This window comes from Rutidosis leptorrhynchoides, chromosome 5 (genome assembly GCF_046630445.1).
Source record: "Rutidosis leptorrhynchoides isolate AG116_Rl617_1_P2 chromosome 5, CSIRO_AGI_Rlap_v1, whole genome shotgun sequence".
NCBI classification, from domain to species: domain Eukaryota; kingdom Viridiplantae; phylum Streptophyta; class Magnoliopsida; order Asterales; family Asteraceae; genus Rutidosis; species Rutidosis leptorrhynchoides.
The window spans coordinates 27,141,939-27,214,027 of NC_092337.1; the positions used below are offsets into that span (position 1 = coordinate 27,141,939).

The 72,089-nt window shown below is 32.6% G+C and overlaps 1 protein-coding gene and 1 long non-coding RNA gene across 3 annotated transcripts; one reads left to right on the forward strand and one right to left on the reverse strand.

The window, feature by feature from the left end:
- The first annotated feature begins 6,244 nt into the window (after positions 1-6,244).
- Positions 6,245-49,694, forward strand: LOC139850275 (uncharacterized). The gene is made up of 3 exons (XR_011759970.1): positions 6,245-6,852; positions 7,001-7,093; positions 49,145-49,694. It is a non-coding gene; the product is annotated as an uncharacterized lncRNA (long non-coding RNA).
- A 2,960-nt stretch (positions 49,695-52,654) lies between these two features.
- LOC139847222 (peroxisome biogenesis protein 5-like) lies at positions 52,655-59,179 on the reverse strand. 2 transcript variants are annotated; one of them, XM_071836874.1, is made up of 15 exons: positions 58,953-59,179; positions 57,473-57,544; positions 56,706-56,958; positions 56,380-56,573; positions 56,029-56,283; positions 55,802-55,924; positions 55,560-55,718; positions 55,273-55,466; positions 54,519-54,765; positions 54,349-54,433; positions 54,161-54,270; positions 53,871-54,083; positions 53,084-53,150; positions 52,909-53,002; positions 52,655-52,820 (listed from the first exon to the last, which is right to left on the reverse strand). In XM_071836874.1, exons 1-15 carry the CDS (start codon positions 59,058-59,060, stop codon positions 52,742-52,744), a joined length of 2,253 nt encoding a protein of 750 aa, XP_071692975.1. In that variant the 5' UTR covers positions 59,061-59,179; the 3' UTR covers positions 52,655-52,741. The 2 variants fall into 2 exon arrangements, with proteins under 2 accessions (XP_071692975.1, XP_071692976.1); XM_071836875.1 differs by lacking the exon at positions 57,473-57,544.
- Between the last annotated feature and the right edge of the window lie 12,910 nt (positions 59,180-72,089).

Sequence of the window (72,089 nt, forward strand, 5' to 3'; positions counted from 1 at the left end):
TATTATTATTATAAAGGGGGGTTTTTACCGTTTAATGACCGGTTTGTCGATTTTAAGACTTTAGTCGCAGTTAAAACCTAATGTAAAATATAAAATAAATACAAGACTTAAATTAAAGCGTAAAGTAAATAACGATAATGAAATTGCGAATAATAAAAGTGCGATAAAATAAACTTGCGATAATTAAAAAGGACGATAATTAAAAGTGCAATTAAATAACAATAAATAAAGGTGCGATAATTAGAAGTGCAATTAAATATAAAATAAAGGAAATTAAATATGAAATAAAAGAATTATGCTTATTTAAACTTCCGTAATCATGATGTTTGACGTGTTGATTTTAGTTTTATGCCCATGGGTTAATTGTCCTTTGTCCTGGATTATTTAATCTGTCCGTCTGATTTTTGTCCATAACAGTCCATCAGTCATAAATATAAAGTGCGAGTGTCCTCGTCAAATTATTATTATACCTGAAGTTAAATATTCCAACTAATTGGGGATTCGAATTGTAACAAGGTTTTAATACTTTGTTTAATGAATACACCAGGTTATCGACTGCGTGTAAACCAAGGTTTTACTACTTTGTTAACAATTACACCAATTATCCTTGAATGTAATTTCACCCCTGTTTTAATTATTCTAGTGGCTATTAATCCATTCCCGTGTCCGGTTAAATGAACGATTATTCGTACATATAAATACCCCGCCCATCGTGTCCGATCGAGTGTATATGGTAATTTATAGGGACGCCCAATTGTAAATTTTTATATTAACATTAACAAACTATCATTTAGTTAAACAAATATAAAGCCCATTAATAGCCCATAGCCTAATTTCCACAAGTGTCGTTCTTTTGTCCAAACCCCAATTATGATACAAAGCCCAATTACCCAATTTTAGTAATTAGCCCAACATCATGATTACTTCGTTTTAAATAAGCATAATAATAACTTAGCTACGAGACATTAATGTAAAAAGGTTGAACATAACTTACAATGATTAAAAATAGCGTAGCGTTACACGGACAGAATTTCGACTTACACCCTTACAACATTCGCTAACATACCCTTATTATTAGAATTAAAATTAAAATTAAAATATAAATTATATATATATATATATATATATCGTTTACGTATGATAAGAAGAAAAAAAAGATTATGAATTGCGATCAGAATTCGGTTGCTTTTATAGGAAAAGTCGAATTTTGGGGCTCCGCGACTCGCGGTGAAAACCTCTTCAAACTCCGCGAGTCGCGGAGGTTACTTTTACAGCTCAGAGGAGTTTGGCTCTTTGTTTACCGACGGTTTATAATATATATATAATATATATATAATTAATATAATTAATTATATATTATATTATATTTATATGCATAGTTAACTTGTAATTTTTAGTCCGTTGCGTCGAGCGTTAAGAGTTGACTCTGGTCCCGGTTCCGGATTTTCGAACGTCCTTGCGTACAATTTTATATTTTGTACTTTGCGTTTTGAATCTTGTACTCTTGTGATTTCGAGACGTTTCTTATCAATAATTGGAACCTCTTTGATTGTCTTTTGTTCTTTTGAGCTTTTTGGTCGTTTGCGTCTTCAATTCGTCGAATCTGTCTTTTGTCTTCACCTTTTATTATTTAAACGAATATCACTTGTAAATAGAACAATTGCAACTAAAAGCTTGTCTTTCTTGAGGAATAATGCTATGAAATATATGTTCATTTTTAGCATTATCAGAGGACTTGATGATCCTTTGCGCAATCTTGGAATGAAGGTGGAGATCCCGGAATTCACGGGAACGATGTAAATCAACGATTTTCTGGATTGTTTTAGCTCCGTTGAACGGGTGTTTGACATTAAGGATATCCCCGAACACCTTAAGGTAAAGCTTGTGGCGATTAAATTACGTAAACATGCTTCCTTGTGGTGGGATAATGTTCGAAAAAATAGGGCGTATGCCCGAAAATCAAAGGTAGAAACATGGGATAAGATGAAGAAACTCTTGCGCGCTAAATTCCTTCCTGCAAATTATAGGCAAGAGGCGTTTCTCGAATATCATAACTTGTGGCAGAGAACCAAGAGTGTGGAAGAATTCATACAAGAGTTCGATCGCTCTCGTATGCGTTGTGATGTTCAAGAAGAGGAAGAACACACCATAGCAAGGTTTTTGGGAGGTTTGAATTCTGAGATTTCGAATGTAGTATCCTTGCAGTCTTATTGGAGTTATGCGGATGTTTGTCGCCTAGCTCTCAAAGTGGAGAAACAACAGGGGAAAAACAAGGTGAAGGTTCCATTTAATCGAAGTTTCACACAACCTGTTGCTAAAACAGGACCAAGTGCACTTGACAAGGGAAACGAAAAGGTCACGAGTTCAAGCAAAAATTCTATCACTCGAGGGCCTAAATGCTTTAATTGTCAAGGTTTTGGGCACTACTCGCGTGATTGTCCAAAAAGCAAGGAGGTGAATTATTGCTATGAATTTGATACTCCAAAATATGATACTGATGAGGAGACGGAACAACCCACTGATGAACTAGAAGAAGTGATCTACCCAGATCAAGGTGAATCGTTGGTAATCCGTAGGGCGTTGAAAACATCTCAGAGGACTGGTGACGATCAGCTTTGGCTTCGAAACAATATTTTTTGAACCAAAGTCACCGCAAAAGGAAAGATATGCATGATGGTTATCGATGGTGGTAGTTGTGAGAATGTGGTGTCCACGGAGATGGTGGATAAATTGGGATTACTTGCGGAGGATCATCCCGCACCCTATTAGTTAACTTGCCTAAAACGTGGGAATCACATCAAAGTTACGAAACGTTGCTTAGTTCACTTTTCAATCGGGAAAACATACAAGGATGAAGTGTGGTGTGAAGTTATTCCAATAGATGTGTGTCATCTTTTATTGGGTAGACCATGGCAATTTGATCGGAAGACGAAACATGATGGTTTTCGGAATACTTATAGCTTTGTGAAAGATGGTATAAATGTCAAGCTCGCACCATTAGACTCCAGGAATGCTTCAGGGGCTGATTCTACAATTATTCTTAATCGGGCTGCGTTTGAAGATGAAGCGAAGCAAGAGTCTGTTACTTTTGCGCTAGTAGTGCAAGAAGTTAATGCTCTTGCTCCTGACCCACCAGCGCAAGTGCAGCCCCTCCTGACCGAATTCTTGGAGATATTTCTCGAGGAGATACCAGCGGGCTTACCACTAATGAGAGAGATACAACATTGTATCGATTTCGTGCCAGGATCCGTTATCCCAAACAAGCCTGCCTACAGGATGAACCCGAAAGAATATGAGGAACTACAACGCCAAGTTAACGACTTAGTAGACAAAGGGCTGATCCGAGAGACCCGAAAGAATATGAGGAACTACAACGCCAAGTTAACGACTTATTAGACAAAGGGCTGATCCGAGAGAGCATGAGCCCGCGTGCGGTGCCCGCACTACTCGTTCCGAAACATGGGGGTTCGTTCCGAATGTGCATCGATAGTAGAACCGTTAACAAAATCACCATTAAGTACCGATTCCCTATTCCGCGTTTTGATGATCTTCTTGATCAACTACATGGTGCGACTGTTTTTTCAAAGATCGACTTAGGGAGTGGTTACCACCAAATAAGGATGCGCCCGGGTGATGAATGGAAAACCGCGTTTAAAACACGAGACGGGTTGTACGAATGGATGGTGATGCCGTTTGGACTCTCTAACGCGCCAAGCACTTTTATGCGCCTGATGAATCAGGTATTTAAGCCTTTTATTGGTCGTCTCGTTGTGTATTTTGACGATATTTTGGTATATAGCCCTGATGAAGCACAACACGATGAGCATTTGCGTGAAGTTTTCACTATTTTGAAGGTCAGAAACTATACGCGAATAGTAAGAAGTGCAACTTCTTGGCTCACGAAGTGACATTTTTGGGTTACATAATTTCGCGCAGTGAGATACGCATGGATGAATCTAAAATCGAGGCTATCACAAATTGGCCGATCCCATCTACTATGCACGAGATTCGAAATTTTCATGGTTTGGCATCCTTTTACCGTCGTTTCATTCAGAATTTTAGCACGATTATAGCACCGGTTACCGAATGTCTGAAAGGTACTCGGTTTAGGTGGACTGATAAAGCAACATTGGCGTTTAATGCATTGAAAGAAAAGGTAATTATTGCCCCTATACTCGCGTTACCTAATTTTAATGAAGTTTTTCAGGTCGAATGTGATGCATCGGAGTGGGAATTGGTGGCGTACTTGGTCAAAATAAACGGCATGTTGCTTATTTTAGTGAAAAACTCAATGAGGTACGTCGGAAATATTCTACTTACGATCGTGAGTTCTATCCCATAGTGAGATGTCTTGAGGTGTGGCGTCATTACATACTTCGTGCCGAGTTTTTTCTATATTCGGACCATGAGTCACTTAAGTACATTCATGGGCAACACAAGCTTAACCCGCGACACGCTAAATGGGTCGAAACATCGCAATCATATACCTTTGTGATCAAGCATCAGGCTGGTGCCTTAAATAAGGTAGCAGATCACTGAGCAGGAGACACTCGCTGTTAAGTATAATGCATATTCGGGTCACGAGTTTTGATCAGTGGCGCGATCTATATAAAGGGGATAAGGATTTTCAAAATTCATGGGAAAAGTGTACACAAGGACCATTTGGCTCATTCTTAATTTATGATGGTTTCCTGTTTAAAAACTCAAGATTATGTGTTCCAGGAGGCTCCATTAGAGAGGTAATTGTGATAGAATCTCTTGCAGGAGGATTAGCCGGACATTTCGGGTTAAATAAAATGCTCGCCGGTGTAAAAGATCGTTTATATTCGCCTCATATGGAACGCGATGTGAACCGAATTGTGGCGTGTTGTAGGGTGTGTCACCTCGCCAAAATGCATGGTAGTAATGCCTGGTTGTATACTCCATTGACGGTTCCGAAAGGCCCATGGGAAGATATTAGTCTTGATTTCGTTCTTGGGTTACCTCGTGGCTCGTACTCAACGTAACAAAGATTCCATTATGGTAGTTGTCGACCGTTTTTCCAAAATGGCTCACTTTGTACCGTGCAACAAGACTTTCGACGCTAGCCAAGTTGCACACCTTTATTTTACGGAGATTGTTAAGTTACATGGTGTTCCTAAAACTATCACTTCGGATAGAGATGTTAAGTTTATAAGCCATTTTTGGCGGACCTTGTGGGCGTGTGTGGGATCCAAGATTCAATTTAGTAGCTCACACCACCCTCAAACGGATGGTCAAACCGAGGTCGTCAATCGTAGTTTGGGTAATCTCCTTCGAAGTCTCGTTGGGGAGCATCCTAAACAATGGGACTTAACTTTACCGCAAGCGGAATTTGCCTTCAATAGCTCGGTTAACCGTACCACGGGTGGACGTTTTGGTAAGATTCAACCAAGAGCTGATGGACCTTTTCGTGTTCTTAAGAAGATTAATGACAACGCGTGTAAAATTGCATTGCCCGGTCGCTATAATGTGTCTGCTACATTTAATGCCGCAGATCTTTCTTCATATGATGGTGACGGTGATGAGCGGGATTCTGACTCGAGGTCGAGTCCTTTCGAAGAAAGAGGGGGGGGGGGATGATGCAGGTACGGTTGTTATTAGGCCTGCAGAAGGTAATGGGCCTGCGCAGCAGAAATTGGGCCATGTGTGTCAAAGGAGATCCAGGAAGAATATTGGACTTAAAGATTATTTTTGGCTGGTGAAAACTTGAACGTGAAGCACAAGACAGAATCAGCTGCAGCAGTGATTTAGAATTCCTCCAGGATTCTAAATCTTTTTATTTAATTAGTTTATCTTTATCCTTATTTGTTTAGCTATTTTAATCCAATAAGGACTCTAAGTCCATTAGCTTTTATAAATAGACAGCGTAGGGTTTTTTTTCCAGCAGATGGTTTTTTTATTCTCGTGAATTAATAAAACGGCTTTAAGCCTTGTGTCCACTATTCTGTGCAGCAGCGTTTATCATTCTTGTTTAGCCACGATCTCAATCTTTACATTACCTTTTTTGTTATGTTTGTAGGCAATCAAATAATTTATTGTATTTCAAGTTATGACCGAGTTTTTACTCTATCAGTGTAACCTTTGTAGATTGATAGTCTTCATTATTTAGATGAAGACATCCAATCCTTTGAATGATATTATCTTCTTCGCCATTAGAAAAAATAAAAAATAATAAATAAAAAAGCTAATACAGTCAACGTCTATCCATTAATATTCGGTTCGTTCGACTATTTAATTCACTTTCCCTATTCAGCTAATATAAATAGGAAAATGCATATGCACAAATACGAACACACAAAACAAATACACAAATACGGGAAATATCTATAGTGAGAAACTTACTTTTCGTTATTTTGTTCATCGTTTGTGGGTGTGGAAGCCATGGCTGACGGTTAGAGAAACAGAGTGAGTGAGAGAGAGAGGGGTTTTAGGGTTTTGATTATAGAAATATCTTTTCTAGAGCGGTCTAATTATTTGTAAACCGGGTCTTAAACAATTCGGCAGGAGGTCAAAAAATAACGGACACGTTTCTAATCCGTGTGAAGGAAGTTGTCGATGATGAGGGTGATCGTGATCGTGTCCCTTCATAGTTCGTGGATAATTCTAATCGGGCCGTGTGTTTTGGAGACAACATTCCACTAGTTGATTCGGTTAGGGATGCTCTCGGTGTTGAAACAGGTTCTGATCGTGAGGGTGTTCCTACTTTTTGGTGGTGAGCACCCACCAATAATTCGCTTCGTGTATATAATATTGTAATTAATCGTATGAAAGCTGCCCTCTTCTCAGTTTATGGTGATTCAAGCATACCCGTATTGGTCGATGCTAACTCTGGTAACCCTTCTGGTGTTAATTTTAGTTTGCATGATAATATTGGTTGCTATTGTGGTTTAGTTTGTTTGAAGGGTTGTGGTAAACATGTTATTGATAGGCTCCTAAATCTTGTTGTGACTGACTAATGGTGGGGATTTTTTAAATGCAGGGGCCGGATATTTTGGCGTGCAATCACACACACACGGCCCAATATTCTCAATATTCAATAGGGCTCAAATAAATATAGTTCAACATTACATGCGTACGTCCATTTTATTTAATATTATGTTTTCTACGACTGTTTTTTTGATTGATGCTAGTATTTATGACGTTTTCTTTATTATTATTATTATTGTTATTGTTATTGTTAGTGTTAGTGTAACGACCCGGAAATTTCCGACCAAATTTAAACCTTAATCTTTATATATTTCCGACACGATAAGCAAAATCTGTAATGTCAAGTCTAGAAGGTTTGAAATCTATTTTCGGATAATCAGTTACCCTTTGACCATCCTCGATGATTCATGAACTGTTGTGTGTATATAAATAAATATATGTATAACAATTTGAAATGATAAGGTACAAATTAATGGGTGAATTTGAAATGTAAAATAGTATATAAGATGATGACGTTGTTATATATATATATATATATATATATATATATATATATATATATATATATATATATATATATATATATATATATATATATATATATATATATATATCTATGTGATACATAATCATTAATATATGTATATTGTAATAAATATTAAATATTTTGATATGTATATATAGCTATTAAATATTACATAAATATTATTATTTTCATTATCATCTGTTGTAACAAAAAAAAAATCACTTATCTTTTATAAATATTAGTATTATTATGTATTATTATTAAAAGTATTATTATTATTTATATATATATATAATTATTATTAATTAAAAAAAAAATTTGAATTAATTAATTTGGTATCACGTTTTTATCTATTCTGTATGAACTTTTGATCTTATTTGCAACTGTTATCCATCATACTCGAATCAATCTCTACAGCGAATTCCAAATTTCAAGTCATTGTCTACTTTATTTTTTTTTGTTTTCTTTGTTCGTTCTTTTCTGGCTTCAGTATCCTGTCGATTCCATAAACTTATTATATAACAAATTAAGTAGCTGTGTTCACAAGGAATTCATACTCTCTCATCAAATATCAGATATCTTTAACAACTAGTACCCTTCCAACAACAATCATCACTTCATTCATCATACAACCTTCATCACCTATGAAACCTCAACCCATATACACAACCATAACCGCCACCCCTTCTCTTCTCTTGATCCATTCGTCCACCTTACAACCATTATCCACGTACAGTCACCACCATAACTATCCCCACTGTTTCGTTTGGTGATGATCATGAAGCACCACCTTTAAACCCGTTTGATCACCATATGACTATCAATGTTGCTCACCATCTTCGCCAATAACCAATAACACTACAAAACGAAACCCATCACCAACATGGAAGCAACCTGCAAACTTTTCCTACTCTCTTTCTGTTTTCTGTTTAAAGCTCAAATCACACCTGTAACATGAATCAACGGTCGCGTTTATATTCTCTTTATATTTTCGTGAATCATTTAAACCCATTTGAAGTTTTACTCATCTTCTTTTCTATTATAAATTCAAACCCACAATAACCCATATCATCATCTCAACAATCTGCCACCAAACACCCTTGTTCCAGTATTAAAATCATCAAAGAACCACACAACAACTCGCTGCTGCAGTTCTACTTATAATTCCGTTTTTACGTTCCTTTTTCTGTTCCTGTTATTATCTAATTGAACGAGAAACCAAACCCATTTAATTTACATCTCCTATTGCAGCTCGTGAATATTTAATTTGTATCCCCTTCAAAACCCTACCTGCGCTGAAATTGGGTCAGATTCATTCCCCTTTTCTGTTTTCGAATTCTAAATGACATGACATGGGTCGACAATGTCTATGGGTGGATAATGAGCTGTAAAGTGGTTAGATTCTTTTTGGTTGAATATCATATGGAGACCAATAAAGCAACAAATATCGAATCCTATAATTTGTTTATAATTTTATGTGATCCTATGTGATCATGTTAATGGATTCGGTATTATGGTGATGATGCCATCGAATGACAATGAGATATAAAATGATGATGAGGTCGATTATAATGATGAGTTTAATGGTGAATAAGTGATGTTCAATGATATTTGATAAAGTCGTTTAAAAAAAAAAAAAGAGAAAGTGATACCTGCCACTTTGATTTCGATATGAGTCTGTCTCATAATAACCATCGGGCTAACCATATAATTGGACTAATCAAGTAATTGGGCTTAGTTAAATTATGACCCAACATCTTCTTGTTACAACTAAAATCGGGATATATACATTTGGGGTATTATAAGTTTCGGAAAAACAATAACAGAGGAATGGTTAAAGGGTATTCCATGTGAATGAGAGGTCGCGGGTTCGAGTCTGAGCATTGTCAATTGTTTTTGGAAACTGGATACCTTAAGGTAGCATTTATAGTTATTATTATCATTATTATCATTATAATTAAAATTATGAAAATTATCATTTTTATTAAAGGTAATATTTTTATTTTCATTTTATTAAAATTATTATTAGTAATAAAATTATCATAATCATTAAAATTATCATTAAATTTAATATTAAAACTATTATTTTTATTAAATTTATCATCATTATTAGATTTACCATTATTTTATTATAATGATTATATTAGCAAACAAATAATATTTTTATAAAATTTCATACTAATATTTTAAAAACTAAAATATTATTATTTAAGTTACATATAATATATAAAAATATCTTAATATAATCAAATATATATAAACTTTAATACATTATATTTTAGTTAAAATATTTTAATATGAATCTAATATACAAATTAAGTATTTATTTAAAATACCTAATTAGATGTAACTAAGTTATTTATTAACCAATGTTAATATACGAACTTGTTTAAATGCTATTACATGAGTTAATATATATACAAATGATATAGGTTCGTGAATCCGAGGCCAACCCTACACTAGATCAATGATGTTATATGTATTTTTACTACAAAATACAGTATGGTGAGTATATAGTCCCATTTTTAAACTCTAAATATTTCGGGATGAGAATACATGTATTTTATGTTTTACGTTATGGACACAAGTAACTGAAAAATATATTCTACGTTGAGTTGTACCACTGGCATACTTCCCTGTAGCTTGGTAACTATTATTTACAGCGGTATTGTAAACGCGAATCCTGTTGATAGATCTATCGGGCCTGACAACCCCAACCGGACTGGACGACCAGTATTCAACGGTTGCACAGTACTTCGTTTCGTGACTACACTTGGTACAGTGTAGTAAGATTTCATAATAAAGGGAATATGCGACGTGATTAAATGTTAAGTATGGTTACCAAGTGCTCAACCACTTAGAATATTTTTATTAAAATGTTTACATGAAATCTTGTGGTCCATAGTTATTACGCTGCTAGCATCAAACCTATATATCTCACCAACTTTATGTTGACTTTTTAAAGCATGTTTATTCTCAGGTACGAATTAAGTTTTCCGCTGTGCATTCGCTCATACTAAAGATATTACTTGGAGTCGATCATCGCCATGGAACCAACTGTTGAAGACTCCGTCCGGATGGATTAGTTCGGGTTATCACAGTTGGTATCAGAGCGTTGGTCTTAGCGAACCAGGTCTCCCATTAGTGTGTCTAACTGGTAGTTGTTAGGATACATTAGTGAGTCTGGACTTTGACCGTGTCTGCCTGTCAAAAGTTTTGCTTATCATTTCTAGTCGGAAATCATCAGCTTATCATCCTTAGAAAATTGCCTGCCTATCATTCTCAAGTCTAGACACGTCCTACTGCATTTAGTGCATCGATAGTGTATAGACGAAATTCATATCTTAGCGTATCTGATAATTCATATCTTAGCGCATCTGTAGACTTGCTTGTCATATGCCGTAAGATCCTCTGTAGGCTACAAAATCTTTATTATTATAGATATTCTATGAAGTTAGAATATCATTCTATATTCGAAAATCATTTCACGTTAAAAATTCTTCTCAAATTGCCCTCCTGGCGATGAACCTGAAAGCATTTACCGGCAAATCTGTTCGAGAAACCATTTACCCTCTCATTTCTAGAGTATCCTGTCACGATTATATATTATCCTATAGATCGAATCTTATTCATTCACTCGCTTCAATCGTCAATCATTCCGATGAACTAGCAGAAGTTAACGAATTTTCGCGCTCGCGTAACGATTTTGGAGAATATTGTGCGAAAGTTACGAACACCAGCAGCATCACCAGCAGCATAATCAGTACCACCATCATCGACGTCGACAGTACCCTTATCAACCCTAAACCATAATCGCGCCGTAACTCTCAACATCACAATCTGTACCTCGAATATCAACATTACACGCCTCAATATCACCATCTGTACTTCGAGTATGAACTTCGTTCTACACATTGATCTACATCGACTATCTTCGCTTTACGTATTATTCTACCTCATTTTTTTCCTCGTTCGACATGGTGATTATGTAATTTCTAAAGTTTTAGAGATTATGTAATCTAGTATTAACGATAAATCAGATGAGTTTTTGACTCATTAAATCCATGATTACATCCGATGAAAATATATATGCAAGTATATTTTCATAAAGATTGAAATTAAAAATTCTTTTGTCCAAACTGTTAATGATGAAAATATTTTAACGGGTGGGTAGTACCCGAGGAATATTTAGAATTCACGTTAATAAGTTACACTGTACATTCTTCGAATCTGATTCAACGATCATTTACTATCCTACTTACAATCACCGATAAAGGTATCCGTTCACCCCAGATTAACCATTTTCATTTAAATTTCATATTTGGATTTTGACCTATCAGAATCCAACAAGTGGCATAAAGAAGAAAACATTGGACAAAATAAAATTTGTTAGAACAGACGAATTAACTAATTGAAATATTGTTAAGATTCCACGCTAACTGTTCCTAGCTAACTGTTCCCAGCTAACTGATTAACATTTAATTTATCGCAATTTACATTCTCGCAATTTTATTTATCGTCATTTAATTTCTGTTATTTACTTTTACGCACTTTAAATAACGGGACACGTATGCAAGGTTTCGACTTATCATATCGACCCATCTATATATATATTTCGGAACAACCGTAGACACTCTATATGTGAAGGTGGGAGTTGGCTATACAGGGTCGGAGTTGATTCCAAAATATATATATACTTTGAGTTGTGATCGACACCGAGACCGGTACACGGGTCACGATACGTATTATTTAATTCGAATATTATATATTAAATTATATATGAATCATTGAACCATCGGACTATTGGACTGCTAACTTTGGACAATTAAAATGAATTAAATTAAAATATTGATTATAACATATGAAACTAAATAATTCTTCAAGCTTGCCACTTGATTTCATCTTAAACCTCATTCGTATCTTGACAATTACAAATCGCGTTCAAATTTTTCATGATTTTTGAAAACGCCTCTATCAAGAAGTTGAACCAGTCGCACCTCGTCTACGGAAAAAGATTCCTGCATAAAGTTATGCACCTGAAAACTCTCGGAAACTGAGTCAACACGTAGCAGTGTAAATTCCTTTAGTGTTATTATTACCCAAAATTACTTTGCAATTTCCTTCCAAATTAGCCACTTTTATCACAGCTCCACTTTGACTTCTTAGTAAAACTGGTCTTATTATCATCTCGATATAAATACGTTGTCCTTTCGCCGTCATTACTGGAGAACCTTTCATATTCCACGACATCATGTACCAGCAACTCGGCATCCCTTTGGCGATACCCGCAATTAGTATTTTGAAAATCTCATAGCACTTCTCCAGTTATATCTATAACATTTATCTCTAGGAAATTCATACTCCGAATGTGAAGTTCTTGAAAACATCCTGAACTATGAAGTAGTTCTTGAAATACTGATGAAGCAGCAAAAATCGTAAACGACTTTAAACAGTCAAAAGTTTACGATGAAGTAAAGTATGTTGGAAAAGCTCAGAAAAAGAAAAGGGTTGAAACTGGAAAACGGATTGAGCAAAGTATGAAGGAGATCGTGGACAAATTATGAAAACTAAACCGACCCCAAAGGATTCAAATGATTTAGTGTCTGCTGAAATCGTTAGTAAGAACCCTACTCCTTATTCTAAACCTTTCCAGATGATATCCTTCATCGACATCTTATCTCAGATATTATAAGATATCTTCATATCTTCCGTTATACATATTCTCCATATTGTTGGAGATATTTTCACAACTATCTTAATCTGAAATCATTTATCTCTTCGTAACATCTGCGTTACAATATAAAAGAAACCGTGTTAGTTTCTGAATCCTGACACCTTCGAGTTTAAAATAGGAATGTTTTGAAGTAGTGTTAGGAACTGATGCATGAATTAGTATAATATAATGAAACTTGATCAACTTCATTATATTACAGTAAGTCATATTAAGTTTCTAATGGAACGTGATGATTCACAGTACCATCATCATGTGCCATGTTACACGGCTCTTACATTCTATCCAATTCCCAAATATATTAGGAACATATAATCTTGATAGTTCTATCTTTTCCTGAATATTCTGGTAATTTAACAAATCAAAATCGTGCCATTACCATTTCTTTCTAAGAGTATCAGCTATGTTCATTCCAAATTTCATACCTACGAATTCCGGACCATTACACGCTTGACACAAAGTCGGAGAGAGAAAAAAAAAAAAACGAAAGCATAAAGCTTCGAAAAATAATGAAGGATGTAAAACCCAACAACCACTCAGAATTTACAAACTGTGTATATCCATACGTATTGCAACGTAAAGACACGGGAGAATCAAAAACATTATAATTCCGAGGAAGTGATAGAGAAATGAATAGATTCTTCTGGCGGCATATGAAAGAGAAGAATGAAAGATATGGAAGTTAGAAGTATAACAAGAATCAGAACGGGATGGAGCATTTTAGAGGATACTTTGAGGTATGAATTGAAAGAGAAAGGATAAGAGATGTGAGATATGGAAATAAGGAAACAAAGGGGATAGATTTATAGTAAAATATCCGATAGAGAAATCAAAACAGATTATTTCATTTAATCAACGAAGATTCTGATTTCCTAAATCGCCGAAAAACCAAATCTTGTTACGTAAGATTTTCTTAAAATTCCGTGAATTCCGGAAATCAATCATAACTACATCATTGGTTAAAATGAGTATATTTTTACTCATCTCACTCCTTTGCGATAGCTTCATTTATATTTCTCGCATAATCGAATCGTTTTATCTACATTACTCAATGATGATAAAACTCCATTATTGCCTCATATTCGTCATGAAAACATTTTTATTGTTATCCATGACTGTAACGACCCGGATTTTTCCGATCGTTTTACACTTATAAGATTAATATTTACATAAATTAAAACTTACCAACATGATAAGCAATCTAAATTGTTGAGATTTATGATTTTGAAAAGAGTTTTACATAACGTTTAACCGTCTAGTTTGACCGATGATATCACGAACTATACAATATATGTTAATTATACGTTTGTGTATATATATGTATATATACATATTTAACATGATTTAAGGATGTTTAAATATCTCATTTTGTATTAATAACAATAAGTTATAAGTATATTTTGAAACTACTAACTTAAGCTTTCAAAACGATAACTATACGTAACGTTATTTGACATAAATACTTATGACCTATAATGTTTATACATATATCGTATATATAATGTATTTAATCACTTTTAAAGACTTAAATACATAAAACAATATAAGTATATTCACAAAAGATAGCTATATTTGAATCCTCATTCCATTTTTCACAAGATTTCTATACGTATATCTAGAGTATATGTACTCGTATCATACCTAGCTTCTATACGTATTTACTATTGGTATATACACATCAAATCACCACCAACCAGCCCTTGTTCATGCCTTATGTATAAGGTAACTACTTTTGTTATTTAGTATGACAATTTCACATGATTAAAAGATCTTTTCACAAAATTACAAATTTATACACCTTTTACACCACCATAAATACATGCATCCATTTTCAATTTTTGGAACATCATTTCTCTAGCTAAACACACACACTTACTAGCCTCATGTCTCTCTAAGAACTCCAGCAAAAATCCTCTCAAGAATCACCTTAAACACCACCATAAAAAGATCAACAAAAACACTACAAAAATACAACTTTCAATTCAAGTTTATGTCTTAAGTTGCTTCCAATCTTTCATCCAATTTCATCACTCTTTTGGTTCTAGGTTTTTACTCCTCTTTTACAGCAATCTTGTCCAAGTAACTTGAGGTAGTAACTTTGTTCATAACCTTATTCGATTCATATATATATAGCTATCTTATTGTATGGTATACAATTTTAACAACAAAAACATAGTTTGAATGATTTCAAACTTGTTTGCAAACTAAATAGATCCTTCTAACTTAACTTTTAAAATACTTCAAGACCTGTAATATAACTTAAATATATGCTAATTTAACAAGGTATAACTTGGTTTTTCAAAGAATACCTTAAAAAACTGTTTTTATGACGTCGGAGTGCAACCGGGGGCTGTTTTGGGTTGGATAATTAAAAACCATCTTGAACTTTGAATTGGAGGTTTATATTCTGGAAAAATGATATTTCTTATGAATATGTTAACACATAAAAATTTCATGATTTAATTCATAGTATAAGTATTTTTAGAAAAATGGTCATTAAATGATGTTTTTGTAACAAAAATGATTAACTTCATAAGTTTCACCAAAATTTGACCTATGACCTATGATTTCGAATACAAACTAAGGTATTTACAGTTCATATTCTTAAAGAGGGACTCGATCCAAGGAAGTGGAAAGTTGAATCAACGAAAACGGAGTTGTAACGAAGAAATTATGACCAAAACAAAATCGGATATCCAAGACTAGTTTAGCCACGAAAATAATTGGAGAAAATTAAATAAATCACATCTTCCTAAAGTAACATGATATTTTATACATATGTACTCATAATTTAATTTTATATGGTTCAGGATCACCCGTAAACAATACGAGAAGATTAATCATAAGATCCCATGATTGTACGCAACACGTCATTTGACAACACCGGTACTTTATGTACGCAACACGTCATTTGACAACACCGGTACCATGGGTCAAGATTAATCTCGACCAATACATATACGATGGGGGTTTTATTTATTTCATTGGGGGTTTATTAAACAACTAAATATGAACCATTAAAATTGAATTACTAACATCGGACTGCTAACTACGGACTAAGGAATTATTAAAAGTATTATAAGTATATATATGTGACGATTGTTTAAAAAGAAAAGGTATTGATATATTATATATGGATAGGTTCGTGATATCAATCGGAGACCAAGTCGAAATTACATATCTTCAAGACAAAAGTGAGTATATAGTCCCACTTTTAAACTCTAAATATTTCGGGATGAGAATACATGTATTTTATGTTTTACGCTATGGACACAAGTAACTGAAAAATATATTCTACGTTGAGTTGTACCACTGGCATACTTCCCTGTAGCTTGGTAACTAATATTTACAGCGGTATTGTAAACGCGAATCCTGTTGATAGATCTATCGGGCCTGACAACCCCAACCGGACTGGACGACCAGTATTCAACGGTTGCACAGTACTTCGTTTCGTGACTACACCTTGGTACGGTGTAGTAAGATTTCATAATAAAGGGAATATGCGACATGATTAAATGTTAAGTATGGTTACCAAGTGCTCAACCACTTAGAATATTTTTATTAAAATGTTTATATATGAAATCTTGTGTTCCATTGTTATAACGCTGCTAGCATCAAACCTATATATCTCACCAACTTTATGTTGACGTTTTAAAGCATGTTATTCTCAGGTATGAATTAAGTCTTCCACTGTGCATTAGCTCATGTTAAGGATACTACTTGGGACCTTTTAAGCCATGATACAAAGACGTTGCATTCGAGTCATTGGAGTTCAATAGAGAATATAAATAAGTAAATGACAGATTAGGTCATTTGGATATTATGAAATGTTAGACGAAAATGTCAAATATTGATGTAATGATAGTTTGCCTTTTAAGAATAAATGCAACGTTTGTAAAATGTATCATATAGAGGTCAAGTACCTCGCAATGTTATCATATGTTATTGTATTCGTCCCTATGGATTGGGTCGGGTCGTCTCATGTGGTATCAGAGCGTTGGTCTTAGCGAACCAGGCCTTGCATTAGTGTGTCTAACTGGTAGTTGTTAGGATGCATAGTGAGTCTGGACTTTGACCGTGTCTACATGTCAAAAGTTTTGCTTATCATATCTAGTCGAAAATCAACTGCTTATCATCCTTAAGAATTGCCTGCTTAGTATTCTTAAGTCTAGACACGTCTTACTGCATTTGGTGCATCGATAGTGTATAGACAAAATTCGTATCCTAGCGTATCTGTTGCTATAGACATTGCCTGACGAATTTCAAAGATTCTCCGTAATTCACGGGATTTTGAGTATTATAAATACATATGTAAATTATGTATTGAAGAATACCAAACCCAACTCCTATAATCTATTCCAAACCAAAAATTCATTTCCCCGACTGTACAAGATGAACTCCGCGTCCAGTTCGAATTCCTCCGACTCCGACAGCTACGCTGATATGGATTTCCATTCGGGCTCCGAAGGCAGCGTCACTGGAATGGATCAACCAATTTCTCATCATCTATTCTGGATGAATTGGGGATGGGTTCGTAGTATACTAAATTATTGGAGACAAGAAGAAGGTGATCCCTTTCACCCACCGAATTGCCCCATTGGCGACGAACCTGAAGCACTTACCGGCGAACCTGTTCGAGAAACCATTTTCTCTCTCATTTCTCGAGTATCTCGTCACGATTATATCCTATCCCATATTTCGGATCTTGTTCATTCGCTCACTCCAACCGCCAATCATCCTGGTGTACTAGCAGAAATTAACGAACTTCGCGCTCGTGTGACGGCTTTGGAGAACACGGTGCGAAGGTTACAAACACCAGCAGCAGCACCAGCAGCATAACCAGTACCGTTAACAACATCAACCTCGCAATCTTCAGTACCAGTAGCATCATCGACGTCAACGACATCATCAGCATCAACACCAACCGTATCATTACCACCACCAACAATCACATCCGCACCACGTACCTCAACATCATCATCTGAACTTCGAATATGATCTTTGTTCTACATATCATTCTACACCGATTACCTCTTCTTTACGTATCGTTCTTCGTTCGACATGACAATTATGTAATCTCTAATGTTTTGGAGATTATGTAATCTAGTAATAACGATAAATCAAATGAGTTGAATATTTTATTGACTCATTAAATTCATAGTTACCTCCGAAGAAAATATATATGCAAATATATTTTCATAAAGATTGTAATTAAAAATTTCATTTGTACAAACTGTTAATGATGAAAATATTTTAACGGGTGGGTAGTACCCAAGGAATATTTAGAATTCACATTAACAAGTTACACTGTACATTCTTCGAATCTGATTCAACGATCATTTATTATCCTACTTACAATTACCGATATACGTATCCGTTCACCCCAGATTAACCATTTCCATTTAAATTTCATATTTGGATTTTTACCTATCCGAATCCAACAAGTGGCATAATGAAGAAACATTGGCAAAATAAAAATTGTTAGAAACAGATGAATTAATTAATTGAAATTGTGATAGGATTACACGCTAACTGTTCCGGCTAACTGTTCCCAGCTAACTGATTAATATTTAATTTATCGCAATTTACATTCTTGCAATTTTAATTTCTGTACTTTACATACCGTCGGGACACATGTACAACAACACGTCGGATTAATTCTGAGACAACACGTTGTATAATGGGTCATGATATATATTTATTTATTTTACGCATTTTAAATAACGGGACACGTATACAAGGTTTCGACTTATCATATTGATCCATCTATATATATATTTCGGAACAACCATAGACACTCTATATGTGAAGGTGGGAGTTGGCTATACAGGGTCGGAGTTGATTCCAAAATATATATATATACTTTGAGTTGTGATCGACACCGAGACCAGTACACGGGTCACGATACGTATTAAGTAATTCGAATATTATATATTTAGTTCATATATGAATTTATTGAACCATTGGACAATCGGACTATTGGACTGCTAACTTTGGACAATTAAAAATGAGTTAAAATGATGATTATTACATATGAAACTAAACAATCCTTCAAGTTTTCCACTTGATTCTATTTTAAACCTCATTTGTATCTTGACGATTACAATTCGCATTCACAACTTTTCATGATTCTTGAAAACATCTCGATCGAGAAGTTCAACCAGCCGCACCTCGTCTACGGAATAAAGATTTATGCATACAGTTATGCACCTAAAAATTTTTGAACTCGAAGTTATAGTTAAAACGTATCCGCATCGAATTCCTTATCATCCATTAGCAAAAACAATCACGCAATTCCTTTTCAATTAACTAATTTTGTCACAGCTCCACTTCGATATCTCAGTAAGACTACTCTTATTACAATCTCGATATATATATATATATACGTTGTTCTTTCGCCATCGTTACCGGAGAACCTTTTATATTCCATCATATTACCATCAGCGTTTAATCATCTAAAAATACAATTCTCCTTAAACCATCTTGGTTTGATAACCAATGACCCAGATCCGATAACTTTGAAAATACTGACGAAGCAGCATGTTGTAGAAGGTCTTAATGACCAAATGTTGATGATAAAAGAAGGAAGTGTTAGGAACGCTCGATAGAAAATTGGTACTGAAAACCGGATTGAACAAACCATGAAGGAGACTCTGAACAAGTTACAAGGACTAAACTTGTACATAAAGAATTATGACGATTCTGTAGCAAACACCTTGCTTCTGAATCTAAACCCTTACGGGTCAATCTTCATCATCATCCTTCGACATTAGAAATTCCAAGATATTATCATATCTTTCATTATAAATATCCTCAATATTTCTGAAGATATTTTCACCACTATCCTTATCTGAAATCATTTATCTCTCTGTAATATCTGCGTTACAATATAAAGGAAACTGTGTTAGTTTCTAAATCCTTCAAGTTTAAAATAGGAATGTTCTGAAGCAGTGTTGGGAACTGATGCATGAACTAGTATAATATAATGAAACTTGATCAACTTCATTATATTACAGTAAGTCATGTTAAGTTTCTAATGGAATATGATGATTCACAGTACCGTCATCATGTGCCATGTTACACGACTTTTACATTCTATCCAATTCCGAAACATATTAAGAACAAATCATCTTGATAGTTCTATTTTCCTGGATATTCTGGTAATTTGACAAATCAAAATCGTGCCATTACCATTCCTTTCTTAGAGCATTAGCTATGTTCATTCCGAATTTTATACCTACGAATTTCGAACTATTGATCGCTTGACTCAAGGACGGGAAGAAGAAACGAAGGGACAAAGTCCCAAAATAGAAATTGGGGTATAGATTACAGCAAATAGGAGAGAGTATTAACTATGGATGACAATGATTATGGAAAACAGAAGCAGGAGCATCGAAATATAAGGAAAGATATCAAACTCAATAACCACCCAGAAACTACAAACCGTGTGTATCAATACGTATGGCGACGTAAAGACACGGGAGAATTAGAAACATTATAATTCCAAGAAAATCATAAAAGTGAATAGATTCTTCTAGCGGTAGATGAAAGAGAAGAATGAAAGATATGAAAGTTAGAAGTATAACAAAAATCAGAACGGGATGAAGCATTTTAAAGGATACCTTAAGGTATGAATTAGATGAGGAAGAGTAAGAGATGTGAGGTATGGAAGTAAGAAAGGGAAGGAGGTGGATTTATAGTGAAATATCCGACAAAGAAATCGAAACAGATTATCGCATTAAATCAAAGGAGATCCTGTTTTCTAAATCATCGAAGAACCAAATCTTATTACATAAGATTTTCTTTAAATCCCTTAAATTCTGGAAATCAATCCTAATCTCGACATGTTAAAACAATTCTATATTCACTCATTTCATTCTTTTGTGATAGCTTCACTCGTGCGCTTCACATGACCGAATCATTTTATCCATATCTTCCAATAATGATAAAACTCTATTAATACCTCATATTCGTCATGAAAACATTCCTATTGTTATTTATGACAACCTCTACCAAATTTCGGGACGAAATTTCTTTAACGGGTGGGTACTGTAACGATCCGGATTTTTCCGATCGTTTTACACTTATAAGATTAATATTTACATAAATTAAAACTTACCAACATGATAAGCAATCTAAATTGTTGAGATTTATGATTTTGAAAAGAGTTTTACATAACGTTTAACCGTCTAGTTTGACCGATGATATCACGAACTATACAATATATGTTAATTATACGTTTGTGTATATATATGTATATATACATATTTAACATGATTTAAGGATGTTTAAATATCTCATTTTGTATTAATAACAATAAGTTATAAGTATATTTTGAAACTACTAACTTAAGCTTTCAAAACGATAACTATACGTAACGTTATTTGACATAAATACTTATGACCTATAATGTTTATACATATATCGTATATATAATGTATTTAATCACTTTTAAAGACTTAAATACATAAAACAATATAAGTATATTCACAAAAGATAGCTATATTTGAATCCTCATTCCATTTTTCACAAGATTTCTATACGTATATCTAGAGTATATGTACTCGTATCATACCTAGCTTCTATACGTATTTACTATTGGTATATACACATCAAATCACCACCAACCAGCCCTTGTTCATGCCTTATGTATAAGGTAACTACTTTTGTTATTTAGTATGACAATTTCACATGATTAAAAGATCTTTTCACAAAATTACAAATTTATACACCTTTTACACCACCATAAATACATGCATCCATTTTCAATTTTTGGAACATCATTTCTCTAGCTAAACACACACACTTACTAGCCTCATGTCTCTCTAAGAACTCCAGCAAAAATCCTCTCAAGAATCACCTTAAACACCACCATAAAAAGATCAATAAAAACACTACAAAAATACAACTTTCAATTCAAGTTTATGTCTTAAGTTGCTTCCAATCTTTCATCCAATTTCATCACTCTTTTGGTTCTAGGTTTTTACTCCTCTTTTACAGCAATCTTGTCCAAGTAACTTGAGGTAGTAACTTTGTTCATAACCTTATTCGATTCATATATATATAGCTATCTTATTGTATGGTATACAATTTTAACAACAAAAACATAGTTTGAATGATTTCAAACTTGTTTGCAAACTAAATAGATCCTTCTAACTTAACTTTTAAAATACTTCAAGACCTGTAATATAACTTAAATATATGCTAATTTAACAAGGTATAACTTGGTTTTTCAAAGAATACCTTAAAAAAACTGTTTTTATGACGTCGGAGTGCAACCGGGGGCTGTTTTGGGTTGGATAATTAAAAACCATCTTGAACTTTGAATTGAAGGTTTATATTCTGGAAAAATGATATTTCTTATGAATATGTTAACACATAAAAATTTCATGATTTAATTCATAGTATAAGTATTTTTAGAAAAATGGTCATTAAATGATGTTTTTGTAACAAAAATGATTAACTTCATAAGTTTCACCAAAATTTGACCTATGACCTATGATTTCGAATACAAACTAAGGTATTTACAGTTCATATTCTTAAAGAGGGACTCGATCCAAGGAAGTGGAAAGTTGAATCAACGAAAACGGAGTTGTAACGAAGAAATTATGACCAAAACAAAATCGGATATCCAAGACTAGTTTAGCCACGAAAATAATTGGAGAAAATTAAATAAATCACATCTTCCTAAAGTAACATGATATTTTATACATATGTACTCATAATTTAATTTTATATGGTTCAGGATCACCCGTAAACAATACAAGAAGATTAATCATAAGATCCCATGATTGTACGCAACACGTCATTTGACAACACCGGTACTTTATGTACGCAACACGTCATTTGACAACACCGGTACCATGGGTCAAGATTAATCTCGACCAATACATATACGATGGGGGTTTTATTTATTTCATTGGGGGTTTATTAAACAACTAAATATGAACCATTAAAATTGAATTACTAACATCGGACTGCTAACTACGGACTAAGGAATTATTAAAAGTATTATAAGTATATATATGTGACGATTGTTTAAAAAGAAAAGGTATTGATATATTATATATGGATAGGTTCGTGATATCAATCGGAGACCAAGTCGAAATTACATATCTTCAAGACAAAAGTGAGTATATAGTCCCACTTTTAAACTCTAAATATTTCGGGATGAGAATACATGTATTTTATGTTTTACGCTATGGACACAAGTAACTGAAAAATATATTCTACGTTGAGTTGTACCACTGGCATACTTCCCTGTAGCTTGGTAACTAATATTTACAGCGGTATTGTAAACGCGAATCCTGTTGATAGATCTATCGGGCCTGACAACCCCAACCGGACTGGACGACCAGTATTCAACGGTTGCACAGTACTTCGTTTCGTGACTACACCTTGGTACGGTGTAGTAAGATTTCATAATAAAGGGAATATGCGACGTGATTAAATGTTAAGTATGGTTACCAAGTGCTCAACCACTTAGAATATTTTTATTAAAATGTTTATATATGAAATCTTGTGTTCCATTGTTATAACGCTGCTAGCATCAAACCTATATATCTCACCAACTTTATGTTGACGTTTTAAAGCATGTTATTCTCAGGTATGAATTAAGTCTTCCGCTGTGCATTAGCTCATGTTAAGGATACTACTTGGGACCTTTTAAGCCATGATACAAAGACGTTGCATTCGAGTCATTGGAGTTCAATAGAGAATATAAATAAGTAAATGACAGATTAGGTCATTTGGATATTATGAAATGTTAGACGAAAATGTCAAATATTGATGTAATGATAGTTTGCCTTTTAAGAATAAATGCAACGTTTGTAAAATGTATCATATAGAGGTCAAGTACCTCACAATGTTATCATATGTTATTGTATTCGTCCCTATGGATTGAGTCGGGTCGGGTCGTCTCAATGACACCTCTATCAAATTTCGGGGACGAAATTTTTTAACGGATGGGTACTGTAACGACCCGGAAATTTCCGACCAAATTTAAACCTTAATCTTTATATATTTCCGACACGATAAGCAAAATCTGTAATGTCAAGTCTAGAAGGTTTGAAATCTATTTTCGGATAATCAGTTACCCTTTGACCATCCTCGATGATTCATGAACTGTTGTGTGTATATAAATAAATATATGTATAACAATTTGAAATGATAAGGTACAAATTAATGGGTGAATTTGAAATGTAAAATAGTATATAAGATGATGACGTTGTTATATATATATATATATATATATATATATATATATATATATATATATATATATATATATATATATATATATATATATATATATATATATATATATATATATATATATATATATCTATGTGATACATAATCATTAATATATGTATATTGTAATAAATATTAAATATTTTGATATGTATATATAGCTATTAAATATTACATAAATATTATTATTTTCATTATCATCTGTTGTAACAAAAAAAAAATCACTTATCTTTTATAAATATTAGTATTATTATGTATTATTATTAAAAGTATTATTATTATTTATATAATTATTATTAATTAAAAAAAAATTTGAATTAATTAATTTGGTATCACGTTTTTATCTATTCTGTATGAACTTTTGATCTTATTTGCAACTGTTATCCATCATACTCGAATCAATCTCTACAGCGAATTCCAAATTTCAAGTCATTGTCTACTTTATTTTTTTTTGTTTTCTTTGTTCGTTCTTTTCTGGCTTCAGTATCCTGTCGATTCCATAAACTTATTATATAACAAATTAAGTAGCTGTGTTCACAAGGAATTCATACTCTCTCATCAAATATCAGATATCTTTAACAACTAGTACCCTTCCAACAACAATCATCACTTCATTCATCATACAACCTTCATCACCTATGAAACCTCAACCCATATACACCACCATAACTGCCACCCCTTCTCTTCTCTTGATCCATTCGTCCACCTTACAACCATTATCCACGTACAGTCACCACCATAACTATCCCCACTGTTTCGTTTGGTGATGATCATGAAGCACCACCTTTAAACCCGTTTGATCACCATATGACTATCAATGTTGCTCACCATCTTCGCCAATAACCAATAACACTACAAAACGAAACCCATCACCAACATGGAAGCAACCTGCAAACTTTTCCTACTCTCTTTCTGTTTTCTGTTTAAAGCTCAAATCACACCTGTAACATGAATCAACGGTCGCGTTTATATTCTCTTTATATTTTCGTGAATCATTTAAACCCATTTGAAGTTTTACTCATCTTCTTTTCTATTATAAATTCAAACCCACAATAACCCATATCATCATCTCAACAATCTGCCACCAAACACCCTTGTTCCAGTATTAAAATCATCAAAGAACCACACAACAACTCGCTGCTGCAGTTCTACTTATAATTCCGTTTTTACGTTCCTTTTTCTGTTCCTGTTATTATCTAATTGAACGAGAAACCAAACCCATTTAATTTACATCTCCTATTGCAGCTCGTGAATATTTAATTTGTATCCCCTTCGAAACCCTACCTGCGCTGAAATTGGGTCAGATTCATTCCCCTTTTCTGTTTTCGAATTCTAAATGACATGACATGGGTCGACAATGTCTATGGGTGGATAATGAGCTGTAAAGTGGTTAGATTCTTTTTGGTTGAATATCATATGGAGACCAATAAAGCAACAAATATCGAATCCTATAATTTGTTTATAATTTTATGTGATCCTATGTGATCATGTTAATGGATTCGGTATTATGGTGATGATGCCATCGAATGACAATGAGATATAAAATGATGATGAGGTCGATTATAATGATGAGTTTAATGGTGAATAAGTGATGTTCAATGATATTTGATAAAGTCGTTTAAAAAAAAAAAAGAGAAAGTGATACCTGCCACTTTGATTTCGATATGAGTCTGTCTCATAATAACCATCGGGCTAACCATATAATTGGACTAATCAAGTAATTGGGCTTAGTTAAATTATGACCCAACATCTTCTTGTTACAACTAAAATCGGGATATATACATTTGGGGTATTATAAGTTTCGGAAAAACAATAACAGAGGAATGGTTAAAGGGTATTCCATGTGAATGAGAGGTCGCGGGTTCGAGTCTGAGCATTGTCAATTGTTTTTGGAAACTGGATACCTTAAGGTAGCATTTATAGTTATTATTATCATTATTATCATTATAATTAAAATTATGAAAATTATCATTTTTATTAAAGGTAATATTTTTATTTTCATTTTATTAAAATTATTATTAGTAATAAAATTATCATAATCATTAAAATTATCATTAAATTTAATATTAAAACTATTATTTTTATTAAATTTATCATCATTATTAGATTTACCATTATTTTATTATAATGATTATATTAGCAAACAAATAATATTTTTATAAAATTTCATACTAATATTTTAAAAACTAAAATATTATTATTTAAGTTACATATAATATATAAAAATATCTTAATATAATCAAATATATATAAACTTTAATACATTATATTTTAGTTAAAATATTTTAATATGAATCTAATATACAAATTAAGTATTTATTTAAAATACCTAATTAGATGTAACTAAGTTATTTATTAACCAATGTTAATATACGAACTTGTTTAAATGCTATTACATGAGTTAATATATATACAAATGATATAGGTTCGTGAATCCGAGGCCAACCCTACACTAGATCAATGATGTTATATGTATTTTTACTACAAAATACAGTATGGTGAGTATATAGTCCCATTTTTAAACTCTAAATATTTCGGGATGAGAATACATGTATTTTATGTTTTACGTTATGGACACAAGTAACTGAAAAATATATTCTACGTTGAGTTGTACCACTGGCATACTTCCCTGTAGCTTGGTAACTATTATTTACAGCGGTATTGTAAACGCGAATCCTGTTGATAGATCTATCGGGCCTGACAACCCCAACCGGACTGGACGACCAGTATTCAACGGTTGCACAATACTTCGTTTCGTGACTACACTTGGTACAGTGTAGTAAGATTTCATAATAAAGGGAATATGCGACGTGATTAAATGTTAAGTATGGTTACCAAGTGCTCAACCACTTAGAATATTTTTATTAAAATGTTTACATGAAATCTTGTGGTCCATAGTTATTACGCTGCTAGCATCAAACCTATATATCTCACCAACTTTATGTTGACTTTTTAAAGCATGTTTATTCTCAGGTACGAATTAATTTTTCCGCTGTGCATTCGCTCATACTAAAGATATTACTTGGAGTCGATCATCGCCATGGAACCAACTGTTGAAGACTCCGTCCGGATGGATTAGTTCGGGTTATCACAGTTGGTATCAGAGCGTTGGTCTTAGCGAACCAGGTCTCCCATTAGTGTGTCTAACTGGTAGTTGTTAGGATACATTAGTGAGTCTGGACTTTGACCGTGTCTGCCTGTCAAAAGTTTTGCTTATCATTTCTTGTCGGAAATCATCAGCTTATCATCCTTAGAAAATTGCCTGTCTATCATTCTCAAGTCTAGACACGTCCTACTGCATTTAGTGCATCGATAGTGTATAGACGAAATTCATATCTTAGCGTATCTGATAATTCATATCTTAGCGCATCTGTAGACTTGCTTGTCATATGCCGTAAGATCCTCTGTAGGCTACAAAATCTTTATTATTATAGATATTCTATGAAGTTAGAATATCATTCTATATTCGAAAATCATTTCACGTTAAAAATTCTTCTCAAATTGCCCTCCTGGCGATGAGCCTGAAAGCATTTACCGGCAAATCTGTTCGAGAAACCATTTACCCTCTCATTTCTAGAGTATCCTGTCACGATTATATATTATCCTATAGATCGAATCTTATTCATTCACTCGCTTCAATCGTCAATCATTCCGATGAACTAGCAGAAGTTAACGAATTTTCGCGCTCGCGTAACGATTTTGGAGAATATTGTGCGAAAGTTACGAACACCAGCAGCATCACCAGCAGCATAATCAGTACCACCATCATCGACGTCGACAATACCCTTATCAACCCTAAACCATAATCGCGCCGTAACTCTCAACATCACAATCTGTACCTCGAATATCAACATTACACGCCTCAATATCACCATCTGTACTTCGAGTATTGATAGTGCTCCAAATGAACATATATTTAGTATCAATATCCCTCCGATATGTAAAGATTTCAGTTGCAATTGTTCCATTTTCATGTAATATTCATTTATATTAAATAATTGCGAAGACAAAAGGCGAAAACAACGAATTGAAGACGCAAAGGTCCAAAAAGCTCAAAAGTACAAGATACAATTAAAAAGGTTCAATTTATTGATAAGGAACGTCTAAAAATGACAAGAGTACAAGTTACGAAACGCAAAGTACAAAATATCTCAGCGTACGCAAGGACGTTCGAAAATCCGGAACCGGTACATGAACCAACTCTCAACGCTCGACGCAACGGAAAAAAAATTACGAGTCTACTATGTATATAAATATAATATAATATATAAATAATTATAAAAATTATTTATATATTATATATATTTAAATAAAAACCGTCGGCAGCCTTGGATCTTGAAGTTGTGGGCTGGTTTTGGAACCTCCGCGACTTGCGGAGCTGGAAGGCCAAAATGGCCGCGACTCGCGGAGCAGTGAATTTCAGTTCTGGCTATAAAAGCTCTCGAGTTCTGCATGTAAAAATATATAAAAAAATAAATAATAATAAATAATAATAATACTCCCTAGTATAATATAAATAAATATATATATGTATATATAGTATAGATTAGTGTTATATTAGATTAGTTTGGGTTATGTAAAAGTTATTTTTACGGGTTTTTAAAGTCGAAGCTCTGTCCGTGTAACACTACGCGATAAATAATCAATGTAAGCTATGTTCTCCTTTTTAAATTAATGTCTCGTAGCTAAGTTATTATTATGCTTATTTAAAATGAAGTAATCATGATGTTGGGCTAATTACTAAAATTGGGCAATTGGGCTTTGTACCATAATTGGGGTTTGGACAAAAGAACGACACTTGTGGAAATTAGACTATGGGCTATTAATGGGCTTTATATTTGTTTAACTAAATGATAGTTTGTTAATGTTAATATAAAGATCTACAATTGGGCGTCCCTATAAATTACCATATACACTCAATCGGACACGATGGGCGGGGTATTTATATGTACGAATAATCGTTCATTTAACCGGACACGGGAATGGATTAATAGCCACTAGAATAATTAAAACAGGGGTGAAATTACATTCAAGGGTAATTGGTGTAATTGTTAACAAAGTAGTAAAACCTTGGTTTACACGCAGTCGATAACCTGGTGTATTCATTAAACAAAGTATTAAAACCTTGTTACAATTCGAATCCCCAATTAGTTGGAATATTTAACTTCGGGTATAATAATAATTTGACGAGGACACTCGCACTTTATATTTATGACTGATGGACTGTTATGGACGAAAACCAGACGGACATATTAAATAATCCAGGACAAAGGACAATTAACCCATGGGCATAAAACTAAAATCAACACGTCAACCATCATGGTTACGGAAGTTTAAATAAGCATAATATATTTTATTTCATATTTCCTCGTACTTTTATTTATTGTCATTTTAATTATGGTTATTTATTTTATTGTTATTTAAATATCATCATTTACTATACGCTTCGCTTAAAATATAAATCGACAAACCGGTCATTAAACGGTAAACCCCCTTTTATATATTATTTTATATAATTATATATATTTTGTACAAATATAGTTGTTTAAAAATATAGTGTGCAATAAGCCCGCTCCCTGTGGAACGAACCGGACTTACTAAAAACTATACTACTCTACGATTAGGTACACTGCCTATAGTGTTGTAGCAAGGTTTAGGTATATCCATTTTGTAAATAAATAATTAAAACTTGTGTCATATTTTGTAGTATTTTGTATTAAAAATAATACTATTTCGTACACCCCGCTGCACACATCAAGTTTTTGGCGCCGCTGCCGGGGAGTCGGCGAAACTTTATATTTTTAATTTATTTTTGTATATTTATATTTTATTTTTAGAAAAACAATATAAAATCTAAAAAAAAAAAAAAATTAAACACCGAAAAAAAAAATATATATATATATATATATAAATCTGTTTTTATAAAATATTTTCATTTCTATTTTGGTTTTTTTTTTTAAATATAAGTGTTTATTTACTATATAAAAATATTTTGTAAAAATACAAAACAGAAAAATAAATAAAATAAAAATAAAATAAATACGTTGAACCTGTAAAACTGACCTGTCACGTTTGAATTTTGAACCCCCGCGACTCGCGGAGGTTTTGAACTGGGAACCTCGCGACTCGCGGAGCCGCCCAGACAGGTCACACAGAATTCGCATTAATTACGGGTTTTTATTATTATTATTTAAATTAAACCCTAATTAGGGTTATATTTTTATATAATTTAGTTTAGTTTATTTATTATTTTATATTTTTAGTTAATTTAGTTTAATTAATTTATAAACTTAATAGTTTTATAAAATAAATAATATAAAAATAGTATTTTTATAAAAATTGTACTTTTTACAACTTTAAGATTAATTTTATATTTTGTACCTTTTTATTTGTTTTAGCGTAATTTTTGTATTTTTCGCTCGAATTTAGTTTTAAGATATAGTTTTTGCCGTAGTTATTTTTATTTCTAGATTTTTAGGCTTTGCCGTAAAATCCCTTAAGTGCTTTTTCTTTAGACTAAGATTTAGGTGCTTTAGAATTTTGCGACGCCGTTTTTATATTTTAGTACCTTTTTAAGTTATTACCATTTGTGATATAGTTTTTCTTTTAAGCTTTAATATTTTTAGACGCAACTTTTAATTCTTAGTTTTTAATTCTTTTTTAAGTTACGACGAGCTATTTTCTTATTTTTATTTTTCAACGTTTTTCGACGCGCATTCTTTTTCTTTCTTATTTCTCGACGCTTTAGTTTTTAGGACTTAAAAATTTTCTCTATTTCTTATCTAATATCTCAAACGGAAAGAAAAATTATTTAAGCGGTTAAATTAATGGACGTTGACATTTTTCTGCTTCGTAGTAATAGTTGGATTTGTTAGTAGCTGAGTTGTGGCTTTTCCGATTTAAAGGTGCCTGGCTCCCTGCTACATCTTTTGGCTATTCGAAACGTGGGCAAAAGCAGAAAAGTCTATTAATTGGACAACTTATATAAGTTTTTCTATTTTTATAACTAATAGGATAATTAGTGAACGCACCACATTGTAGCTAAAAATTTGTCCATCACAATAAAATGGAAAATTTTGAAAACAGGGCCTTGGAAACTCTTTTTGAACTCCAAAATCAATTAAATCAATACCCTCAAACGAGTGTTGATAACAATTCATTCGGTCAATCTTGGATCGCGAACGACGAAACAATAACTGGTTGTGAAATCTGTGGAGATTATCACTTAACATGGGAATGTTACTATTACGTTCCTATGGAAAATTACGCACCCACGGAACCTGAATGGAACGATTACGAAAAACACAATTCAAATTGGGATTATTCCCAAGAATATATCCAAAGTCAACAACCAGAAGACGAGGAAAATTACGTGTCCGAAAATTCTTTAAACATTATAAAAATCAAACTCGAAGAACTCGATGCTCAAAATGAACAAATGAGAGAGTTTGTAAACCGGCAAGCTGAAACTCTATCAAATTACACACCTGTTGATCTGAGGAGACATGTTCAAAAAAATCCCATATCATCGAATTTTGATGAATTCGAGAGCTCCGAAATCACCAACTACCCCGATGATACTTTTTATTCAGTCTTACCAAATTCACAACATATCGACACATTAGCCTCTACAGACAAAATCATCAATCCATCAATGAATGATGAAGAAGAAATAAGGGTGACAAATTGGTACTCTTGGGAAAACGATAACGTTGAAAATTTTAACCCCGAGACCAAACCAAACTTCACCATTCCACAACCTTCCAACCCAATATTCTCTATAGAAGAGTCATCTACCGAAGATGAACTACGAGCTATAATAGATAATGACACCTCGGATTTCACCCAATTGGGTAATAGAGGTGAAAACTTTGATCCCGAGAATAACCGGAAGGAAATATTAGGAATTGTCCACCCTATAGAAATATGTATGTCGGTATATATCGATCCATTTGACCAAGAACCAGAAAAGAGACATATCTATTTACTAAAAGCTACACTTAAAAAAGAATTAAGTAGTGACGATCGGGTGAGTCTAAACTTTAAACCCATTGATATATTATACACCACCCGAGATATAAATAATTGGCTCACTATTCTAATTCGTGGAACTTATTCTACCGACTTCACATGTCGTCAGCTAAGTGTGGGGAAGTCTAACCCCACTTAACTTTAAATTAGGGGTTCGGGTTAGTGCATAACTCGTTAACAAAAATACATGATAAGTTAGGGTAAAAGACGCATTTTCAAAATTAGCAAACAGTTCAGAAGAGCAACCGTTTTTGAAGAAAAATATGTGTGATAAAACAACATTAAGGAATGAACGATGAGGCGCGCCATCTATCATTCGAAGAGCTTTGTAAGTACAAACTAGGTTTCTTAATCACTTTTCTACACTAATAACCCTCATGAATTTATAATTATAGTCTGATTTCATGCAAATGAGGGCATTGCATGATCTCAAGTGTGGGGAAGGGTTATAAATTCTCTCGGGTTTATACTTGGTTTATTTGCCAAATTTTATGAAAATTTGAAAAATTTTCAACTAAATGAATTTAAAATCATGTTTATATATATTTATGAACGGTGAAAACTAGGTGTTAATACCGAAATTATCGTTACCTCGGAAAGGACATAAATTGAGAAACACCCTAAAACGATTGAATTCATTTAAAATAGAATAAAGGAGAATAAAAAGGCAAAGAAAGAAACTAAGTGTGGGGAGAATGTACCAAGTTATTCAATTAAAAACTATCTATCACATGTTTCTGTAAAGTTTATTGCAAGTGCTTTTGTTTTGGACTAAATTAACTATTTTACCCAATTTATTGTAATGAAAGATGGATCTACGCGATGAATCAATTCCATCATTAAAAGGAAGTAAAGTCTTCCGAAAAAGAAACGCGCTTCTTGATTTAGGTCAGGAAGTTGTCGTCCAGACCAGCTGTAGGTTGACGAAAAATCTAGAAAAGTCATCTCTAAAATCAGCAGGAAATCCACGGACCTCAGCATCAAACAGGGTCGCCAAGTGGTCAGATTTATCCTAACCATGAGAAGGATTTATCTCGTACAATGGGGGGGCACCATGCAAATTAGCTTGATAAGACTAATGAATCAAGATCCCCAGAAAGGATAATCTCCTTAAAGATCAAAAATCAGCTTTTAAGACTGATATTACTCAATCCTAGAGATTGACCTTAAAGATTGAGAATTACAAACTCATGGAATTCAATGATATCTAAACTCGAGCTTGAACGAGAAAATATTTTGATCAAAAATAAAACCGATTTGTTTTCTGAAAACCCATTTTCAATGCGTTCATTACCATTAAACGTAAAATCCTAGGAATTCACCTGGAATTCATTAGGTCACCTGAATCAAATCGGGTGTCAACCGTAAGAACGGTGGTTGCATAGCATGGTCGGAGACAGGACCTTGTGCCAGACCGAAAAATCATAGGATGATCTTTACTATTGCTCCTACAAAGGATAGTACTAGCATCCGACACGTTTTAAGACCATAATTATATGCATGTCACGGGACATTGCCTTAACAGTTGCTTGTTCATCGCTTTCCTTTACAACCGGACGGTAGTTTACCGAAAGGTAATATACGGGACAAGTAAACTGGACGTGTTGCTTTCCTAATACAAGGTTAGCAAGTGGGTGACACAAAACCATAAGTTTTGAGCTAAAATTTTCAAATCTGAAACCCACCAACCCACAAAAATATTTTGCAAACACCGGTGAAGGGTTATTCCGGAAAACCTGTCTAGGGTAAAATCTAGCATGAATTTTCAAAAGATCAAATGTTTTTATAAAGATCCAATTTCCTAACGGATCTAAATTTTCATAGTCATGTGGGACTGTAAACCACAAATGCTACTATCATTGTTTATACCGCCGTATCAAAATCACTGATGTACAAAGTGTGAAGAATAAAGAAGTGATTCTAGTGTGTTTTATTTCAAGACTGTATTGCTTGAGGACAAGCAACGTTCAAGTGTGGGGATATTTGATAGTGCTCCAAATGAACATATATTTAGTATCAATATCCCTCCGATATGTAAAGATTTCAGTTGCAATTGTTCCATTTTCATGTAATATTCATTTATATTAAATAATTGCGAAGACAAAAGGCGAAAACAACGAATTGAAGACGCAAAGGTCCAAAAAGCTCAAAAGTACAAGATACAATTAAAAAGGTTCAATTTATTGATAAGGAACGTCTAAAAATGACAAGAGTACAAGTTACGAAACGCAAAGTACAAAATATCTCAGCGTACGCAAGGACGTTCGAAAATCCGGAACCGGTACATGAACCAACTCTCAACGCTCGACGCAACGGAAAAAAAATTACGAGTCTACTATGTATATAAATATAATATAATATATAAATAATTATAAAAATTATTTATATATTATATATATTTAAATAAAAACCGTCGGCAGCCTTGGATCTTGAAGTTGTGGGCTGGTTTTGGAACCTCCGCGACTTGCGGAGCTGGAAGGCCAAAATGGCCGCGACTCGCGGAGCAGTGAATTTCAGTTCTGGCTATAAAAGCTCTCGAGTTCTGCATGTAAAAATATATAAAAAAATAAATAATAATAAATAATAATAATACTCCCTAGTATAATATAAATAAATATATATATGTATATATAGTATAGATTAGTGTTATATTAGATTAGTTTGGGTTATGTAAAAGTTATTTTTACGGGTTTTTAAAGTCGAAGCTCTGTCCGTGTAACACTACGCGATAAATAATCAATGTAAGCTATGTTCTCCTTTTTAAATTAATGTCTCGTAGCTAAGTTATTATTATGCTTATTTAAAATGAAGTAATCATGATGTTGGGCTAATTACTAAAATTGGGCAATTGGGCTTTGTACCATAATTGGGGTTTGGACAAAAGAACGACACTTGTGGAAATTAGACTATGGGCTATTAATGGGCTTTATATTTGTTTAACTAAATGATAGTTTGTTAATGTTAATATAAAGATCTACAATTGGGCGTCCCTATAAATTACCATATACACTCAATCGGACACGATGGGCGGGGTATTTATATGTACGAATAATCGTTCATTTAACCGGACACGGGAATGGATTAATAGCCACTAGAATAATTAAAACAGGGGTGAAATTACATTCAAGGGTAATTGGTGTAATTGTTAACAAAGTAGTAAAACCTTGGTTTACACGCAGTCGATAACCTGGTGTATTCATTAAACAAAGTATTAAAACCTTGTTACAATTCGAATCCCCAATTAGTTGGAATATTTAACTTCGGGTATAATAATAATTTGACGAGGACACTCGCACTTTATATTTATGACTGATGGACTGTTATGGACGAAAACCAGACGGACATATTAAATAATCCAGGACAAAGGACAATTAACCCATGGGCATAAAACTAAAATCAACACGTCAACCATCATGGTTACGGAAGTTTAAATAAGCATAATATATTTTATTTCATATTTCCTCGTACTTTTATTTATTGTCATTTTAATTATGGTTATTTATTTTATTGTTATTTAAATATCATCATTTACTATACGCTTCGCTTAAAATATAAATCGACAAACCGGTCATTAAACGGTAAACCCCCTTTTATATATTATTTTATATAATTATATATATTTTGTACAAATATAGTTGTTTAAAAATATAGTGTGCAATAAGCCCGCTCCCTGTGGAACGAACCGGACTTACTAAAAACTATACTACTCTACGATTAGGTACACTGCCTATAGTGTTGTAGCAAGGTTTAGGTATATCCATTTTGTAAATAAATAATTAAAACTTGTGTCATATTTTGTAGTATTTTGTATTAAAAATAATACTATTTCGTACACCCCGCTGCACACATCAAGTATGAACTTCGTTCTACACATTGATCTACATCGACTATCTTCGCTTTACGTATTATTCTACCTCATTTTTTTTCCTCGTTCGACATGGTGATTATGTAATTTCTAAAGTTTTAGAGATTATGTAATCTAGTATTAACGATAAATCAGATGAGTTTTTGACTCATTAAATCCATGATTACATCCGATGAAAATATATATGCAAGTATATTTTCATAAAGATTGAAATTAAAAATTCTTTTGTCCAAACTGTTAATGATGAAAATATTTTAACGGGTGGGTAGTACCCGAGGAATATTTAATTCACGTTAATAAGTTACACTGTACATTCTTCGAATCTGATTCAACGATCATTTACTATCCTACTTACAATCACCGATAAAGGTATCCGTTCACCCCAGATTAACCATTTTCATTTAAATTTCATATTTGGATTTTGACCTATCAGAATCCAACAAGTGGCATAAAGAAGAAAACATTGGACAAAATAAAATTTGTTAGAAACAGACGAATTAACTAATTGAAATATTGTTAAGATTCCACGCTAACTGTTCCTAGCTAACTGTTCCCAGCTAACTGATTAACATTTAATTTATCGCAATTTACATTCTCGCAATTTTATTTATCGTCATTTAATTTCTGTTATTTACTTTTACGCACTTTAAATAACGGGACACGTATGCAAGGTTTCGACTTATCATATCGACCCATCTATATATATATTTCGGAACAACCGTAGACACTCTATATGTGAAGGTGGGAGTTGGCTATACAGGGTCGGAGTTGATTCCAAAATATATATATACTTTGAGTTGTGATCGACACCGAGACCGGTACACGGGTCACGATACGTATTATTTAATTCGAATATTATATATTAAATTATATATGAATCATTGAACCATCGGACTATTGGACTGCTAACTTTGGACAATTAAAATGAATTAAATTAAAATATTGATTATAACATATGAAACTAAATAATTCTTCAAGCTTGCCACTTGATTTCATCTTAAACCTCATTCGTATCTTGACAATTACAAATCGCGTTCAAATTTTTCATGATTTTTGAAAACGCCTCTATCAAGAAGTTGAACCAGTCGCACCTCGTCTACGGAAAAAGATTCCTGCATAAAGTTATGCACCTGAAAACTCTCGGAAACTGAGTCAACACGTAGCAGTGTAAATTCCTTTAGTGTTATTATTACCCAAAATTACTTTGCAATTTCCTTCCAAATTAGCCACTTTTATCACAGCTCCACTTTGACTTCTTAGTAAAACTGGTCTTATTATCATCTCGATATAAATACGTTGTCCTTTCGCCGTCATTACTGGAGAACCTTTCATATTCCACGACATCATGTACCAGCAACTCGGCATCCCTTTGGCGATACCCGCAATTAGTATTTTGAAAATCTCATAGCACTTCTCCAGTTATATCTATAACATTTATCTCTAGGAAATTCATACTCCGAATGTGAAGTTCTTGAAAACATCCTGAACTATGAAGTAGTTCTTGAAATACTGATGAAGCAGCAAAAATCGTAAACGACTTTAAACAGTCAAAAGTTTACGATGAAGTAAAGTATGTTGGAAAAGCTCAGAAAAAGAAAAGGGTTGAAACTGGAAAACGGATTGAGCAAAGTATGAAGGAGATCGTGGACAAATTATGAAAACTAAACCGACCCCAAAGGATTCAAATGATTTAGTGTCTGCTGAAATCGTTAGTAAGAACCCTACTCCTTATTCTAAACCTTTCCAGATGATATCCTTCATCGACATCTTATCTCAGATATTATAAGATATCTTCATATCTTCCGTTATACATATTCTCCATATTGTTGGAGATATTTTCACAACTATCTTAATCTGAAATCATTTATCTCTTCGTAACATCTGCGTTACAATATAAAAGAAACCGTGTTAGTTTCTGAATCCTGAAACCTTCGAGTTTAAAATAGGAATGTTTTGAAGTAGTGTTAGGAACTGATGCATGAATTAGTATAATATAATGAAACTTGATCAACTTCATTATATTACAGTAAGTCATATTAAGTTTCTAATGAAACGTGATGATTCATAGTACCATCATCATGTGCCATGTTACACGGCTCTTACATTCTATCCAATTCCCAAATATATTAGGAACATATAATCTTGATAGTTCTATCTTTTCCTGAATATTCTGGTAATTTAACAAATCAAAATCGTGCCATTACCATTTCTTTCTAAGAGTATCAGCTATGTTCATTCCAAATTTCATACCTACGAATTCCGGACCATTACACGCTTGACACAAAGTCGGAGAGAGAAAAAAAAAAAACGAAAGCATAAAGCTTCGAAAAATAATGAAGGATGTAAAACCCAACAACCACTCAGAATTTACAAACTGTGTATATCCATACGTATTGCAACGTAAAGACACGGGAGAATCAAAAACATTATAATTCCGAGGAAGTGATAGAGAAATGAATAGATTCTTCTGGCGGCATATGAAAGAGAAGAATGAAAGATATGGAAGTTAGAAGTATAACAAGAATCAGAACGGGATGGAGCATTTTAGAGGATACTTTGAGGTATGAATTGAAAGAGAAAGGATAAGAGATGTGAGATATGGAAATAAGGAAACAAAGGGGATAGATTTATAGTAAAATATCCGATAGAGAAATCAAAACAGATTATTTCATTTAATCAACGAAGATTCTGATTTCCTAAATCGCCGAAAAACCAAATCTTGTTACGTAAGATTTTCTTAAAATTCCGTGAATTCCGGAAATCAATCATAACTACATCATTGGTTAAAATGAGTATATTTTTACTCATCTCACTCCTTTGCGATAGCTTCATTTATATTTCTCGCATAATCGAATCGTTTTATCTACATTACTCAATGATGATAAAACTCCATTATTGCCTCATATTCGTCATGAAAACATTTTTATTGTTATCCATGACACCTCTATCAAATTTCGGGGACGAAATTTTTTAACGGATGGGTACTGTAACGACCCGGAAATTTCCGACCAAATTTAAACCTTAATCTTTATATATTTCCGACACGATAAGCAAAATCTGTAATGTCAAGTCTAGAAGGTTTGAAATCTATTTTCGGATAATCAGTTACCCTTTAACCATCCTCGATGATTCATGAACTGTTGTGTGTATATAAATAAATATATGTATAACAATTTGAAATGATAAGGTACAAATTAATGGGTGAATTTGAAATGTAAAATAGTATATAAGATGATGACGTTGTTATATATATATATATATATATATATATATATATATATATATATATATATATATATATATATATATATATATATATATATATATATATATATATATCTATGTGATACATAATCATTAATATATGTATATTGTAATAAATATTAAATATTTTGATATGTATATATAGCTATTAAATATTACATAAATATTATTATTTTCATTATCATCTGTTGTAACAAAAAAAAAATCACTTATCTTTTATAAATATTAGTATTATTATGTATTATTATTAAAAGTATTATTATTATTTTTATATATATATATATAATTATTATTAATTAAAAAAAAATTTTGAATTAATTAATTTGGTATCACGTTTTTATCTATTCTGTATGAACTTTTGATCTTATTTGCAACTGTTATCCATCATACTCGAATCAATCTCTACAGCGAATTCCAAATTTCAAGTCATTGTCTACTTTATTTTTTTTTGTTTTCTTTGTTCGTTCTTTTCTGGCTTCAATATCCTGTCGATTCCATAAACTTATTATATAACAAATTAAGTAGCTGTGTTCACAAGGAATTCATACTCTCTCATCAAATATCAGATATCTTTAACAACTAGTACCCTTCCAACAACAATCATCACTTCATTCATCATACAACCTTCATCACCTATGAAACCTCAACCCATATACACAACCATAACCTCCACCCCTTCTCTTCTCTTGATCCATTCGTCCACCTTACAACCATTATCCACGTACAGTCACCACCATAACTATCCCCACTGTTTCGTTTGGTGATGATCATGAAGCACCACCTTTAAACCCGTTTGATCACCATATGACTATCAATGTTGCTCACCATCTTCGCCAATAACCAATAACACTACAAAACGAAACCCATCACCAACATGGAAGCAACCTGCAAACTTTTCCTACTCTCTTTCTGTTTTCTGTTTAAAGCTCAAATCACACCTGTAACATGAATCAACGGTCCGTTTATATTCTCTTTATATTTTCGTGAATCATTTAAACCCATTTGAAGTTTTACTCATCTTCTTTTCTATTATAAATTCAAACCCACAATAACCCATATCATCATCTCAACAATCTGCCACCAAACACCCTTGTTCCAGTATTAAAATCATCAAAGAACCACACAACAACTCGCTGCTGCAGTTCTACTTATAATTCCGTTTTTACGTTCCTTTTTCTGTTCCTGTTATTATTTAATTGAACGAGAAACCAAACCCATTTAATTTACATCTCCTATTGCAGCTCGTGAATATTTAATTTGTATCCCCTTCGAAACCCTACCTGCGCTGAAATTGGGTCAGATTCATTCCCCTTTTCTGTTTTCGAATTCTAAATGACATGACATGGGTCGACAATGTCTATGGGTGGATAATGAGCTGTAAAGTGGTTAGATTCTTTTTGGTTGAATATCATATGGAGACCAATAAAGCAACAAATATCGAATCCTATAATTTGTTTATAATTTTATGTGATCCTATGTGATCATGTTAATGGATTCGGTATTATGGTGATGATGCCATCGAATGACAATGAGATATAAAATGATGATGAGGTCGATTATAATGATCAGTTTAATGGTGAATAAGTGATGTTCAATGATATTTGATAAAGTCGTTTTAAAAAAAAAAAAGAGAAAGTGATACCTGCCACTTTGATTTCGATATGAGTCTGTCTCATAATAACCATCGGGCTAACCATATAATTGGACTAATCAAGTAATTGGGCTTAGTTAAATTATGACCCAACATCTTCTTGTTACAACTAAAATCGGGATATATACATTTGGGGTATTATAAGTTTCGGAAAAACAATAACAGAGGAATGGTTAAAGGGTATTCCATGTGAATGAGAGGTCGCGGGTTCGAGTCTGAGCATTGTCAATTGTTTTTGGAAACTGGATACCTTAAGGTAGCATTTATAGTTATTATTATCATTATTATCATTATAATTAAAATTATGAAAATTATCATTTTTATTAAAGGTAATATTTTTATTTTCATTTTATTAAAATTATTATTAGTAATAAAATTATCATAATCATTAAAATTATCATTAAATTTAATATTAAAACTATTATTTTTATTAAATTTATCATCATTATTAGATTTACCATTATTTTATTATAATGATTATATTAGCAAACAAATAATATTTTTATAAAATTTCATACTAATATTTTAAAAACTAAAATATTATTATTTAAGTTACATATAATATATAAAAATATCTTAATATAATCAAATATATATAAACTTTAATACATTATATTTTAGTTAAAATATTTTAATATGAATCTAATATACAAATTAAGTATTTATTTAAAATACCTAATTAGATGTAACTAAGTTATTTATTAACCAATGTTAATATACGAACTTGTTTAAATGCTATTACATGAGTTAATATATATACAAATGATATAGGTTCGTGAATCCGAGGCCAACCCTACACTAGATCAATGATGTTATATGTATTTTTACTACAAAATACAGTATGGTGAGTATATAGTCCCATTTTTAAACTCTAAATATTTCGGGATGAGAATACATGTATTTTATGTTTTACGTTATGGACACAAGTAACTGAAAAATATATTCTACGTTGAGTTGTACCACTGGCATACTTCCCTGTAGCTTGGTAACTATTATTTACAGCGGTATTGTAAACGCGAATCCTGTTGATAGATCTATCGGGCCTGACAACCCCAACCGGACTGGACGACCAGTATTCAACGGTTGCACAGTACTTCGTTTCGTGACTACACTTGGTACAGTGTAGTAAGATTTCATAATAAAGGGAATATGCGACGTGATTAAATGTTAAGTATGGTTACCAAGTGCTCAACCACTTAGAATATTTTTATTAAAATGTTTACATGAAATCTTGTGGTCCATAGTTATTACGCTGCTAGCATCAAACCTATATATCTCACCAACTTTATGTTGACTTTTTAAAGCATGTTTATTCTCAGGTACGAATTAAGTTTTCCGCTGTGCATTCGCTCATACTAAAGATATTACTTGGAGTCGATCATCGCCATGGAACCAACTGTTGAAGACTCCGTCCGGATGGATTAGTTCGGGTTATCACAGTTAGTGTTAGTGTTAGTTAGTGTCACACGGTACACAGGTACAGGTAGGCAGGCAGGTACATGTATTACTACTATTACTATTACTATTACTATTATTATTATATTTATATTTATATTTACATTTACATTTATATTTACATATATTTGTTATAATATGAGTACAAAAAGTCATATGGATGATAAATTTTAGTCAACTTTGTATAGCTTGTATAGTAATATTTTACACTATAAATAAGACCTCTATGTTAGCCTTCAAAAAACACACTTTGATATATATTTCATATATATAAACTCTCTCTCTTTTCTTACTTATATGTATAAGTCTCTACTTAGTAAATAAGCCAAAGGTAGTTATAAACTACTAAATTACAACACGTTATCAGCACGATGAGCTTAGTGTAATCAAAGGATATCTCAAACGATCACGAGTCACTAATCAAGGTATGAAATTATTAATAATTTTCAGACTTGAATATATCAAATTTTGGACTACTAACATTTTGAACTACTAATTTTTATTAAGTTTTTAGTGCATTTGTATTGTTCTTATTATATGGTTGGCTCTGCCACCTAAATTATATATGGTCGACACTGTCGCCTAACTATCATTTATGTTTTCTAACTATTATTAACTTCACTAACATTTATATTTATGTTATTTAAGTTATATATGGTCGGTTATACCACCTGAATTATATTTTCTGTAATCTAACTCTTATTAACTTCACTAACATTTATATTTATGTTATTTAAGTTATATATGGTCGGTTATACCGCCTGAATTATATTTTCTGTAATCTAACTCTTATTAACTTCACTAACATTTATATTTATGTTATTTAAGTTATATATGGTCGGTTATACCGCCTGAATTATATTTTCTGTAATCTAACTCTTATTAACTTCACTAACATTTATATTTATGTTAATAAGACCTCATGATTGTACGCAACACGTCATTTGACAACACGGTACTTTATGTACGCAATACGTCATTTGACAACACGGTACCATGGGTCGAGATTAATTCCGATCAATACGAATACGATGGGGTCTTTATATGTTATCTAACATTTATGATTACTTATGCAATTAATCATTATTTATTTCATGCATACTAATATTTATTCTTAAATTTATAATCTTAAAAGTTAAAATAAGAAAAATTAGTTTGTACTTTTATTAAAAGTAAATCTTAAAAGTTAAAATATAAAAAGTAGTTTGTACTTTTATTAAAAGTAAATCTTAAAAGTTAAAATACAAAAAGTAGTTTGTATTTTTATTAAAAGTAAATCTTAAAAGTTAAAATAAGAAAAAGTAGTTTGTACTTTTATTAAAAGTAAATCTTAAAAGATAAAATATAAAAAGTAGTTTGTATTTTTATTAAAAGTAAATCTTAAAAGTTAAAATAAGAAAAAGTAGTTTGTACTTTTATTAAAAGTAAATCTTAAAAGTTAAAATACAAAAAGTAGTTTGTATTTTTATTAAAAGTAAATCTTAAAAGTTAAAATAAGAAAAAGTAGTTTGTATTTTTATTAAAAGTAAATCTTAAAAGTTAAAATCAGAAAAAAGTATTTTGTATTTTTATTAAAAGTAAATTTTAAAAGTTAAAATAAAAAAAAAAGGAATGGTAACATGGAGTAGCTTTTTGTCAAAAATGAAGTATTGAAATTGAAGTGGTCTCCTTCTATAATTAAAAAAAATATACTTCTATCAAATGAATTTTTTTTTGTGGCCGACAATTCCAAACACGAGTCAGTGTTTAGTTTATCAAGAATATCTCTTGCTTTGGTGAAAGGTCACGATCACGATATCGGGTGTTGTGAAAGAATTAAAAAATTGGTCAAGTGGCCTTTTAAAAACTAGAAAGTTTTTTTTTTTTTAAACAAAAAATTTTTTTTATATATTTATAATTTACGGGTAACGTATAAAAAAAAGGAAGTTTTTTTTTTAAACAAAGAAAGTGTTTAAATGAGTTTTACAGAAAGGGGGAAAGCAAAGTAAAAAAAAAAAAAAAAACTTTTTTCCAAACTTGTCAAATGTTTTGTTAAAAACGTGACCGTTGAAAAAAGGAGGTTGAATAATAAAACTTAAAAAAAACAAATTATTTTTTTTAAGAGTGTGCATCAAAATGGCCCGTTTAATAATGGGGAGTTAAAAGGATAGTCAAATTGTTTCAACGAACAAGGGTTCAAATGGATGTTTCTTTAAAAAAAATCCGCGAGTACGGGTGATGGATCCAATGAATCCTCATCCACGACCCGCGGGTGCTATCCCTAATTGTGACAAGTACAAATCAACTAAAAGTCTAAAAGATATATGCTCTTATAGGGACCAAATGTTCACAATAATTGCCTAAGCTAGATATGAAACAAATAGTTCATCAAGAGAAAAAAAAATGCATCTAAAGCTTCTACTGAAAATTAATGTGCAAGGTACAACATATAACTATATGGTCAAATTCATTTGAGTCTTCGAAGTCACAAGTATATGATGTATATATATTACTCAATTAACAAAATAGTAAATCGAAATTAATTCATATGAATAGTAAAACGAAATTAATTAATTTACTATTCACATAAAAAGCGCATATGATGAAGAGCGCGGCGCATATGATAAAAAGCGAATATGATGAAAAGCGCAGCGTATATGATGAAAAGCGCATATGATTAAAAGCGCATATGGTGAAAAACAAAGCGCATATGATTAAAAGCGCATATGGTGAAAAACACAGCGCATATGATTAAAAGCGTATATGGTGAAAAGGATATATAATGAAAAAGCACATATGGTGATTTATGAAAAAAAAAAAAACACACATATGGTGATTAATGGAAAGCACATATAGTGATTAATGAAAAGTATATTGTGAAAAAGAATCACAAATGTTTCTTGAAAAAATTCAAGGTAAGATATATGAACCAATTCATCCATCATGTGAACCATTTTGATATTTCATGGTTCTAATAGACGCATCTAGCGGATGGTCTCATATTTGTATGTTATCAAGCCGTAATATGGCATTTGCAAAGTTTCTTGCACAAATTCTTAAATTAAGAACACATTATTCTGATTACACCATTAAAATGATGAGACTTGATAATGCTGGTGAGTTAACATCTCAAGCATTTAATGATCATTATATATCTACAGGGATTGTTGTTGAACATCCAGTTGCTCATGTGCATACACAAAATTGGTTTAGCTGAATCAATAGATAAACGCTTGCAGCTAATAACTAGACAATTGATAATGAGTACAAAACTCTCAATATTTATATGTGGACATGTAAATTTACATGCTGCGACATTAATTCGCATTATACCATGTGGAAGTCATAAATATTTTCACTTACTACTTGATTTTGGCCAAGAGCCAAATATTTTCTACCTTAGAGCATTAGTTGTGCAGTGTATGTTCCAATTATATCACCACAGCACAATAAAATGGTTTTTCAAAGAAAGATGGTAATATATTTTGGATATAAAACATCTCCAATCATAAGATATACTGAACCCATGATGGGTGATGTTTTTACAGCACGTTTTGCTGATTGTCATTTTAATAAAACATTGTTCCCTAGATTAGGGGGTGAAGTAAAAAAATAAATAAATAAAATGATGCTTCATGATGTGAACATCAATTAAGGTATATTGAACTCGCACAAAAGAATGTGAAACGAAAGTTCAAAAATAATGCATATGCAAGAACTTGCAAATTAATTACTTTATGCATTTACAGATATAAAAAAAAAGTGACTAAATCATATATACTAGCGATAAATGCTCCAACTCGAACTGAAATTCCAAAAGCTGGCAATAATGTCATTGTTGAGTCTTTGCTACGCATCAAACGTGGAAGATCAATTGGTTCCGAAGATAAAAATCCTCGAAAAAGAAAATCAGCTGATAATGAGGTAAAAGAAAGTGTTCAAGAAGAACCACGAATCAATATTCCTTCTGCAGAGGATATTGATAAATGTAAATACATAAATTGCGATAAATTATGCAATATTATGGAACCGAAATGAAATGAAAAATCTTGATGAAATATTTTCATATAATATTACAATGACATCATGAATAAAGATGATGATCTAGAACCAAAATCTGTCATTGAATATCAAAATAGACATGATTGAGCTCAATGGAAAGGAGAAATACGAGCTGAATTAGAATCGCTCAATAAAAGAAAAGTTTTCGGATTAATCGTTATCACTTTTAAAGATGTGAAACTATGGGATACAAATGAATTTTTATCCGAAAAAGAAATGTGCAAATGAAGTTACAAGGCAAAACTAGACTTGTAACTCAAAATTTTCCACAAAGACCGAAAATGAATTATGAGGAAAACATATCCTCCTGTAATGGATACAATTACTTATTAGATACTTAATCAACCTGGTAGTTACTTAAATGCATCTCATGGATGTTGTAACTACTTATCTGTATGGATCACTTGATAGTGATATACATGAATATACCTGAAGGGTTTAAGGTATCATAAGCATCTAATGCAAAATCCAAGGGAATGTATTCTATTAAATCACAAAGATTTTTATATGGGTCTATACAATTGGGACGTATGTGGTATAAATGATTAAGTGATTACTTGATAAGAAAAGTGTATACATATAAACTTATTTGCACATGTGTTTTTATTATGAAAAACAATGATCGGATATATATCGTAGTTATTTATGTCAATGTTCTTAACATCATATGAACAAATAAAGAGATCTATGAAATCATTCAACTTCTAAAGAATTATTTTGAAATGAAAGATCTTGAAAAAACCAAGTATTACCTTGGAGTGCAAATTGAACATATGCCTAATGGTTAACTTGTACATTAAACAACTTATACCGAAAAATTTTAAAACATTTTTTTTTAAAAAACAAACTCATTGTTGTTAGATCACTCAATATTGACACTGATCTATTTCATCCCTGCGAAGATCATGAAAATCTTAATAGATCGGAAGTTCCATATTTTAGTGCAATTGAGGTTCTTATGTATCTTATAAATTATACAAGACCTGACATTTCTCTTGCAGTTAATTTGTTGGCAAGATTCAGCTCAACTTCTACAAAAAAAAAAAAGGACATTGAAATGGGATCAAGCAGATATTTTGATACCCTTGAGGAACTGCTGATTTAAAATTATTTTATTCTAACGCTTAAAAACAAGATTTGGTTAATTATGTATATGCAGGTCATTCATTAAATCCTCATAAAGATAAATCTCAAACTCAGTATGTATTCCTAAATGGAGAATGCTATAAAAGACCAACAACTATCTTCACCAACAACTGTATATGAAGATAATGCAGCTTGCATAATACAAATGAAAGAAGAGTATCAAAAGTGACAGAACAAAATATAAATGCTGACGAGGCGCGAAAGCCATAGACGGTCTAAACGGTCATAAGTTTGATGGAAACGAATGGTATGTTGGTAAGGCTCAGAAAAGACTAAAAGGGAATAGGAATTGAAATAAGGGTTTAAGCAAACCATGAAGGAGACTGTAGACAAGTCACAAGGGCTAAACTTGTACATAAAAGATTTAGATGATAAAGTTTCAGATGAAAACCTCATATTCTTCTCATATAAGACAACCAGATTAAAATGAGATACGTTCAATTAACAACTCTGCTGATCTTTATACCAAAGCACTGTCAACCGCTGTTTTTCAGAACACACGTTCACAATATTGGCATGGAGCAAGTTCAAAATATGTGACGACTCAGCGATGTCTACTTGAGGGAGAGTCAACTCTACACTGCACTCTTTTTCCCTTGACTAAAGTTTTTATCCCACTGGGTTTTTCTTTAGCAAGGTTTTTAATGAGACAGTACTAGTTGCACTCTAATAAAATTGGTCATCCAAGGGGGAGTGTTATAATATGAGTACAAAAAGTCATATGGATGATAAATTTTAGTCAACTTTGTATAGCTTGTATAGTAATATTTTACACTATAAATAAGGCCTCTATGTTAGCCTTCAAAAAACACACTTTGATATATATTTCATATATATAAACTCTCTCTCTTTTCTTACTTATATGTATAAGTCTCTACTTAGTAAATAAGCCAAAGGTAGTTATAAACTACTAAATTACAACAATATTATTATTATTATTATCATCTATAAAAGACTTCTGTATATAAAAAGCAAAAGAGGAATAAACCTGTGCAAGGGGCCGAGCGAAAACAAAATTCGGTGAATTTATCAAGGATATTTGAGTCCTGGTTCTTTTAGATACTTGAGGTATTTGTGTTTTGTTTTAGATGGCTTCTAATCTTCCGTTTTGATGTGTAGATTGGTTACCCTCTTGGTTTGGTTGTTTTCGTTGTAGGGTGTTGTTTTCTTTTGTTTGTTATCTATATCTATACTTGTAACCAAATGTAAGAAGCTAAAAGTTTTGATGTACAGAGAATGGTTTGTAGGCCAAACACACACGGTCCAAGTTTTCATGTAAACATGGTGGGATTGGAAAAAGGTCAGAGATCAAACTCGACCAGATATCCATGGGATTTGGATGCGGGAAATGACAGACGAAGAGGAAGAATTCGAGTTATGGTTACAACAAGCGTTAGCCTCGGGTTTATTTTGTGAAACATCCAAACGAAGAAAAAGTTGGAGCCCGTTCATGGTACCACGAAAGAAAGGAAAAAAGACAAGGGAATAAACGAATGTCTCAATGGTCATAATCATTAGGCTTGTTAGAAGATGAAGTGGTTCTAATCTTACCGTGCCAACCCAAAAAACCAAACGAGGAACAGGAAGGTGGAAGATAGGTTGGCTTAATTTCATTAATAGATGTAGATAATTTTAGTTCAAGTGTCCTCGTGATTGTGTAGTATGTTTTAGGCATTTTCAATAAGCAATTTGAAAATCAAAAGAAGACAAAAAGGTTAGCTTTTTCTTTTTAAATTGTAGTTATGTCTTAATTTGAAGTTGTGAACTTAAATTTTATTTGAAATTATAGAACTTGAATTTCAGATGAGGTATCGATTCAACTGTTACTAATCATTCATCTTGAGGTGAACGGTCGTGGTATAAGTCTAACTTAGTGAAACCATGTACGTCTAACGTAAAAAAATTTGTGCAAGTATTTCGTTACTTTTTATATGTAGACCCTTTATATTATATGTAGACGTTATTTATTTATTTATTTTTTGCATACCAATTATTGATGTAATAGAAATAAGATTAATTTCGGTTAATGTTAAACTCTTGTGTTTATTTACACGTTTAACCTTAATCAACAACATATTGACAGCAATGATTCATCTATAATGCACGATCTTATATATTATAAGCCACATGCATACGATTCGTGTAGGATTAAATAACATCACGATTCCAACAACAACAACAACAAAACTCAATACCACATGTATAGATGCAATGGCGGAGCCAATAGGGGTGCTTTGGGGTGCCGAGCATCCCCTATTGAGCCCATATACTTGTAGTCAATTACTATTTCTCTAATGCTAATTGTTTTGAGCATCTCCTATTGAGGGGCGGATCTTGCTAGATTTTGAGCAGTAGTATGTAATATATTGATTTTTGATGAGATTATACTTTGAGGTGAGGTGAGTTGTATTGAAAAAGAAATACAGAGATCAGTAAAGGAAGAAGAGAGAATAGAAGATGAGGAAGAAGAAAGAGAGATAAGTATTTTTTTATATTTTATTTTTAATTAAAAAAGATAAATATGTAAACGTTTTATTAGTGTCAGATGATGTCTTTTCATATAATTGTCTTTTTCTATTTCCTATTTTATTTACGCTAATATCTATATTTATCTTTTAGTCAATTTTTTAGATTGATACTAATATTAATATTTAAAATTTATTTATTTTTCCAAGCTTTCAAAAAATAAATAAGAAAAAAAATATTTTTACCCCTCTAATAATTCTTTCAAAAGTTCAATTATAGTATTTTTTATATTTATTACCCGTACTATTTATATTTATTTTTTATTTTTGTATTCAAGTAATACAATAATCATAAGTTTAATTAATAATTCCATATCTTTTTTCAAGCCCAAAGTTAATTTAATATATTTTGTCACAACTTTCTCAACCATTAAAATTTTGAATGAAACAAAATATAATTTACCTTCCAAGAAAAATAGATGTGTCCGACTTCATTTGCGCAAAGTTCAATTTAAAAAAAAAAATTACTATTTCGTAATATTCATTTATTGCGTAAGCCACCCCTATGTTAAAATCCTGGCTTCGCCATTGTATAGATGCCCAAAAAAACCGGATCGAGATCCGATCCGAAAACCCGATCCGGAACCGGACACACCCAGAACCGGACACAACCAAAACCGGATCCGGATCCGAGATCCGATCCGGTTCCAACCGGATCCAGATTCTCAGGGAAACGGGATTTTTTCCGGATAAATACCGGATCCAATCCGATCCGGTTTGGAATCCGATCCGAATCCGATCCTGTTTTTCAAATTTTTTTATCGGATCCATGGGCCTTAGGTTCTTCTCATTTCACAAAACCCATAAAATTAGAGATATTGAGCTGTTGCTTTTATAGCCACTATCCTCACATATGAGTTTTTTACTCATTCGATGTGGGAATGTGCGATTGAGTTACACTAGTTTATTATATACAACCACTTTGAGTACCTGATTCTACTAACAAGTCGATGTGGGACAAATCCAACAACCCTTTTTCCCACTGACTCAATTAACTTTTCAATTTTTACTCCATAGTACTTTATTATTATTATTATTATTATTATTATTATTATTATTATTATTATTATTATTATTATTATTATTATTATAAACTTAAAAGTTTTAAAACTTACAAAAAATTAGTCGGAAGCCTAGAGACAATCTGGGCTCCCACACCTCTAGCAATAGCAAAACCTATCCTAGTAAAAATATGAGCAGCAGCACCGGCACCAATATCTTGCGTCATCGAACTCTTCTGAACCCGCTTAAGCAAAGAAATAGCCTCCTTCTCTAATTCCCCAAGGGAAGAAAATGAGAAAGGAATGAAACCATAACCAATCGCCTGACAGCAAGATTCGTACTTGACCCGCTTCCGACGAGCCGGTCGAGATCCGAAAAAAACCAATTCTGGAAAAAAAAATCCGAAAAAAACCGACGCCGAAAACCGGAACCGGATCCGGAACCGGTTCTGGAATATCTGGACAAAAAAATCCGATTTTTATTTTGTCCGGATCCGGTTTTTTATCCGGTTTGTGCACCTATAACCACATGAGTGGTGTATGGGGGAGGTGATATGTAAACAATCCTTCCCCTATCCGAGAATAAAGACAAGTCATTTCTTCACCCAGAGTGTAACACTCTAAAGAGTAGAGAAAGTCATCCCTCTCTTTATTCGACGGATAAAGAGATTGCTTCCGAGATGACCTCCGGCTTTAAGTAGGAAAAGTTTTTTTAAAGAAAAAAAATAAAAAACTAAAATAAAAAGAATAATAGACGCCATGAAAATGGTAGAATCAAATTTCCATGGGTTTTAAATCCTGCCTGGAATTTAATTTAGGCTCTAAAAGTCAGTCAAGTCGCCAATAAATCAACGATTGATGTCGACTCAATAGAGCCGTCAACATCACGATTCCAACATAAATTATAAAGGGAATTTTTTCTGAAGAACATCAAGATTCCGTGAGTCGCAAGCTTCAATCATATCTTGAGGTGAACGGTCGTGGTATAAGTCTAACTTAGTGAAACCATGTGCGTCTAACGTAAAAAAATTTGTGCAAGTATTTCGTTACTTTTTATATGTAGACCCTTTAATATGTAGACGTTATTTATTTATTTATTTTTTGCATACCAATTATTGATGTAATAGAAATAGAAATAAGATTAATTTCGGTTAATGTTAAACTCATGTGTTTATTTACACGTTTAACCTTAATCAACAACATATTGACAGCAATGATTCATCTATAATGCACGATCTTATATATTATAAGCCACATGCATACGATTCGTGTAGGATTAAATAACATCACGATTCCAACATAAATTATAAAGGGAATTCTTTTTGAAGAACATCAAGATTCCGTGAGTCGCAAGCTTCAATCATATCATTCCTTGAAGCACAACTGCAAACAATAAGAATACTAGGACGTTAAACACACCATAATCCAGAATTTTCACTTGTTTAAATTTTTAAATCCATAAAACATTCACCTTAAGGAAATTCTCAGATATTGCCAGGCATTATCTGCCTTTGGATTCATTGCTAGTGCACGAACATAGTAACGAATTGAGTCCTCATACATACCTTGTAGAAACATCATTTTATCATCTTCAAAAATTAAAAAACTTCAGAAGAATTGATTCAAAGAAACAAAAAGACAGATAACCTGATTCGCATAACTGATACCCATGTTGGCCCATGCACGCACATAATTGGGCTTCAGATCCAACGCCTAACAACACAAAGCAAATCACCATTAAAATGGTTAGGTTAAACGTACATGTAGGAATTTTATATCTTCTATAGAAGTTGTGATGTGGTCCAGCGGTCGCTGGCCTGCCTCCTTTAGGGGAGGTCAGGAGTTCGACCCCCGTAGGCTACATATTAAAAACACAATTTCATCCCTGCCATGAAGTATCCACCCATGGCACCTTTCCTATATCGTTTGGGGGGTAAAGGGGAGGGGGGGTTTTACTTGGCCGTGCCCTTGGATCGGTTTCAAGGTTTCCTCCCGGGCAGCGATGGGGGCGGGGTTTATCGCTGCATCGGCATAGTCGAAACGGGAGATGATCGCAACGGATGGTTAAAGTCCCCTCGGGTGATCCCAATCGCTGTTAAAAAAAAAAAAAAAAAAACTTCTATGTATACCTGGCAACTAAAGGGTCAAGTCGGCCCATTGACACTTTCAAAGACCCATTAGATCTATCTCTATTTATTGAACTTTAGAATTTGATACCCTTTAGACCTATTTCTTTATATTTTGTATGCGACCCAATAAGTTGAAGAGAAACTCATTGGACCTTTTTTTAAGGTTTGGGGTTTACAATGCCAAGCTTTTTCTCAAGACCCAATTGACCCAAAAGTTTGACCTAATTGACACAAATTTAAAAGTATGGGTCTCAATTGCCAGGTACATTTCTTCTATGTATGAATGTGGTTAGTGAAAGATTACCTGTTGGTACGCGTATATTGCATCAGCACTCTGAACACTATTTGCTTGTGTGGCCCCCAATTTATTCCATAACGAATAATCTCTTGGTTTAAGTTTTAAAGCTGTTTGAAACGATTCAATGGCTTTATCGTATTCTCTCGATAAGTTATATAATACACCGAGTACAATATGTACATGTGACATAACAGCCGCCTCATTGAAAGTCCTAGCAACCTGTACAAATCTTACCACATAAAGAACCGCACTTTAACGTGTTTCTATAATAAAAATAACCAACCGAAAACACTCACGTCTGCGTAATAGAGCGAATGCGAAAGTTCGGGAGGGGCAATTTTCCCATACATGGGATGGTTTTGTAACCAACTGTACAAATATTTCAACGCCGCCTGCTGCTCCAATTCTGTGAACATTATAAAATTAATAAAAAACATTTAGAATAAACAAATATTTAAAGGAAGCGTTTTTAAGAATGTATAACCATTTGTATGGCTGACTCCGAGGGCAAGAAGGACTTCCAAGTTTGTGGGGTCCGCTTCCTGTGCACGCATCATTGATGCAGTTGCCTGAAGTACCAACATATTCAACATAACTGATGATGTAAACATAATTTAAATTAAGATGTCATCAATGATTAATGATGTAAGTAACCTGTTGGTCATCATCGTTTTCAGCATGTGCTACACCGAGTAATCTCCAACCTTCAGCATTATCGGGGTTCTTCAAAACTTCGGCCTCTAAAGCAAGAACTGCCTCACTTAAAAGACCTTTACGAAACAGTTCTTGACCTTCTCTTAACGGGTCAGGATGACCAACGTAAGGGTTCAAATCAGAAAAGACGTATACGCCCCTTGAACTATCAGCTTTCTGCTTCATCACAGCTTGCTCATTTAGATACCTAAACAAACCCCATGTAAGAACACATTTAAAACAAAAATCATCATACAAACAATATGTAAAGAAATAAGACAGATTGAGCGGATAGTCCCTGTGGTTTACCCCAGTTTACGCGGATAGTCCCTAATTTTTTTTGGTAGTCCTCATGATTTATATTACTTGCGTAGATTGTCCCTCAATCTAACGGTTGTTAGATTTTATCGTTTGATCCCATCACGTGTCAGGCACATGCGGGTAAAATGGTCATTTTATCTTTTCCCTTCATAACCTTTTTCATCTCTAGAATGTCTCAAATCCTAATTTTAATCGAATTTTTTCCCTCATGTGCCTAACATGTGAGGAGATTTAACAAAAAAAATAAAAATATAACGATCGTTAGACAGGACTATCCACGCAAGAATTGTAAACCACGAGGACTACCAACGCAAAAAAGAAGTTTAAAGACTATCCGTGTCGATTGGGGTAAACCCTAGGGACAATCAGCGTAATTATGTCAATATAGACTTGCTCATCGTATGCACTTGCCCAATTATCAGCAGAATCATCCCCCAAAATCCCGTCACTGACCTGAAGCCCAAATTCATCGGCCCAATCGTTTACTTGCAACTTGGAGAATTCATCGACCCATTGATCATCTGCTGGGCCATGATGCACACGTTCACTAGCAAATTCATCAGCCCATCTATCATGAACCCCAGAAACCTAAATCCAAACATCCATTAACAATTATATAAACTGAATACATGTATCACAAAGCAAATAACTTAACCCGTGTACAAGAAAATTTCTACTTGCCTGTTCATGTGCATGCTGATCTGCCCAAGATGACGGGCCCGCATTATATTGTTGTTGATATTCATTTGCCCAGTCACCACCTCCAGACTTAACTTGGTTATCCTCAATAGTCAATTCCCCACGACTCATCTTTGAAACAAATTGAAGGAATTTTGAATTCTGCATATCGCCAAATGATGACATCAGCAATATAAGCCAAAAAAGCAAAAAACATTATTAACGAATCTCGTTATAATGATAACCTGAAACTTAGGATTACTATTCTGAGCTAAAGTGTGTGCAAGCATACGAGTCTGCTCCATAGCAGCCAATGATGGAATGTTTGAACCTGCCATTCGATCCACAGATGTTATCTGAGTTTGTTCCTAAAATCAATATCAAAACATAATTTTTTTTTTTTTAATTAAGATAATAAAAAGTCAAATCACTTTTTAACATGTTGAACTTTAGAGTTGTAGTATGTCCTTACATGTTCAAATTCTGAAGCCCAACCACCAGCACCATGTTGTCGTTCAAAGGATAGAGCCCAAGAATTCGGGTCACCTTGGCCCAATCTGTGTTGGGCTTGGGAAAATTCATCGGCCCAACCATCCGCACCATGTGGTCCATGAACCATGGCTTGAGACTCACCCCAATATTGTTCCAGCTCAGGATATCTTCCAGGCATTCGGCCCCTAGTCAACCCTTGATTGTCGATTTCTAAAGAAGATAACAGAGCGTTCACCTGAATAATTAATTATACAGATAACTAGTTTGTATGATTGTATCTTGACAGATGGTAAATTAAGAGTAAACTTGATGAGTAAGTTAAGAAACAGACCTGGCCATTGATGAATTCCTCGGGTTTGTCAGCAAAGATATGTCGAGCCATAATACTAGTTCGATCACGTATGCACCGTTTGTCCACGTCAGACAACCCTAATACGGGTAGTTGGGTAGGACCAAAAGGAGCACCACCATGACTACTGTTAACAAAAGAATGCAAAAAACTTGACAACACTCTTTGAGGAGGACCTAGATTGTAATAAACACAAAAACATGGTGAACACAAACCTTCAAACTTAAATGAGTAACGCCTTATACATCTCTAAATTAGATGCAACATGGGCTGCTTAGTCATTTTGAACAGAAATCTTATACATTTACCATTTAATTCTGGTTGAAGCTGGGGTTGCCCTGGATGAAAATGCGGAATCTGAGGATTTTGTATCCCGTCCCAAACTTCAGAAAGTCTGTTGTCATTTGCAGCACGAAAACCATTTACAAAACCTGAGTTGTCATTATGCAGATGATGTTCCAACTCTAAACCAGGAAGGGCTGACAAGGGCTCTCCGGCTCCTGAATAAAGATTGTTGCCAGACGTATTAAGTGTTGACGTAGGAATCTCCTGCAACCTTTCCTGCACATAAAAGAAAATATTAAAGACAATTTGATTATTCAACAACATGTAACAGACGCTGTTTACTTTTTGGTGAATTTGCCTCTGTTTCCATTTGCCTCTTAATGGGAAGGGGTCTTTGATTCTATGTCTTCTAGAAACAGACCAATTTTTAGATTAAGTGGCAGAATTAGTGACAAAGAAACATCATTTTTACTTGCTGAATTAAGAGCTATTCAGAAGATCATCAAGTGGAAAGTAAATAGGCCCAAGTCATATTCGTGAACAATGTTACGAGTTATGACATAAAAGTTAGACAAAATTGCACCGTTGGTCCGGTATCTTTGTATCAAAAAGCACGGATAACATTTATCTATTTATTTGACGTCGTTGACCCTCATCTATCGTTATTTAGCACCGATGACCCCGTCCATAAACGCTGTTAGTTTTATCACGTTAAATTTCTTCACGTGATAAGCACGTGAGGGCAATATAGTCAACTACACTTTTTCTTTGTTGGATACTAGTCATGTACCTGGCACGTGAGTTTAAGCCTTTTTAAAATTTCCCTATTCCATTTGAGTCCTCCCTTCCCAATCTTTGAACCCTAATTTTCAATTACAGGCATAATCATCTCAATCAAAATCCAAATTAAAATGGTTTGTGTATTGAACAGATTACATATTATTAATTTATGTATCTACATTTCAAACTTAGTTAATATATGGCAACACAGAGAATACTGAGTATATTTGATATCATGTGTTACCATATTAAGTCACTTGACAAATGAACCATTAAAATGGGTCAAAAATGCAACTCAATGACACACTGAAGACATGACACTCTTTAATGTTGCTTTGGGTCATGACGCAGTGAAGACATGACACATGATACTCTTTAGACTTTGTGTAGTTCTGACTTTATATTCAACAATAGGCATCTTTTACCTTAACACAAATAAAGTCAATTAATCAGCAGAACCATGGTTGTTAAATGAGGACAGTTTTTACTCAATAGCACTGTTTTGACTCATTTTATATCAAAATATAACTGTTTTGACCCATATGTAACTGTTAAACGAAGAGTTTTGACTCATTTTATATCAAAATATAACTGTTTTGACCCAAATTGACCATATAATTCCATCAATTTTTCGATTCCATATTCGGTTCTGGTAGAATAGTATGAATCAATCATCATCTTACTTATTTTAGATCGTAGGGGTTTTTTTTTTTTTTTTTTTTTTTTTTTTGGTTATAAAAGTCGTAGGGTTTATTGCCATGAAACAGTTGTCTGGCAAGACTTACATCATTTAATCCAATAGTGACTGGACGATTTTGCCCTTACATGGCAATCACCTGACTTAACTTAACGGTGACTAAACTAACATAAATTAGGCTGAAGATCATCGGTGCTAAATAACGATAGATGAGGGTCAACGACGTCAAAAAAAAATAGATAATGGTTATCCGTGCTTTTTGAAACAAAGATAACGGACCAACGGCGCAATTTTGTCTAAAAGTTATGATCTTGGCTCATCAGAAAACTAACTTCTACACTACCAGTATACACTAATTCTATAAAGTTCACTAAGATCGACACATATATTCACAAAATTGAGATCACCAGTAGTTAGTTCCTGGTAAACCAGACTACAGGTTTCTAAAAACTACCAACTCTAAGCAATAAAGAGTACTGATTTCAGATGAGGCAGCAAGAACAACAAAGCTAAATAAGATATAATAAAGCTGCCAATATATACATTCAACATATATCAGGCATTTTCAGATCATCATAAGTTCATAAACAGAATACAATATCAAAGTGAGTTGGAACAACAGCTCTCAAGTATGTTAACTAATTCTCATTATGCTTATATTCAATCACATGTTATAAAATTCCAGCTATAGAAACATCAGTGATACAGATGAAGAACCAATTAGGTTGTAGCAGGGCAGTTACAGTAATGTATAAAACTTATACTGTAATAATAAAATTATAAAATGAGATACCTTTTGAGATGAAGAACCAATTAGGGCATTGGCAAGAGCACCGAGAGGATTTGATGAAGATGAAGGGTTACAATTGGCCCCACCGGTCACCAACTCCCTCATCGCCATCTCTGTCTTCGATTAAACAATTAATTATTTCAATGTCTGCAACAATCGGAAGCTAAGAGTAGAAACGCGAGACACACGATCGAGTTGTTAGATAGATAGATATGGATGATAATGGACCAAAATTTGTTGAGGAAAGAAATAATACTCACAATAAAAAATTATAGACAAATCACGGGTTTATTAAATAATCTAAGTTTGAACATACTATATACTACGGAGAATACTTAACAAATGATTGAGAAAAATAACCAAATTATTAAAGTCTATAAAATGTATATAACAAATAATTATAGCAGAAACGTACCACAAATATTTTGTTTGGAACATATGCATTTGAAATAATCAAAGATAAGCTATAGACATATTTATGTATTTAATTTGGACTGAATAAATGAACTATCTTCATTATCCCACCACCTTCTTTCAATCTTTACCATAATTACTATTTTTCTTGTCATAAAAGCCTATATTACAACTTTTTATTAAGACATATACAACATACATATGTAACGTAGTTAATCCCATAGAGAGAAGCTACATCTCAATAATAATAACAATAACAATAACAATAACAATAACAATAATAATAATAATAATAATAATAATAATAATAATAATAATAATAATAATAATAATAATAATAATAATATTATTATTATTATTATTATTATTATTATTATTATATTATTATTATTATAAATATAAATAATAATAATAATAATAATAATAATAATAATAATAATAATAATAATAATAAAGTTTGCATAAGAATTAAGTATTTATATTTTTATTAATAAGTATTAGTAATTAGTAATAACAAATGTCTCTTGAAGTTTTAAAAAATAAAATATAATTATTATATGAAGATTTTACAATATGCTTCAGAGTATGAGATGTTTTGTAAAAGATTATACAATTTGTTTTAAAGATTGTAAATATGGTCATAGGAGTGTTTTATCATAAGGATGTACATAATGCTTCAAATATTGTACATATGGTCATTGGAGTGTTTTACCGTGAGGTTATAAATACTATTTCAAATATTGTACATATGGTGATTAGGGTATTTTTCGTACATAATGTTTCCCTTATTGTACATTTGTTTAAGATATCTTAATTTTGATTCAATATAATTAATTTTTAATGACATCATCAGCCATGTATTAGAAATTTTCTTTTTTATTTTGAATTGTTTTAAGCTTGGAAAAGACTTTTTTATAACATCATCATTTTAGAACTTTAAAAGAACTTATAGATAGAAAGATATATATAAATTTAAATAATTCATTAGAAAAGTATAAATAAATATATAAATTTATAAATAAGATGAATTACTTGATGTCATCGGTTGTGATGAATGTTATTCTTCTAGCGTTTTCTGGTTAAATAATAAAATTCATCGCAAAGTATTTTTTTAAATGTTCATATTTTCACATGATCTTAATGTTTGTGAATTCTTTTTAAAATAAATAAATTAAAAAAATTATTTTTCTTCCCTTCTAAAATCTAACTTCCTCTTGATTAATCATATATATATATATATATATATATATATATATATATATATATATATATATATATATATATATATATATTCAAAAAAACACTTCGTGATAAATGTTATTATTTTGACCAGAAAATGCTCGAAGAGCTAACATTTATCGATAAATGTTATTCCTGATAACATTGATCATGAGCAATGTATATATATGTGTGTGTGTGTGTGTGTGTGCGTGCGTGTGTGTGTGTATTTTGTTTTTTTTGATTAATCGAATATTTATACATGAGTGCTAATTCGAGTGGATTAAGTGGATTTGGGGTTGGATTTGTTGAGGAAGTAACTCTCTTATCCGTATACCGTGATAACTCTAGTTGGGATGATAATTTAGTGAAAGGTGGTTATAGTCGATTATTGAATTATTGCCTTTTTGACGCTTGTATGTTATAATGAGAAAATATATTTAATTCATGTTTGAATTTTGTTCAAAAAAGGGTTGGGTATTACATTATAGCTAAATACTAGTGTCTTTAAGACCAATTTTAACGTGGCGTCAGAGGGGTCCCGTCAGACCTGCTGGCATTGGGTGACGCCCCCTGACGCCTCTAGTGGGGCGTCACCGGTGACGAAACCGGGGCGTTAGTCAGCTTTCTCACGAAAAAAAAATGGCGTCAGGGGTACGTGTCATATGGCAATTGGCTGGAAAAAATGTCCGTTGGCTAACGGCTATTTTCATTTTTTTTTTATATTTAAATTCTATATATATTTATCTATATAAACTCATACATTCTACAATTTTAACACACCAAATCTCTTTATTTTTCTTTCATTTCTATCAATTATATCATACAATTTATATAATTTCATGGCATCGTATTTACTTAGTTACGATTCCGATTCGGAAGACGAGCATATTATTGCACTAATTCAACATTTAGAAGATGAAGATGACGAAGTCGAATCCGATCGTGTTCCAAGATCCCGAATTTATATTCCAAGAAATCGTGAGGAAGCCGCAGAAAACTTATGGAAGGATTATTTTAGTGACACACCCGTGTTTCCGCCATACAAATTTAAAAGACGTTTTCGTATGCGGATTGAACTATTTCTTCGAATATCGCAAGGTATTTCTAATTTCGATTCTCATGATATGAAATTTCCCGTTCATATTGATTATAAATGTTCCATATTAATTGATTTCGTCGCGAGGTTTTGACCTCTATATGAGACATTTTTTCAAAGACTGCATTCATTTTTAAAACAACCATAACCTTTATTTTATCGATAAAGGTTTAAAAAGCATTACGTAGATTATCAAGTAATGATAATCTAAAATATACCGTTTACACACGACCATTACATAATGGTTTACAATAAGAATATATTACATCGTGGCCAAGTCTTATTTCCCGACGAAGTGAAAATCTGTGAAAGTGAGTTATAGTCCCATTTTTACTATCTAATATTTTTGGAATGAGAATACATGCAGTTTTGAAAATGATTTACAAAATAGACACAAGTATTGAAACTACATTCTATGTTGAATCGTTATACCGGATATCGCCCTTGTTGAACTTGGTAGCCTAAGAATTGGTGTTTATTATAATTGCCACCAATTGACGCGAATCCTAAAGATAGATCTATGGGCTTTGACACGCCCTAGTCAGAGAATTTGAACTGCTTTAGTACTTCGATATTTATATATGGGGATATTCTAGATGCATTTGTTAATGTCGGTTACCAGGTGTTCAACCATATGAATGATTTTGATGCAGATTGCATGTTATTGAAAGATGAAATCTTGTGGTCTATTATTACAATTTGATATATAGGTTAAACCTATAACTCACCAACATTTTTGTTGACGTTTAAAGCATGTTTATTCTCAGGTGATTATTAAGAGCTTCCGCTGTTGCATGCTAATTTATGGACAAGAGTTGGAGTCAGCATGCTTGTATAATATTGTTTAAAAACTGCATTCGAAGACATATATATTGTTGTGTAATATTATTGTAAACTATTATGTAATGGTCGTGTGAAAACGCTATATTTTAGATTATCATTATTTGATAATCGTCGTAATATTTTAAAGGTTATGGTTTATTTTAAAAATCGAATGCAGTCTTTGAAAAACGTCTCATATAGAGTTCAAAACCTCGCAACGAAATCAATTAATATGGAACGTTTATAATCGATATGAACGGGACATTTCACTAACTACGTTCGAAACGGACACTTTTTAAAAAAACGCTAAACACAACGACAGCTCGTATCTTCCTGCTCGCCGCGAGTTAAATTTTTTCGCCAGCACCATTAAGCTCAAAATAATTTTATCAACAAAACGAAACTAACTACGTTCGAATAGGACATATTTTAAAAACACTAATGATAGACCCCATAACGTCGATCAAGCAAAAGAATTAAACATTAGCTTAGTGCGGAAACGAAGAACAAAAGAAGTTTCTCAATGTTTCACATTTTATTGAATAAATGAAGAACATAAACAATGAAAAAACAGAGGATAGACGATCTCAAAGTTATGAGATCGGTTCTTGCTGCAGGCAAAGACAACTAACCTCACCCCAAGACCTCTTTATTTATAGAGTCTTGGGGATAAGAATTAGGAAACTAAATCCCCTATATAAATGCAAATCCCACTAATTAAGGGATTTATACAAACTACCGATTTTATCCAATCAATTCTAATAAATAGGAAATATTTTCCTAACAATAGGAAATCTTTTCCTAACAATCTCCCCCTAATTGATTAGGATAAAACAATCGGTTACAAGATGTAAATATAGACTAAAAATAAATCTAATCTTTGTCTTCAAAGCTTTAACCATCTTGTATGATCTTCATAACTCTTGATAAACTGATCTTTCTTTAATCTTGATTCTCCTCCTCTTTATTTATCATTGTTGTACACATAGCCTCAACATCTCATCAGCACTTATGTATCCCGAAGACAAATCATCAACTAACATGAACATAATCATGACAAAACTGCATTTGAAAATATGCATGAAAAACCACGTTCACCACCGCTTAACCAATTGCGTATAAATGTTGAACATATTTGTTGAATCTTCATCTTCATAAATGTTGATTATGTTGAGCTAACATCCGGTCTTCTTATTGAGGAATAACCACTTCAAAACCTGAGTTCAAAAGAGATGAACTCAAATGGGTCTGACCTGATTTGAGTCTGGAGTCCTAGAGTCTGAAGTATTTTGAGTCTGACCTCGTGTAAGTCTGACTTCTACTAAGTATAAGTTCACGTGAAACTGAAGTCTGAATCTGATCTTTATAATCTGTGCTTGAGTCTGATCTTGAGTCTGCATTTAAGTCAAACTGTTAAGTCCGAAATTCAGACTCATATCTCAATCAGAGTCTTGAGTATGAGTTTTCAGACTCAGAATTACAGCAGAACTAAAAATAAATATCTTTTAATATAATCATCAGATCAAGCTAAAATTTTTACACGAGATAGATCTATATGCCGTTAACCTCATATCCAAAAATCATGACGATCCAACGGCCAACGAATCTAAAACAATCGTTTTACACAGACTGCGCAGATTCAAACACAAGCAGACTGCCATGTATTCAAAAATTTATATCTTTTCGTAGACATGTCCAATCAAGATGAAATTTTTACACAACGACCATCTATATGTAATCAATGACATATCCGAAATCATAAAAATATAGATGATAATGAAGATACAGTAATTAAATTACTGAAACTGCACTGAAAACCCTCCAATCTCAGCATCAGATTTCGACCATTGATATCTCTCAATCCAAAGCTCCGATCGAAATTTTCTTCAGTAGGAATTTAATTCCATGTGTTGTGAACCTACAGTTAAAATTTTATGAAGATTGAACGGTTAACGAATGAGATATAATCATTTATATATCGCTGCGCATAGCATGACGAATCTGAAAACGATTTTTTCTTTTGTTTCTTCAATAAGATATCTTTTGCTAGAAAATGACTGGATCATCAACAAGATATGTTGATCCTGCTCTGATACCAATTGATAGACCCCATAATGTCGATCAAGCAAAAGAATTAAACATTAGCTTAGTGCGGAAACGAAGAACAAAAGAAGTTTCTCAAAGTTTAACATTTTATTGAATAAATGAAGAACATAAACAATGAAAAAACAGAGGATAGACGATCTCAAAGTTATGAGATCGGTTCTTGCTGCAGGCAAAGACAACTAACCTCACCCCAAGACCTCTTTATTTATAGAGTCTTGGGGATAAGAATTAGGAAACTAAATCCCCTAGATAAATGCAAATCCCACTAATTAAGGGATTTATACAAACTACCGATTTTATCCAATCAATTCTAATAAATAGGAAATATTTTCCTAACAATAGGAAATCTTTTCCTAACAAATTTGTTTTTTTAATGAAATATATAATTGATAATGTTGATCGTGTGAAAGATACAAGTTCAAAGCAAAACCATCGACCCCTATTTATACAGATAAACACCAAATCTAAAGATTTGGTTTCTAAAACAACTTAGCTATAAATAAGGTAGAGATAAACTTAAAAACTAAACTAATATGCAAATAACTCTAAAGTCAATCTTCTGGAGATAAAACTGAATCAAAACAAATCTTCTTAAACTTTTAAACATATCTCTAGAATATTCTTTAGCTTAGTCATCAAGAAATCTCAAACCGTTGTCTTCAGTAAACATCAGAGTCTGCAACTTCAGACTCTAATTCTCTAGATTCTAGAATGCTTTTGACTCATCAGATTTTCATTTTCTCAACAATCTCCCCCTATCTGATAATGTCAAAACAACCTGCACACCTAATTAACCACTTAGCATACTCATTTTCGATAAGCTTACACTTGTTCTTCATGTGAGGAATTTTCTTCAACATGGACAACTTGCTATACAAGTGATTCAACAATTGAACCCTAAAAGGAAGAGTTTGCTCTGTTTCACATCTGGATAATAAACTAATCAACATCTCAATACCAGCTTCTTCAAACTGATCAACCCTAATCAACATCCTTTGATTTCCATTTGTCTTAAACATCAAACCATCCAAATACTCAACATACTTATCATCAACAAACTCTAAATGTTCAGGGATAGCATACCTTTCAACATGTTCCTTTGCTCTCCTTTCTTTCATCTCTAGATCAAACATTCCACAAAATACCTCATAATCCTTAAGACTTATAAACCCTTCTTCAAACACCAAATGTATCAGCATAAAGACTCTCTTCAACACTTCTTTCACCATAACTTGATCTCCTGCATACTCCTTGATACACACAGCTATGCCTTTCCACTCACAAAAATCCAAACGAACAATTTGATTTATTTTAACTCTCAACCTCCTATCTGGTAAGTGTGTCATTGTTAGCAGTAGAGTTACACCTTCAAATTCAGATTTATCAACCTCAACCTTGACAACATCACCTTCATATCTTCTGAATCTAAATCTCTTGTTCATCTGAGCCCTTAAATCACCCTCTGTCCTTTGCATAGCAGCAGCCACAACAGCACTAGAACTTCCCTGAATATCAACACCCTCAACAGCAACCATTTGAGTATCACCAACACCCTTATCAGTTATATTCTCCCCCTAAACCTGATGCTCCCCCTCAATTTGAGCTCTCTTTGACTGCTCCCCCTTAATATTTGCAAAATCTGCATCATCTGACCTCTTTCTTTTCTCTCCCTTTTTGACATCATCTAAAGGCAGAGAAGATATGACCTTCCAAATTTCAGTCTGTTGATTCTTGAGGGAACAAATATCAGAAGTGAAACGACCCGTCCTAATCCATCTGGATGAAGTCTTCAACAGTTGGTCCCATTGCAAGGTTCTGACCTCTATATGCCATGCACGACTCCATGTAATATGAGCAAATGCACAGCGGAAGATTTTTTTCGTACTTGAGAATAAACATGCTTTAAAGTGTCAACCAAAAGGTTGGTGAGTTGATTAGTTTATCAAAAACAATCATTTCCAATAATATAATAGACCCCAAGATTTTCATTTCATTTATCATAAACATCATCTCATATCAGGCATTTCGCAAACTGCATAGAGATAAAAATCATTCATATGGTGAACACTTGATAACCGAACTAACAAGATGCATATAGAATATCCCCATCATTCCGGGACTCTCATCGGACATGATAATCGAAGTACTAAAGCATTCGTAACCCGAATGGGACGTGTCAAGGTCCATAGATCTATCTTTAGGATTCGCGTCAATTAGGGGCCATATCCCTAATTCTTAGGCTACCAAGCTAAAAAGGGGCATATTCGATTCGATAATCCAACCATAGAATATAGTTTCGATTACTTGTGTCTATTTCGTAAAACATTTATAAAAGCATCGCATGTATTCTCAGTCCCAAAAATATATATTGCAAAAGCATTTAAAAAGGGAGCAAATGAAACTCACAATACTGTATTTTGTAGCAAAAATACATATGATGTCATTTAACAATTGTAGGGTTGACCTCGGATTCACGAACCTATATCGAGTATAAATATTAACACCAAATAGTAATCGAACAAATTTATATGTATAATAAATGTTATCTTAATAAATTATGTGTTTCATTAATAACTTAATTAAATATATTTATTTTTATATATACTAGATAGATAATTTGTATTTATTATAAAATATCAATGTAGTTAAGTTATATGTAATAAATATATTTTTATTATATATATAACATTTATTTAGTAAATTAATAATAATAATCTTAATAGTGATACTGAAAATACTAATTTTTATAATAATAATAATAATAATAATAATAATAATAATAATGATAATAATAATAATAATAATATATTTATTGTAATTATATTAAATTTACATATATATGATAATCATACTTATAGTTAATCTATGATCATAACTTAGTTATTATTATTTTTTAATCTACATACAAAATTATATTTTTAATTAAGATTTATAATAGCTTATATCATAATCGTATTTTACTAACTTCTCATTTATATATATATCATAATACTTTCTTGATGATAATAATAATTACAATGGTAATAATTTTAATACTAATAATAATAATAACCAAAAATAGAAATGGGCTACCTTAAAGAATAGGTTTCAAAAAAAGAATACCCCTGCCGGGCTCAAACCCGTGACCTCTCGAAGACCCGCAAACACCCCACACCACTTAGCCATTACTACGTTTCTGAATTATATTATACCCCAATATCCTTATCTCGGTTTTATTTCTGTTTTCTATCTTTCCTTCATCAATTCGTAAACCCAATCATAATCCTAAATGGAACCTCGACCCAATTGTAGATCATAAACGCCCCAAGTTGAATTAAATTGAATAAAGGTATCGGTTTAGATCCTTGATGGAATAAAACAAGAACAACCGACCAATTAAAATAACAAGGAGTGGGTTATTTGTTGTACTCTGTCGGCCACATAAAAAAAATCACGTAAAGGTAGTCTTGAATTCTTTCTTTATTTATAGACTGCACATCTAATTTATAGTAACTGTGTGTGTTTATCATTTACAGGCCGTATCTACAAATTATAGCGGCTGTGAGTGGATTAGGGTTTCGAAGAATTTATAGCAACAAGGATTTGGGTTGTGGTAGGCTGGAACAGACGAACTGGAGAGAGAGAGAGAGAGAGGAGTTGTAGATGGTGGTTCGTTGGTGTTTCAAACAGAAAATTAGTCGTAGTAGTAGTTTGTTGCAGAAGAGAGAAGAAGAGAGGATGGCGGGTAAACGGAGAAGAAAGGTGGTCGATGTGGTTGTTTTCGGATAGCAGGTTTGTGATCGAGCAGAAAAGGAAATAGAACGTGTAGTAGTGGTAGTAATCGATCTCAAAAATGGTGGTTTGAAGGTGGTTCACGATTGTGGAGTGAAAGATGGTGGTGTATTATGGTGCTACGGTTTAACGATAGTGGGGTGGTTGGGTTTGAATCCGACGGCAAAACAATATAGCAGCAGTAGGAAAACAAGGATGTTGGTGGTTGTTTCATGGTGTTTGGGTCTCGGTTTTATCATTAAAACAAAAGCAGGTTATGTGTTTATTTATCGTGAATTAAGTCGTGAGTAAGTTTAGAAGGTGGCTTCGAATGATGGTGATTAATGATGATGAAGTGTTATGATCGTGAGGGTGATCAATGAACCGAAGAAGGAAAGTGGATTGTGAGATGGTGTCGGCTTTGTGGTAATTGATGATGGTATTCTATGGTGGTGAGAACGATGGTGATCGTTAAGATGGGATTCAAATCAAAAACAGATAAAGTAGATGGTTTGGGTTTTGAATTAAAACAAAAACAACACAACAACATTCATCTTTCGTATACTATCTTCTTCTCCTCGATCACTATCATCTTCGTGATCCTTTTCATTCGCTAAACAGGAATGGAAACGAAAGTGTTGCAGGTTCGAATTTATATGGGTTGTGTGTTGGGTCTTTGGGTTGAACTGAACCAGAGATAGAAATGGGGTCGACCTTTAATGGTAGTATTTATGGTTTGTAGATTGGTTTGGAGTGATGATAGTTGTTCATCGAGATAAATAAAAAAATATATGGATGTGAATGACAGTTGTTTGAATAAAATGGAAACATAAAACATGTGTAGTGGTAGCAGGTAGGAAATCGATTAAATTGTTGTTAATCAATTACAAGAAGTGGATTCTTTGGCTAAAGAAGTCAAGTGATTAGACAGAAGATCCTCATTCATAAGCAACCAAATAAAAGAATATAAGAGCAGTTTATAATTTAAGTTGATTTGTACGAACGAATCAATCTTCTATAGCTGAAAACGATATGATCTGATTTACGTTCGTTATCAGTATTTATATATATATATACGTATACAATATTTACATATCTATGTATCTGTACCAATATATGTATTTATCTATATTTCCATAACTGAAATTTGTAAATATATACGTGATTAAGTATATCTGTATATTTGCTTGTATGAATATTTATATATCTACTTATTTCTGTATTTTACATATTAAAGAAATATAATATTATACAAACATTAATATTAGATTTTTAATAACAAAATTAGTAATATTAATAATTAATAATAATGATGATATTAATATCATAATGATGTTAGTAAGGATAATGAAAATAACAATTTTAAATAAAATGATATTTCTTTATGATTAAGTTAATAATAATACTTTTAAAAATTTTAAATTAAATTTAAAATTTTACTAATAACAATGATACTAATAATGTTAATATTATAATTATTTTTTTAAAAGTAATAATAACAATATTACTAACTATATTTTAACTTATTTTTCAATTATCATTTATATATATATATATATATATATATATATATATATATATATATATATACACACACACACACACACACACATAACTATTTACAATTAATTGTTCGTCGAGAGCAGTCGAAGGTCATTTGCATATATTAAACAGTTCAAACTTTTTGAGACTCAACCTTACAGACTTTGCTTATCGTGTTTGAAACATATAAAGATTAAGTTTTAAATTTGGTCGGAAATTCCCGGGTCGTCACAGTACCTACCCGTTAAAGAAATTTTGTCCCGAAATTTGAGTGAGGTGATCACGACTAACAATAAAAATGTTTTCATGACGGATATGAGTTGATAAATGGAGTTTTATCATTATTGACTAATATAGATAAAACGATTCGATTAGGTGAAGCGTACGAGTGAAGCTATCACAAATGATTGAGATAGAGATTTAACTTTTGACGTAGTCACGGTGAATTCCAGAATTTAAGAAATTTAAAAGGAAATCTTCGTAATCTATAAGATTTGATTCTTCGGCAAATGAAGAAAATTAAGATCTCTTTAATTAAATACGGTAATCTGCCTCAATTGCTCTGTCGAATATTTCCATTATAAATTCACTTTCTACGTTCCATTAATTTTCACCACTTCTATACTCAATTCCCAAATTCAAATGATTGTGAAAATGCTTAATCCAGTTCTGATCCTTGTCCTCATTCTTACTATCGCAACAATCATTCTCCTTTTCCAACTTCCACCAGAGGAATCTGCTTTCTTCTACTTCGCCCTTGGTGTTATAGTGTTTTTGATTCTCCCGTGTCTTTATGTTGCGATAAACATTGATATACACGGTTTGTAATTTATGTGTTGTTATCGGGCTTTATTTTCTCTCTTATATTTTGGAGCTCTTTGCCTTTTTAATCTCTTCTCGACCTCTAGTAAAGCGATTAATGGTCCAGAATTCGTAAGTATGGAGTTTCGAATGATTATAATGTTCTAAGCAGAAAGGAATGTATTATCACGGTTTGATTTGTCAAATTACCAGAATCACTGAGAATGGAACTATCAAGAATATATTTTTCTTAATATGTTCAGAGGTTAAATAGAATGAAAGAGTTATGTAACATGGCACATGATGAGGGTATGATCTACTTTGAACCATCATCACGTTTCATTAGAAACTCAGCATGACTTACTGTAATATAATCACGTTGGCCGGGCGTCATTATATTATACTAACCCATGCTTCAATTCCCAACACTTCTCCAAAATTCATTCATAATTTATATTTAGATTTACAGAAGTTTCCAATATAATGAAATATAGAAAACACGAAGAGGTAGATAATTTCGGACAAGAATATTTATGAAAATATCCTCAGAAATATCGAAGATATTTATGATGATATTTTAGAATTTCTAAGTTCGAAGGTTGATGAAAAAAAAATTTCCGTAAGATTTAACATGACTTCGGAGCAAGATATTCTCTAAAGATTTCATCGGATCCAGAGTTACCTGGATTCTTTGAATATAGGATTTGGTCCTTGTATTTGTCCTTGGTCTCCTTCATGGTTAACTCAATCTATTTTTCAGTACCAAATTTTCTATCGAGCGTTCCCAACACTCCATTCTTTATCATCAAACTCTTGGCCATTTAGGCCATCTACAATTTTGCTGTTTCCTCTGCAAATGCTACCATATCTGAATCATTGGTTATCAATCCGAGGTGGTTTCAAGAGAATTGTGTTTTTAGATGATTAAACGCTGATGGTAATATGATGGAATATGAAAGGTTCTCCGGTAATAATAAAAGAGCACGCATATATATATATATATATTAAGGTTATAATAAGGTTGTTTCGAACGAAAATTCAAAGTTGATTTGTTGGAGCTGTGACAAAATTGGCTAATTTGAAAAAGTATTTGCAAAGTTATTTCCAGTAATAACAACGCCAAAGGAACTAGCACAGATACGTGTTAAACGTTTACTCAGGTTTCGAGTGTTTTCAGGTGCATAACTATATGCATCAATCTTTTCTTCCATAGATGAAGTGCGGTTGGGTCATCCTCTCGATTGAGGTGTTTTCAAGAATCATAAAAGGTTTGAACGTAGATTGTAATCGTCGAGATACAAATGAGGTTTAAGATGAAATCAAGTGGCAAACTTGAAGAGTTGTTTAGTTTCATATGTTATAATCAATATTTTAATTCATTTTAATTG

Coding starts and splice junctions, on each gene's coding strand:
- LOC139847222 (XM_071836874.1), bottom strand. CDS start 59,060: ATGGCGATGAGGGAGTTGGTGACCGGTGGGGCCAATTGTAACCCTTCA. Junction 56,574..56,705: donor GCTTCAACCAGAATTAAATG/GTAAATGTATAA, acceptor ATTACAATCTAG/GTCCTCCTCAAAGAGTGTTG. Junction 55,925..56,028: donor GGGCTTCAGAATTTGAACAT/GTAAGGACATAC, acceptor TATTGATTTTAG/GAACAAACTCAGATAACATC.